General features: G+C 42.4%; 1 protein-coding gene across 2 annotated transcripts; it reads left to right on the top strand.

The window, feature by feature from the left end:
- The first annotated feature begins 28,065 nt into the window (after nucleotides 1–28,065).
- Nucleotides 28,066–41,647, top strand: Rwdd3 (RWD domain containing 3). 2 transcript variants are annotated; one of them, XM_059266169.1, is made up of 4 exons: nucleotides 28,076–28,234; nucleotides 38,207–38,694; nucleotides 40,968–41,083; nucleotides 41,182–41,647. In XM_059266169.1, exons 1-4 carry the CDS (start codon nucleotides 28,150–28,152, stop codon nucleotides 41,303–41,305), a joined length of 813 nt encoding a protein of 270 aa, XP_059122152.1. In that variant the 5' UTR covers nucleotides 28,076–28,149; the 3' UTR covers nucleotides 41,306–41,647. The 2 variants fall into 2 exon arrangements, with proteins under 2 accessions (XP_059122153.1, XP_059122152.1); XM_059266170.1 differs by lacking the exon at nucleotides 41,182–41,647 and having other exon boundaries at nucleotides 28,066–28,234; nucleotides 38,207–38,647; nucleotides 40,968–41,044.
- The last annotated feature ends 30,442 nt before the right edge of the window (nucleotides 41,648–72,089 follow it).

The following is a 72,089-nucleotide window of genomic DNA, read 5'->3' as shown; positions in this document are numbered from 1 at the left end:
GATATTTTCTAGTTCCATCCATTTGCCTGCAAATTTCATGTCATTGTTTTTTACTGCCAAGTAGTACTCCATTGTGTAAATGTACCACATTTTCTTTCTCCATTCTTTGGTTGAGGGGCATCTAGATTGTTTCCAGGTTCTGACTATTATGAATAATGCTGATATGAACATAGTTAAGCATGTGTCCCTGTGGTATGATTGAGCATCCCTTGGCTATATGCCCAAGAGTGGTATCATTGCATCTTGAGGTAGATTGATTTCCAATTTTCTGAGAAACCTCCGTACTGATTTCCAAAGTGGCTGTACAAGTTTGCACTCTCACCAACAGTGGAGGAGTGTTCCCCTTGCTCTGCATCTTCTCCAGCGTGAACTGTCATTAGTGTTTTTGATCATAGCCATTCTGACAGGTGTAAGATGGTATTTCAGGGTCGTTTTGATTTGCATTTCCCTGATGACTAAGGATGTTGAGTGATTCCTTAAATGTCTTTAAGCCATTTGAGATTCTTCTGCTGAGAATTCTGTTTAGCTCTGTAGTAGTTTTTTGAATTGGTTTGTTTGGTATTTTAATGTCTAGTTTCTATAGTGGAGAGGGTGCCTGGGCTTGTCTACCCCAGTAATCAGATTGGTGACTACCCTGTCATCATAGAGCCTTCATCCAGTAACTGATGGAAACAGATGCTGAGATCCACAGCCAAGCACCAGGCTGAGCTCCAGGAGTTCAGCCAAAGAGAGGGAAGAGGGATTCTATGAGCAAGGGGCATCAAGATCATGATGGGGAAATCTACAGAGACAACCAAACAAAGCTAGTGGGAACTCATGAAATTTAGACCAACAGCTGTGAAACCTGCTTGGGACTGGACTAGGCCCTCTGCACGTGGGAGACAATTGTGTAGCTTGGTTTGTTTAAGGCCCCCCTGGCAGTGGGATCAGGATCCATCCCTGGTACATGAGCTGGTTTTTTGGAGCCCACTACCTATGATGGGACACCTTGCACAGCCTAGATGCAGGAGGGAGGGTCTTGGACTTGCCTCAACTGTATGTACAAGGCCTTACCTTGTTGGAGGAGGGAATGGGGGCTGGAGTGGGGGGAAGGCTGGGGGGCAGGAGGAGGGAAGAGAGTGGGATCTGTGGTTGGTATGTAAAATGAATTTAAAAAACTTTCTTAATTGAAAAACAACAACAAAAAGATTACCCCACAAGACCTAGCAGTCTCCATCTCAGGTTTACTCCTTTGGTCCTGGCAAGGTGGGGGTCACAGGACAAAAGGATACTGAGTTTCTGCCTTACCTTGCAGAAAGTGTATTGGAAAATGGGAGACAAATCATTTCAGAGACTGGTTTGCCGAGTTAGCTAATGCCCCTGCAAAGATGTCTATCTGCTAATCTCTAAAACCTCTGAATCTGTCACCTCACATGGCAAAGGGATGTTGCCCATGTGGTTAAGGATCATGAACATAGGTACCATGGAGCCACGAGAATCCTTCATGGGAGAGAAAGAGTGATTCCAGCTCCCTGGGGTTCACTAGCCGGTCTAGCCTTCGTGGCAAACTTCAGGCCAATGAGAGATCCTGTCTCTATGTGGTTGGAGACCGAGGAATGGTACCAGAGTTTGTTCTCTGGCCCACACATGCACATGAGCACATATGTGTACACCTACACACATACACATACACACATGTACCCACACACAGGAACATGCATGCACACACACATACGCACATGTGCATCTGCATACACACACATGTACCCACACACAGAAGCATGCACGCATACACACATACATATACACATGTGCAGCTCCATACACACATATGTACCCCCACACAGGAGCATGTATGCACACATACATACACACATGTGCACCTACACACACAGGAACATGCACATAAACACACACACACACACACACACACACACACACACACACACACACACAATAAAACCTGGCAGAGGTGAGATAAAAAGTTTATGCTGAAGCTTCCAGAAGCCTTGTTGACACTGAATTTGGTCCTTACAGACCTGTTTGGGGCCTTTGATTTCTAGAACCCTCTGAGGACAAATTTGTCTTGTAGAGGACTAAATGTGTGGTGATTTGGTTCAGCAGTGACAGTCACTAGTGAGCTGGCTGTACATGGACTGTTTTGTTTGTTTGAGGCAGGGTCTCTCTATGTAGACCTGGCTCACCTGGAACTCACTATGTAGACCAGGATGGACTTGAAACCACAGAGATCTGCCTGCCTCTCAAATGCAGGCATTAAAGACATGCGCCACCATTCCAGATGCAGGCACAGAATTATAGAAAGTTATGCTCCAACGTCTATCTACAATAGCTTCATAGTTGTAATAGGAAAATAATGAAAAACAATTTATCTGCCAACTGTTTTCTTGTTAAAACCATTTTTTTTTAACTTCAAGTCATGTATATGTATGTGCATGATTCATAATAGACCCAAACTGGAAACAACTCAAATGTTATCAGTAATAGAACAGAAAACAGATGCCTGCATCTGGCATGGTGGCACATGTCTTTAATGCCTGCATTTGAGAGGCAGGCAGATGTCTGTGGTTTCAAGTCCATCCTGGTCTACATAGTGAGTTCCAGGTGAGCCAGGTCTACATAAATAAAACAGAAAAGTGTTGCATATTCTTAGAAATGAACACAATTTGAACTCATTCTTCTCTCTCTCTCTCTCTCTCTCTCTCTCTCTCTCTCTCTCTCTCGTTTGCTTTGCTTGCTTGCTTGCTTGCTTGCTTTTTGAGACAAGGTTTCTCTATGCAGCTCTGGCTGTCCTAGAACTTGCTCTATAAACCAGGCTGGCCTCGAACTCAGAGATCCAAGTGCCTATGCCTCCGAGTGCTGGGATTTAAGACATGTGCCATCACCGTCCAGCTAAATGCATCCCTTTGTTGAAAAGCAAGAAGCAAAAGCATGATTCCATTTACATAAAGCTACAACCTAGGCACAAGTCATCTATGATACTGAAAGTTGCCTAGGAGAAGGATGTATGGAGGGGTAGAATGGGATTCTAGCAAAGTTTGATCTTTTCATTTCTGTGTTGGTTGTAGGGATGAGGTCACTTTGTAAAAACCTGTATGATTTGTATTAACTTCTACATGTTAAACATTAAAAAGTTTGCTCACTACTACAGAAATGTGTATAAGCTCCGCGGTTATTTTAGCAGTCGTTCACCTGAAAAAATACACACTTAAAACAGAATCAGTGAACACAATATTCTCTTGGGCTCTTCCCTGATCCACGACCCAAGAAGGAGCTAATATTCCCTTCACCTGACTTTTGAAACTAGGTAGACAATTTCAAAAGACATTTGAACCACTTATGGACTAGTAATCTGTTCTCCCCCAGGACAGATCATTTTCAAGCTGGTGTTTTAAAATAATATTTATTTGTGGGTAAGTAATCTTGGCCAGAAAGAAAGTCCTAAGTAAATTAAGGTAAAGAACCATTACTTTTATGATTCTCTGGAAGAGTGAGCCTGGTGTGTTTGCAGCCCTGCCTATGAGACCCAACCCTTGAGCTAACCTCAGGGTGAAAGCCAAGGTTAATATCTGCCTAATGAAATCCTTCACACTAGGTGTTGTGACCAGATAATTAGCTGATGAATGTATTTTAAAAATGCCAAATAATTCCTGTATTAAACAGCTTCCGGCTTAAATAAGCATCTAAACAACAAACATCTTTAATAAACAAATATGTATTTCCTGGTGGAACTTCTTGTGCTTCAGCAAATGTTAACTCTTCAATTAGATTGAAGTAAGCTCTTCTCCACCCACGGAGGTACTAGCTGTTTGTTTATTGTGTTTTTGAGGTCATTGGCGTGTCCTTCCAGTATTTGCTTATCTCCAGAAAGAAGGCTCAGAGCCAACTCAGTACTCAGAATTCTCAACATACTTAGAGTAATAAGATTACTTCTGCACAAGGTTCTTGGCAAGTGTCATTGTGACCTCTAGTTTTCCCTTTCTTTTTTATTTTCCAGTCTACCTCAGGCTGAAAACACTCCAAAGGGTGAACATAATTTTATCTCACAATTTTAAGCAGGCTCAAGTTATAAAGTTAAATATTGCCAATACTGTTTGATTTTTTTCCCTTTTATTGGGAATAGTATTTTTCCCCTCACATAATACATCCTGATTACAGTTTTTCCTCCCTCCATTCTTGGTTCCTCCCCCCTCCTCATTCAGATCCACCCCCTCTGTCTCCCATTAGAAAACAAACAGACTTCTAAAAGATAATAATAAATTAAGATAAAACAAAAACTAATACATCAGAGTAGGACAAAACAAACAGAAGGAAAAGAACCCAAGAAAAGGTGCATGAAACTGATATAGTAGAGAGTACTTGTTCACATACTCGGGAATCCCATAAAAACAACTGAACTGGAAGCCGTAATATATATATACACACAAAGGATTTGTAGGGGGAAAGGGGAAAGGAAAATATATATATAAATATATATATATATATATTTATATATATATATAATAAAAAGAAAAATAAAACATAAGATTTTTTGTTTTGTTTTTTCAAGACAAAGTTTCTCTCATCTTGGCTGTCCTGGAACTCACTCTGTAGACCAGGCTGGCCTTGAACTCACAGAGATCTGCTTGCTTCTGCCTCCCAAGTCCTGGGATTAAAGGTGTGTGCCACCATGCCCGGCTAAGATAAATTTTTTTTTTTTTTTTTTTGAGACAGGGTTAAAGAGGCTTTGACACAATATTATGAGACAAGGAAACTCTAATAATGCTGTTGAGTTCGTTTTCTGTTGGCCATCTATTGTTGAGCAAGCAGCCTACCTTAAGAGTAGTTTGCCGGGCGGTGGTGGCGCATGCCTTTAATCCCAGCACTCGGGAGGCAGAGCCAGGCGGATCTCTGTGAGTTCAAGGCCAGCCTGGGCTACCAAGTGAGTCCCGGGAAAGGCGCAAAGCTACACAGAGAAACTCTGTCTCGAAAAAAAACAAAAAAAAAAAAAAAAAAAAAAAAGAGTAGTTTGTTTCCCCAGTGAGACTCCTTGGAAGAAACTAAATTTTCACTTGCAAGAGGTTATCAATTGGAGATTGCTTCTGGATTAGGGATGTGGGGATATGTCCACTTCTCCTTTCAGCTCTAAGATCCCATCTGGTACAGACCCACGAAGGCCCTGTGTAAGGATTCTGTCCTTAATTATGTCATCAGCCTGTGACAACGTTCCCCCCCCCCCCCAATAAAGCTCTAAAAACGGTAACCATGGCCTGTGATTCTTCTGATCAGCACTCTCCTCCACGGCCAGCCACGAGCAGCGCGCCGTTTAACCAACACCCTGCACATGCTGCCTCAGTCTCTGAGTCCCTATGTGCATCAATCCTGTTGATCACGAGCAGTGCACCGTTTAACCAACACCCTGCACATGCTGCCTCAGTCTCTGAGTCCCTATGTGCATCAATCCTGTTGATTTGGAGGATCTTGTTTTCTTGGTGTCCTCCATCCCCTCTGGCTCTATCTTCATCCTCTTGTGCAGGGCTCCCTGAGCCCTGAGGGGAGGGATTTGATGGAGACACCCCATGTAGGGGCTGTGTGTTCCAAGGTCTCTCATTCTCTGCATAATGTCTGGCTGTGGGTCTCTATTTGTTCCTACCTGCTGCAGGAAGAAGCTTCTCTGATGATGGCTGAGCAAGGCACTGACTATGAGCACAGCATAATGTCATTAGGAATCACTTTATTGCTATTTTTTTTTTAGAATAGTAGAATTTGGTTTTACCCTAGTACCTTGGACTATCTAGTTTCATGTTTTTGGTCACCCAAGCAGTGTTGAGTATGGGTTCCATCTCCTGGAATGGACCTTAAGTCAAATCAGATATTGGTTGGTGACTCCCACAAGCTTTGTGCTACCATTGCACTAATGTGTCTGGCAGGCCACCAAGTAGATCAAAAGGTTTATGGCAGGTTTGGTGTTTACATTTCTCCTTTGGTAGCACGCAGAGTACCTTCCTGTACTTCCTGTACAGATGGAAGCACATAGGGGTGATGAAGGTTTTCTGTAGTCACCTGCTGGACTTCTCCATGTTCAATGGGTTGTGTCTTCAGCAGTGGGGCCTTACCATCAGTCTGTCTTGGCAACAGCCTGGGTTGTTTGGGGGTTCCCATAAGACCACCTTTGGCTAACAGCTCAATATGTAACCCAATCCCAGTACTGGAAGCTTCATTTGGTAAGAAGAGATGTTCAGCTGGGGCTCTATCTCCCCATTTATGTTACGATTTCATTTAGAACACCTTCATATATGACATCTATTTTAGGAAGCTTCTACTGTACTAGGTTTCCATACTACCTCCCAAGTGTCCCTTAATTTTAGCTGTCTCTTCCCATATTCCTTCCCTCATCTTCCTCTTCACTCCCTCCCCTACTTGGTCCTCCCATTCTAGTCCCTTCCTCATCCATCTGTAACTATCTGTCCTATTTCTCTTTCCTAGAGAGGGCTATTTGCCCCCACTCTTAGTCCCTTACTCTATACCTAACCTCTGTGGTTCTATGGATTGTAGCTTGGTTATCATTGACTTAACAGCCAGTATCCACATGTAAGTGAATATATACCATATTTGTCTTTCTGGGTGGGTCTGGGTTACCTCACTTGTGGGAGCCTACAGAGGTTTCCTAGTGAGATCTGAGCTTGCTTTACCAGCAGGGCTGCATAAGAGGATAATTGGACCACGGGCCTGAGTACCAGGTGTTTGGAAGAGTCTACACTTGGCTGTGTCTAGCAAGGGGGAGGTCTTTTCTCTTACCCTTTGACATTGTTACAAAAAACCCTTCTGAATAAAGTTCTGGATCCATCCTATGTTTTGATCTGTCTCTCTGCCCTCTGTTCTTCTATCCAAATATTTCTCCCTTCTCAAGAGTACCCTGGGGTAAAAGTGGGAGTGGGTCTCCCACACTCATTCAGGATGAATTTTTCTGTTGGGGGCACAGAGGTCCTTGTACTCACAGAGAAGCACAAAGAGAACCAGGAATGTTAATCATTCAGGGGTGTCTCCTTAATGGAGGAGATACAAATCAAATACCTACATTCCATCCAGAAAGCTGAGAGCAGATTTTGTTAACGACCTGGTGACTTTTTTGCTATCTGTGGAGGCAGACTTCACCTACCTTTTACTATTGAAGCCAACATCATCCAAATTCCACAGATTGATTATTCCAGACTCTTCCCACCCTAGACCATTACCTATCCTTAGCGGAGGTGTTACATGTGCTTTATGGCCTGCTGACCTCTATGCTATTGGTCAGAGACCATACTAGATACTAGATACTAGGCCTTTTAGCTGTAGAATCCACCCTCATGGTCACATGTACCATGTAAAAAAGTTTCTAGGTAGTCACACTTGAAGCTTTATTGTGCACCTGGAATTGATTAGACTGATAGTTGCCTGGAAACCTTTTCCCAAACTATACTGTTTTAAATATGCTGACAATGAACTGCCTAGCATTAGACTCCCTGAAGTCTGATCCAAGTTGATGATGTCAATCTACACCGGGTTTTCATTCTTATCTCTTCTTGGGGTTTGCCTCCCCGTATGACACTTGCAGGGACCTCCTCATTTTCCTAGTTCTATTCATTTACCTGTAAATTTCATGATTTCACTTTCTTTAAACAGCTAAGTAAAGTACATTATGTAAATGTATAATGTTTTCTTTATCCATTCATTTGTTGAGGGACATCTAAGTTATTTCCAGTTTCTGGCTATTATGAATAAAGCTGCTATGAACATAGTTGAGCAAGTGTCTCTGTGGTAGGACAAAGCATCCTTTGAGTATACGCCCAAGAATGGTATAGTAGATATATTCCATCTTCCCAAGGGACCTCCACACTGATTTCCATAGTGGCTCTACAAGTTTACAGTCCCACCAGCAATGGATGAGTGTTCCCCTTACTCCACATCCTCACCAGCACAAGCTGTCATTTGTTTTATTGATCTTAGCCATTCTGATGAGTGTAAGACGAAATCTCAAAGTAGTTTGGATTTGCATTTCCCTGTTGACTAAGGGTGTCGAATATTTCTTTAAGTGTTTCTCAGTGGTTAGAGTTTACTCTTTTGAGAATTCTCTGTTTAGAACTGTATGCCATTTTTAATTGAGTTATTTGTCTTCTTGAGATCTAGTTTTTAAAGTTCTTTTTATATTTTGGATATTAGCCCTCTATCAGATGTGTAGTTGGTAAAAATATTTTCCCACTTCATAGGCTGCCACTTTGTTCAAATGATGGTGTCCCTTGCCTTACAGAAGCTTCTCAGTTTCTTGAGGTCTTGTTTATTAATTGTTGATTTTCACACCCAGGCCAATGCTGTTCTGTTCAGGAAGTTTTTTCCTGTGCCAATGAATTCACAGCTATCCCTCACTTTGTCTTCTATCAGGTTCATTGTATCTGGTTTTCTGTTGAGGTCTTTGATCCATTTGGAATTGAATTTTGTGCAGGGTGATAGATATGGATCTATTTGCATTCTTCTATTTGCAGACACACATTTGACCAGGATCAATTGTTGAGGCACACTTTTTTCCCAGTGAGTATTTCTGGCTTCTTTATAAAAAAAAAAATCAGGTGTTCATAGGTGTGTGGATCTATGTCTGTGTCTTCAATGTAATTCCATTGATCAACGTGTCTGCTTTTGTGCCAATACTATTCTGTTTTTATTACTATATAGTTCTGTATACACGATTTGAAGTTGGGTATGGTAATACCTCCAGCAGTTCTTTTATTATGCAGGATTATTTTAGCTGTCGTGGGTTTTTTATGTTTCCACATGAAGCTGAAAATTGTCCTTTCAAGATCTCTAAGGAATTATGTTAGAATTTTGATGGAGATTGCATTGAATCTGTAGGATTTTATAATAATCTTATTGATCCATGAGCATGGAGTATCTTTCCATCTTCTGATATCTTCTTCAGGGTCTTAAAGTTTTCATCATACAAGTCTTTCACTTGCTTGGTTAGAGTTACCCCAAGATATTTTATATTATTTGAGGCTATTGTAAAAGGTGTTGTTTCCCTGATTTCTTTCTCAGTCTGTTTGTTGTTTTTCTATCTGAAGTCTATAGATTTTTTTTTTAGTTAATCTTGTAAACAGCCACTTTTCTGAAAGTGTTTATCAGCTCTAGGAGTTCCCTGGTGGAATTTTTAGGGACACTTTTGTATATGCTCATATCATCTGCAAATAAAGATACTTTGACTTCTTCCTTTCTAATTTGTATCCTTTTGATCTCTATTGTTCTCTTACTGCTCTAGCTAAAACTTCAAGTACTATACTGAAGAGATATGAGGAGAGTGGACAGTCTTGTCTTGTTCCTGATTTTAGTGGAATTGTTTTGAGTTTCTCTCCATTTAATTTGATGTTGGTAATTGGCTTGCTGTTAATTGCCTTTACTATGTTTAGGTATGTCCCTCGTATCCCTAATCTCTTCAGAACATTTACCACAAAGGGGTGTTGGATTTTTTCAAAGGCCTTTTCTGCATCTAATGAGAGATGATTTGTCTTTTAATTTGTTTATATGGTGGATTATATTTATTGATTTTTGTATATTGAACCATCCCGGTATCTCTGGGATAAAGCCTACTTGATCATGGTGGATGATGTTTTTGATGTGTTCTTGGATTCAATTTGCAAGTATTTTATTGAGAGATTTTACGTCTATGTTCATAAGGGAAATTGGTCTGTAATTCTTTGTTGGGTCTTTATGTGGTTTAGGTATCAGGGTAACTGTGGCCTCATAAAACAAATTGGGCAATGTTCCTTCTGTTTCTATTCTGTGGAATAATTTGAGGAGTACTGGCATTATGTCTTCTTTGATATTCTGGTAGAATTCTGGGCTAAAACCATCTGGTTTTGGGCTTTTTTTTGGGGGGGGGGTTGGTAGCCTTTTGATTACTGTTTTTATTTCACTAGATTGTAGACCTGTTTCAGTTGTTTAAATCTGATCTTGATTTAGCTTTGGCAGGTGGTATGCATCAAGAAAATTATCCATTTCTTTTAGATTTTTCTTGTGGTGGAGTACAGATTTTTAAAGTATGTCCTTATGATTCTCAGGATTTCCTTGGTGTGTGTTGTTATGTCCCCCTTTCCGTTTTGTTAATTTGGATTTTCTCTCTCCACCTTTTAGTGAATTTTGATAAGGGTTTGTCAGTCTTTCAGATTTTCTTGAAGAATCAACTCTTTGTTTCATTGATTCTTTTTACTATTTTTGTTGTTTCTATTTTATTGATTTTAGCACTGAGTTTGATTATTTCCTGCCGTCTATTCCTCTTGGGTGGAGTTTCTTCTTTTTGTCTTAAAGCTTTCAAGGGTGCTGTTAAATTGCTAGCATGAGATCGCTCCAGTTTTTTTTTCCCCCTGTAGGCACTTAGTACTATAAACTCTTTTATTAGAATCACTTTTATTTTGTCTCATAAGTTGGGATATGTTGTGTATTCATTTTTATTCAATTCTAGAAAGTTTTTAATTTCTTTATTTCTTTCTGGACCCATTTTCGGCCAGTAGAGAGTTGTTCAGTTTCTATGAGTTTGCAAGCATTCTGATGTTTCTGTTGTTGTTGATATCCAGCTTAATCCATGGTGATCTGCTGAGATGCAGGGGATATTTCAATTTTCTTGTATCTGTTGAGATTTGCTTTGTGTCCGAGTATATGGTCAATTTTGGAGAAAGTTCTGTGAGGTGCAGAGAAGAAGGTGTATTCTTTTGTGTTTGGGTGAAATGTTCTGTAGATATCTGTTCGGTCCATTTGCTTTATAATGTCTGTTAGCTCCAGCATTTCTGTCAGTTTTTGTCTGGATGACCTGTCCATTGGTGAGAGTGAGGTATTGAAGTCTCCCACTATCAGCGTGCGAGGGTTGATATGTGATTTAAGCTGTAGTAGTTCATAAAAATGAACTTGGGTGCCCTTGTGTTTGGGGCATAGATTTTAAGAATTGAAATGCCGTCTTGGTGAGCCATCTTTGATGAGTATGTAGTGTCCTTCTCTATCTCTTCTGATTAGTTTTGGTTTGAAGTCTATTTTGTCAGATATTAAAATGACTATCTCAGCTTGCTTCTTAGGTCCAAAGCAGTCTTTTTGCATCCTTTTACCTTGAAGTATCCATGTGACTTCCTCTCATAATTCCTGAAGTCCCCCAGTTCCATAAGCAATTGCAGAAATGTGTTTTGCAGTTTACCTGTATAGAGGGCAAAATGTTACCAAATCTCTGTAGCCAACAGAAAGACACTTGGATTGAGTAAACCCAGGTTATTACTCTGGCAGTGAGGAAAAAGTAGACCATGGGCAACTGTCTGGGCAGTTCAGTATGACAGCTATTGTAGGATTCTGGCTCATGTGACGTGCTTGGGGGAGGGTTTGTGTGTAGGATTGGCTGTTGTTAGAAACTGAGGTTAGTCTTGTGAATGAAAATAGCAATAAACCTGCTCTCAAAGAGACAGAGGCTGTGGAGTACTTGATAAAGGAGGAGCAGTCATCACGGCAGCCGTGATAGGAGGAGGAGGCCTTTTTTTTTTTTTTTTCCTTGAACCATGTTCATGTTGGCTCCATGTCCAGACATAATTATGGAGTTGTTTTGTTTCTCTACTGACCCATCTCTGTTATGGGTTGGCCTTATTTGAAGGTAATGTATTACAAAATTATGTTTGACAGAAGAGTTCCAAGGCCTATTTGACAGCATCAGATGGAGTTTGGCTATTTCTCAATGTATTTTTAGAGGAAAACTATCATTAGCCTAATTTAACATTTTTCATGACATCACATTATTAATTAATTAATTCATTTATTCAGTGCGCATGAGTGGGTGGGTGGGTGGGTGTGTACCTGCCACACCACATGGGTAGACATCGAAGGATAACTTACAGGAATCTGTTCTCTTTTTCCAGCACACTGGACCCTCAGGGAATGAACTCAGGTAGTCATGTCTGGAGACAAGTGACTTAACGCAGGGAGATATCTCGCTGGCTCTAGCCTGACTTTTTTTTCCTTCTCAGAGTAGTATAAAATGGAAACTTACTTGAGAAATGATTCTGTGAAAAATAGGAAGACAAGTGTTGAGATTTGTCTTCAGATCACATAAGGGAAACGGACTGTGACAGACAGGCTGAGAAAGAGAGACAGAAAGGAAGGAATGGGTGATCATCACTGAATACACACTCACGTGTCGTCTGTGGGACTAGACTGCAGAGCCACGATTAGGAACGAGGCACCATTGCCTCCCAGAGCACTTGGTCTAACCTGGAAGATACACCACTGTATCCAGGCATCGCCATCTATTACTGTGACTGCTCACTGGAGACTCACTAAGGCAGACTTCAGGAGCAAAGGATGCCAGATGGGGCAGTTGGGAGCATTTTCAACCAGTGTCAAGGCTCTGAATCATTAGAAAGATGGTCACTGGAGGCTGGAGAGATGGCTCAGGGGTTAAGAGCATTGTCTGATCTTCGGGAGTTCAATTCCCAGCAACCACATGGTGGCTCACAACCATCTATAATGAGATCTGGTGCCCTCTTCTGGCATGCAGGCACACCCGCATGCAGAACACTGTATATGTGATAAATAAATCTTTCCAAAAAATGTTTTAAAGAAAGACAGTCAGCAATGAGAATAGATTTGATGTGTTAGTTGATGGAAATGGGCAACCCAAGGGAGCCCCAAAGTTCTGCCTAGATGAGTTCCACTACAAGGTTAGAGAAAACAGATTTTCTTTGTATATATAGTGTACTTTGGGGAAGTACAACCATTTTCAGACAGGCTAATGGTGAGGTCCTCTGGAAAAGTCAAATGAAGTTAAGAAGGCAAATAGAGAGAATGGAAGGGAGTTCAGAATTTTTTTTGGCATTTGTGTGGAAGACACTGGATTATAGATGATTGGGGGAGTACAAAATCTTCAAATATAACAGCATTAGGTGAAGTCAGAAGGACTTATGGGCTGATGTGGTTGCCACAAACTTAGGATACATTAATTCCTGTTGTTTTGTTGTCTTTATGCCATTTCCTTGAACTCTTTTGATCTCTGGTTCTGGAGTTGTTTATTTAGTCCAGGTGTGTTTGTCCTCTTCCGAGGCAGGTGTTCCTCCCAGTAGCCTCTGTAAAGGTGGTTTAGTGACCGTAACTTAATCTCTTTTAGTCATGGAAAGTTTTTAGTCTTCCTCAAATATATATAAAACAATATTTTATGTGTGTAGGTATTTTGTCTGCATGTCTGTGTACCATGAGCATGTCTAGTACCCAAACAGGATGGCAGAGGGTCTGCCTCTCTTTCCTGCAGTTTTAATGCCCTCTATTTCCATATATATATATATATATATATATATATATATATATATATATATTTAATTTATTTTTAATTTTTTTGGTTTTTTGAGACAGGGTTTCCCTGTGTAGTTTTGGTGCCTGTCCTGGATCTCACTCTGTAGACCAGGCTGGTCTCGAACTCACAGAGATCTGCCTGGCTCTGCCACCCGAGTACTGGGATTAAAGACATGTGCCACCACTGCCCGGCCTATTTCCCTATATTTTTAATGGTTTAACTATGCTATGTCACTGGAAGTTTAATTTCTGGTCCTACCTATTTGTAGACCTTTTGTACTTGGATAATTGTGGCAAGGCAAGACAGTGCAGAGGTTCCTCCATTTTGGAATCTTGCTGAGGCCATTTCAGGTTTAGCTAGAATTTGATCTCCTTGATGAAGAATCCCATGGAAAATTACCATACTCTATTCTAGGAACCTGAGGTCAAGATCTGCTGGCTAGCTTACCCTAGCTTCTGTTTAAACTGCTTGCCTATGTGGAATCCCCTCCAACCAACCATTTATCTCAGCTTCTGATAAACTGCTTGCTTCTGCAAAGTCCCATTGCAGCTGTGGAGTGAGAGGCCAAGATGTGGTTTTTGCCTTAAAAAACCTTGTGCTTTGGACACTTGGGACTACACTTAGGTCCTAAGTACCCGAGTGTAGTCCCAGCTAGCTGGAATAAAGACCTTCAGTTGGCTATAAACTGTGTCTGAGCGGTTGTTGCTGGTAGACTCCCTGTAACATCATCTCTTTTTTCAGGTTTGGAAATTTTTCTTCTATGCTTTTGCTATGGCATTCTCCCTCTACGCCCACAATCCAAAGATTAGGTCCTTTTATGGTGTCCAGAGCTCTTGTGCTCTGCATGTATACACACACACACACACACACACACACACACACACACACACACACGCACACACACATCTAAGTTTATCACTGACCTTTACTGCGTGACCCAGTTCCTTTACCTTCTCTTCCAGCCTCTGTTTCCCATGTGTTCTGCTCTACTAGTGAGGCTTGCCAGTGAGACTTTTATTTGACCTAGAGAGTTTTTCATTTTCAGCATCATTTCAGTTTGCGTTTTCTTCAGCAGTTCTCTTTGCTGAGTTCTATTTTCATATTTTCAATCGACTCTTCTTATTTCACTCTTCTCTGTTTTTGTTTGCCTATGCTCATGTCTTCTCTGAGTGGCTTAAGCATACTGATAAGTGTTCTTTTGAATTCTTTGTCTGGAAGTTCTTTCAGGTCATTTTCATTAGGTGCCATTATTATGGGATTGTGATTTGGAAAGGAGACATGTTGTGTTGGATTTTCACATTGTTTGTTTTTGCCCTGGGAGAGTTGACATCAGGGGAAGTTTATGGGTTAACTTTTCCTCCCTCCCTTCCTTCCTTCCTTTCTTCCTTTTTTCGTGCTAGAGATTAAACCTAGGCCTTCATACATGCTGCACAAATGCTCTACCACTGAGTTTTACCTCCAGCAATAAGGACATTTTCATGTAAGAATATATCGTGCTCTGAGCAGATCTCCTCCCTACTAACTTCTTCCACTAGTTCCTCCTAGATCGTTTTGCTTCTACTTTTGTGTACACATATAGACATATTTTTTTTTCTAGGAACCATAAATGAGTGAAAACACGATATTTGCCTTTCTGAGTCTAAGATAGTGAATTTTTAATACTTACAGAAAAAGACTCTACAACTTCCTGCTTTGCTTACTAAGACTAAACTCAGATAAATTTCATTCAGGAAGTCAGTGATTTGGCTCATACTTTTCAATTCACATTACTTGCTGACGGTTGCAGAAGCTGCCCCAGAAGGGTTTCTTTAAGATAATATTGAATGAGTCGGATGCACATATTTCTTTCCTCTAGCAGTTAACATTTCAATAGGCCAAGGCAGTCACTCAGTGGAAACTGCTTGGAGTAGCGATTCCAATGACACGAAGCTTAAGTCCTGGCCCCAACATTTCATTTGCTGCTTTTCCTTTTCTGATGTCTGCCTAGATAGCACAGATGATTTCCTGTTCGTGTAATTTGTATTTGGAACAGAGTAAGAAAGAATAGGCCAAGCTGGTTGTGTGAGGCAGCCCTAGCCTTAGGTTCTCTTATTATTTGCAGTGTGAGCTGATGGTTTAACATCTGTAAAGATCTGTTTTCTCACCCATGCACTGAGAAATTCGAGGATTAAGTAAGATAAATGCTTTGAATTGCACTTGCAAACTCTGGATGCTCTCTTTGTGCTCCTGAGCAGGGACTGAGGTAGCCAGACTGGAGACTGTGGCTGGTGGTGTTTTGTAAGCTGTTCAGGGCCCACACTCCATCAGCAGGTACATATTTTAAAATCACTGCTAGCTACCAGTGAGTCACAGGGTCTACTTCCTCCTTGCTCTCCCAGCCATTTAAGTACAGTTGGGACAATCTGGGTGTCTGTCCCTCACTTCATGAGAATGACTGAGATTCTCTGATATTTGTGGGTATGAGCTAGAGATTTCCTTTGATGGGCTTTGAAAGATAAAGTTTCCTCAAGGGATGTCCTGACTATCCCTCCCCTCTCTCCACCACCCCCCAAGTCAATATGGAGTGTTGTATAGACCTGTAGAGTATACCACGGACAAACAGACATCCTCCTAGGTTTACTTTGGTTTTGTGGATGCCCATCTGCCAATATGAACATTTAAGGTGGTGGATGTAGTTGTAGATAGCGCCCCCCTCCCCTGCCCACCCTTCTTGCTTTCCCTTCATGAAAACGTGATCTAAAGTAATAAAGCCACAAGGGAAATCCTGCCCTCTGAATAATTTATTGAAGGAGTAAGTTAGACAACAGTACAGAGTTCTCCAAAATCCAGGCTGGAGAAAGGACTCAGTGGTTGGGAACCCTTGTTGCTCTTGCAGAGGACCCAGGTTCACTTCCCACATTGACCAAGTGGCTCATAACCATCTGTAACCAGTTCTAGGTGATCTGATGCCCTCTTCTGACTTCCATGGGCACCAGGCACACACGTCATACTGAGACACATGCAGAGAAAACATTCATGCACATAACAAAATGAATAAATTAAAAAAACTTTTTAAAAGCTAACAAAAAGTTTAAACTGTATTTACTTCTAAATTTATCACAGTAAACAACTACTAGAAAATTACATGGTATTATCATATTTAAAAAAGTTAAGTAGTAGTTCTTCAAATACATGTATAAACTGAGGGTTTTGGCAGCAGTTGTATAAACTGAGGACATGACCACTCAATTCTCCAGTGATTGAGAAGAACGTTTTTATTGTAGATATGAGGGAGAGAACGGCCAGAGGCATCTATCTGGGAAAGTCCAGAGCAAGGAGAGAAAGTAGTAGATGCAATGTGGCCAGCAGATTGGAGAGCAAGAGAGGAAGAAAGAGAAGCTGAGCGAGGGAAGGCCATGAAGTGAAGAAGTTTAGGGTATATCAGGGGGCTGGGAGAGTGGAGCTGAGAAGAATCACAGGTACTGAGTGAGCCTGGAGGTCAGCATGCGCTTTGGAAGGCTAATGAGGCACCACAGATAGATTGTCCCCCCTGACAGTGGAGGAATTGCTCCTTTGGTAGAGGGGAAGGGGCCCCAGAATTTGGGGGAGCAGAGTTTTCTTTGGACCTGACAATACGTCATAACTTGAAGGCAGTTTGTTGAATTAACTTCTCTTTCATTAGGGGAAAATGTTAATACTTTTTGGAAGAAAAAAAATTTGTAATTTTTCAGTGACATTTCATGTTTGTTTTCTACAGGTCTAGATTTTTGGATGAAGAGTTTAATTTTTTATTTATAAAATTATATTGATTAGTTGAGATTGAGTACCTGATTTTTTTTTTATCTAATTGCAAATCTTTTATTAATGTGAGGCTTTTAGATTTTTATTTTTTGGGGAAAAAGAAATCTATACTTTATTTTGGTATTAAAAATAGAAATCAATAGTCCATAAAACAGAACAAAGCAAAATATTGTAGCTTCTTTATCCATGCTTTGTGTTAAAGATCTGATTTCAGCCACAAGGTCAAACACTCTTATTCTAGGGCAAAGATGTCAATTCACTGTACTATTCCAGAAGTTCTGTGTGTGTGTGTGTGTGTGTGTGTGTGTGTGTGTGTGTGTGTATGCATGTACATGCATGTGCCTATGTGTGATGTATGCATGTATGTACAGCTCACCAGCACCTTATTCCAGAACTTGGTAGCAATTTTCTGTCCTCAGTAATAATTCCTGTACTATGCTTTTGTCCTGGAGGTGATTTATAATATCAACTTTTAAAAACAATTCAATCCAGAGGTTTTACATAAAGAGAAAAGGAGCTTCTTAAGTGATCACGAGTTACACAGTGAAAGGTCTAGGAGTATTTTAATTTCTTTCCTTCTTTCTTTCCTTCCTTCCTTCCTTCCTTTCTTTTTAAAAATGATTTATTTATTTATTGTGTATATAGTGTTCCACCTGCATGCCAGAAGAGGACACCAGATCTCATTACAGATGGTTGTGAGCCGCCATGCGGTTGCTGGGAATTGAACTCAGGACCTCGGGAAGAGCAGCCAGTGCTCTTAACTTTCAAGCCATCTCTCCAGCCCCGAGTGTCTTATTTTAAACAGCTATGTTTGCATTGTTTTACATCAAGAGGCATTTTCAAGTGACTTAACCACTTTATTGTTTGTTTTTTTGAGACAGTTTTACTATGTAGTTCTGGCTGTCTTGGAGCTCTCTCTGTAGACCAGGCTGGTCTTGAACTCACAGAGATCTGCTTGCCTCTGCCTTGGGAGGAGGAATCAAAGGTGTGTGCCAGTACACCTGGCGACTTAACTATTTTAATAATGATTGACATTAACTAGTATAGTAATAAAACATGACACCTTAGCCGCTCATTTAGGTGAAAATATTTTGTAGTTCTAGCCTGGATCAGATGCAATCCAGTTTCTCATGTCGATATGGGACATAACAACACACAGATTCACCCAGCAAGGGACTTCTAGATTAGGTCCAAGAATGCCCAAATTCTATATTATGTGAGGTCTCTAAGGATCTTAAAGTCATGTTTGCATATACACTTGGAAAGTTTCATGGCCACCGTGAACAGCTATTCGAGTGAAGTATGAGAAGTCCGCCCTTCTCATGAGTTCTGCATTTTGCGGCGAGACTTTATGTGGAGAAAAACCACTGGACCCGTTGCCCATTCCTACTTCCTTCATTACTCTGAATGTGAAGTGAAGACTTGGGCAGCGATCTGCTCAGTTAACACTGCTGTGTGTCAGTATGTCGACATGTTCAAGGGATAAGGAAATGGAGTAGAAATCAGAGAGGAGGTAGTAAGAGCATGGATCCTAACCTGTTTAATTACACACTGTATTCAAGCACTCATTCAGTTGTGTGTGTGCGTGTGTGTGTACACTTGTGCATGCGTGCAGGTGCACGCAGAGGCCAGAGGCTGACATCAGGTGTCTTCTTCAATCTCTTTCTCTCTCTTATTTTTTGAGACAGGGTCTCTCACTGAACCCAGAACTTGACTTATTTAGACTGGCTGGCCAGTGCACTCAGGAATCCTCTTGTTTATGCATCCCCAGAGCTGGGGTTTTAGGTGAGGGCTGCCACGCTGCCCAGCTCTTTACAGGAGAGCTGCAGCACTTTATATTGACTGAACCACCTCTCCAGTTCCCGCCGTCCATTCACTCTTGGTTCAGTTTACAATCGAAAGCCTTTTATATGCCGGGCACTGTGTTAGGAGTTAGAGGTACAGCTGAAATTGCCATACTCCTGTGACTTGTGAAATCGCTCTGTTGTGGTTGGACACAGGAGCAATTGCAGTGTGGTCTGGCAAGTTAGAAACACAGGGGATGGAGAAACAGAGGAGCAGTCCTAAACTCAGATTCAGAGGGAGTATGGGATTCAGACCTTAAGAAAGAATGGACGGGGACCGGATGGTTGACTCAATGGTTAAGAGTGTTTATTGCTCTTGCAGAGGATCAAGGTTCAATACCCAGCACCCACATGACAGCTCATAACTATCTGTAAATCCATTCCCAGGGGATCTGACCCCATCTTCTGGCCTCCTTGGATACCAGGCATGGAAGCAGTACGCATATGCACATGTAGGCAAAACACACATACACATAAAATGAAACAAATAAGTCTTTAAATATTAAAAAAAGTTATAGAAACAATTTAGATTTTAATATTTAATTAAAAAGTGAAATAGGGGAAGCCAGGCATGGTGGTGATCACCTCTAAATCCCAGCACTCAGGTAGTAGAGGCAGGAAGATCTCTGTTAGTTCTAGTCCAACCTGATCTACATAGTGAGTTCCAGGCCAGTCAAGACTACATAGTGAGACCCTCTATCAAAAAACTGAAAAACAGAAACAAAACAAAAAGAGTGAACGAATAAAGTGTGGATACATGGCTCAGTGGTTAAGGAGTGCACCGGCTGCTTTTCCAGAGGATTCGAGTTTGATTTCTAGCATCCACATGGTGACTCAAATTCATCCATAACTCCAGTTCCAGATGACCCAGATACACTCTTCTGGCCTCTGTGCACACCAGGCATGTAATGCTCAGTCACACATGCAGGCAAACCACCCAAGAAAGAATGAACTTGGATTCTTTAGGCAGAAAGGTGGGGAAATGTCTTAGAAGACAGAATGAGGGAAGGATAAAATGAATGTTAATAGAACTCTAAAAGTCGGGTGCTTCATGTGGAATTATGGAACTGTGACAGAATCCATGAAGAAATTCATGACTCATCAGTAACTCAAAGGGGCAAGGAGGATCACAACAATAAAGCAGGGTTTTATCTGCACAGGAGAACAAGTCTCCGTCCCACCTCCTTCTCTCTCTGTGTGTGTCCATGAGTGTGGAGGCCAGAGATCAAAATCAGGTCTCTTCTTCAACTGCTCCCCACTGTATTTATTTATTTATTTTTCAGTGACCCTGGCACTCACCAGTTTAGGTAGACTGTCCAGTCAGTGAGCCTCAGAGAACCCTGCTGTCTCTACCGACCCAGCACCAGGGTTACAGGTGCACGCCACGGTCCTGGCGTTTGACATGGGCACTGGGGATTGAATTCAGGTCCTCATGCGTGTTGTCCACTAACTACTTTATGGTCTGAGCCACCTCTACCCTGAGCCAACCGCCAGCCCAGCATTTTATTCTTAAAGGTTAAAATATTGTATTTAATTTATTATTCTATGCACACGTGGAGGTCAGGACACAACTTTTGGTTGTCAGATCTCCATGGGATCTAGGAATTAAACTCAGCTCACTAAGTTTGTGCAGAAAATGTGTTCGCCAGCTGAGCCATCTTCCTGCAAATGTATCATCAAGAGAGAAGGATGGGGGAGGGGGAGGGGAAGGGAGAGGGGAAGGGAGAGGGAGAGAGAGCTGAAGTGGTGTTACTCGGTGATAAGAGCATACGAAGGGAGATTTTCATTTTTTTCTTTCTTGACTTCCTCCCACTAAAACCAGAACAACATAAGAAAGTGAAAACCAACAGGGAAATACAGACATACTCTCACAAAAGAACTATTATTTTGATCTAGATAGTGGTTAAAAAAAAAAAGACCAAGAAAACAATGCATTTTTGTTCCATTGCTGGGAACTACACGGTCCCTGGGACATGGTTGAGAGGCACGCAGGGAAGCTCATCTGCTCTCGTGGTTTCCTGCTGGTGATCAAATGTGTTATCCTCCAAGTTTCTCATGCTGCACTACGATCCCCGATCTCCGAGAAGCTCGTGTTGTAGACTATAGCTTCCTCAGAACCCAGTGCAATATTTAGTGTATCAGAAGCTGCTTATTGAAGAATGATGGCGGAGGTCTAACACACCTCCCAACATCAATGAACTGGCAATTTGAATTTTGGCGGACACAAACAGAACTTCTCACCCAGTCTCTTCTCTGCCCTCCCCTTTCTCCGCCATGGAAAACCCTCTCTCACAGTGGCCCAAACAGGTTTCCTAGGCCCTCTCCTGTGGGCCTCCACACATCTTGCAGTTTCTTTTGTTGCTCCATCAGAGATAGATGAGATGCCCCACTCCTGGGGGGCAGGAAGGACTGTGTTCCATTTGCTCATGGACTGTCTGAAACCTCATTAAATGGCATGGACTAGATACTCAGTAACTCTGACAAGGAAGGGATTCTATAAACAACTAATTATAAATGTTTGTTTGAATCAACAAGTATTTATTGAATTCTAAATTTAAGAAATTTGAACTCTGTGGCTAGAGAGATGGCTCAGGGATTGAGAGCACTGGTTGCTCTTCTAGAGGACCAGGATTCAATTCCTAGCACCCATGTGGAGTTCTAAAATTGTCTGAATTCTAGTACCAGGGGATTCAATGCCTTCTTCTGGTTTCCTTGGGTACTGTTCACAGGTGGTGCACAGACATATATGTAGGCAAAAAACACATAAAAATAAAATATAAAAAGTAAATGAATCTCTCAAAAATTTCAACTCTGTTTGTGGAATTATTTATTATCTATCTATCTATCTATCTATCTATCTATCTATCTATCTATCAATATCTATTATTTACTTACTTATCTATCATTTGTTTTATTGAGACAGGGTCCTATATACCCCAGACTTGCCTTAAATACCTGATCCTTCTACCTCCCAAGTGCTAGGATTAGAGCATGCAGTATGTGTCTATTTGGGGAATTAAAGTTTTACTGGAGATAGATGTGGTGGTATTGTGTTCCCCAAAATATTGTACACCCTAATAAACTTATCTGGAGTCAGAGACAGAACAGCCACTAGATACGAAGGCTAGAAAATGGTGGCACTCACACCTTTAATGCTAGCACTCCAGAAGTAGAAATCCCTCTGGTCTCTGTGAGTTCAAGGCCACATTAGAAATGGCCAGGCATGGTGACACACACCTTTAATCCCAGAAAGCGAGCCTTTAATCCCAGGGAGTGGTGGTAAAAAGCAAAAAGGTATATAAGGCATGAGGACTAGAAACTAGAAGCATTTGGCCTGGTTAAGCATTTGGCTGGTTAAGCATTCAGGCTTTCGAGCAGCAATTCAGCTGAGACCCACTCTGGATGAGGACTCAGAGGCCTCCAGTCTAAGGAAACAAGACCAGCTGAGAAGTTGGCCATGTGAAGTTAGCTGTGGCTTGTTCTGTCTCTTTGATCTTCCAGTGTTCACCCCAATAACTGGCCACAGGTTTGATTTTATTAATAAGAACTTTTAAGATTCCTGCTACAGATAGATAATAAGCATGTCAGACTACGTTTGATAATTGACTTCTGTCAAGCCATGCACTCCCATCTTTTCAAACTTCTGCAAAGGAGTTTGAGCATTTCTTTTGGTGCTAGTGATTAGTAGTATTCAGATCACGAGAACCCCAGTGGTGTGCAGAACTCTAGGCTTCAATCAACCCCTAACTACAAAGAATACCAAAGCTGTTTGCCCCTCCCTTCAAGACATCATGCATTGTCCTATTCTACCCAGAAAGCTTCAGCCTCTGAGAAATAAACCTCTCCAGTTCCTCTTGGAACATGAGTCATGACTGAGAACAAACTGATTTAGTGATGGTGATGGCTTATTTATTTTATGATCTGTGTGATGTCAAAGGATGCTCTATTGAAATAGCTAGGACCATGTCCCTGATAGACAACACAAATTCAGTTCTCATGATTTTCAAAGATGGGAAGTCCAAGATTAAGGCACTGACAATGGCTTGTGAGGGTCCTTGTGGTGGTTTGAATGAAAATGGCCCCATAGGTTCATAGGGAGTGGCACTATTAGGAGGTGCAGCCTTGATGGAGGACGTGTGTCACTGGGGTGGGCTTTGAGGTTTCAGATGCTCAAGCCAGGCCCAGTCTCTCTCTCTCTCTTTCTGCTGCCTTCTGATCCAGATGTAGAACTTTCAGCCACCTCTCCAGCACCATGTCTGCCTGCATACCACCATGCTTCCTGCCATGATGATAATGGACTAAACCTCTGAAACTATAAGCCAGCCCCAATGAAATATTTTCCTTTGTAAGAGTTGCTGTGGTCATGGTGTCTCTTCACAGCAATAGAAACCCTAACTAAGACAGTCAGCTTGCTCACAGGTGGGCTTTCTCTCTCTCCTTATTTGGTTGAAAGGGCAAGAAGCTCCCCCAATCTCTCTGGTAAGGATGCTAATCCCATCTGTGAGGACTCCACCCTTTTTTCAGAGTCACCTCCCGAAGGCCACACCTACCAATACCATCACTTTCAGACCGTGAACTTTGAGAGGACACAAACATTGAGACCAGAGCATGGGGAAGCCATAAGACACAAATAAACAAAGTGACTTCAGATAGTGGTAAATTCGTGAGAAAACTAAGGCGGGCCAGTAAGATAGGACCCAGGGTGATAGGGGCCAAGGGGTGGGGGAGTGCTGGGTCTACAGAACTATGTGACAACTTAATCTCAGGACCAACACTGAACTTGATGTGGCAAGGACAGCCAGTTGTCTCCCCATGGCACTGGCCTTTCTCCATAATAAAGGAATGATAAGAATAATGACTCTTAGTTTCTTCTCCACTATTTAGCTGAGTACATGGTCTCCCTAATTAAAAAATGGTATCATTCAGATTCCCTTTAAACTGGGACATTCATGGACTGGTCCAGGTTCTTCTGGCTGGATGTGGATAGGGTGGTTGGAACATCTCAGGCCATCTTGGTCCACACAAAACTGGGAATCAAGCTAGAACAGATCCACAAAACCGAAGTCTGGTTCTAGACACCGACATCTCCGGGCCAGAACAAGTGAGGGAAAACCACGTGCGTGCTGTTAAGGCCACAGGAGTTTTAAGTTCTGCGAGTTTCCCATTGGAACCATTCCTAAGCCACAAATCCATTAAGCATCCCAGGTCGGAGCCTCTTAACTCCTGACTTGCCGTCTTTCCCAAATCTACCCAGTCCTCTCGGGTTAGCTCTGGTATGCTTCCTTGCCCTTCCCTCTGCTTCTCCTCTTAAATTGGGCATTTTTTTTTTTCAAAACTTAAATAGCCAGAAGAAATGATCTACTGAGTAAATTTAAAAACCAACTTTCATTATAGAGACCATAAAATCCACAAAAGGGAGAATAAGTTATGGCCCCGCCCACAGTCCCCACGCTGTGATTGAGTAAAATGTCAGACTGTCGTTGTCTAAGGTGAATCCACTTTCTTATTTCTTCTCTTTTTTCTTCACTGTTTCCCCTTCTTCCCTCCCTTCCCTCTTTCCTCTTCTATTGTGTTTCTATTTGTTTACCTTTAAGACGCCCAGGCCCTAGTTTCTCCCCTCTGCTCTGGTGCCCCACTCTCCCTCCCTCCCTCCCTCCCTCCCTCCCTCCCTCCTTCCCTCCCTCCCTCCCTCCATTTTCAATCACCATCTTGCCCAACAGCAGCATTCATAGTTCCTTTCTGAAAAGGTTTTTTTTTTTTTTTTTTTTTTTTAAAATGTCACACAACCCTCAATCTCCACCTCAGGTAATAAAACTGGCTATCCTAGTCCTAGGCTGTGAGAAAATATAATTAATAAAAAGAATACATTGGCAGTAGCAACCAAAATTAAGTATTGGGTATTATTTTAATTAGACAACCCTTAGAAACCCTGATGATCACAATGAGTTATTTGGATAACACTGATAAGCACTGAAGTGTCAGTAGACCTTTCCCCTGGGGACAGCTTCCCACAAAGCAAGCTCGAACTGTTTGGATACCGTTTGTATTTAGGAGACAAGCCCAGGCGGGCAGCAGTGGACGTGCTGGAGTGAATACAGATTATCTGGACGTGGTGCCGGCATATCTCGCCCTGAAACAGAAATCTGGGTCAAATTCTCATAGAATTTAGTTGTTTGACATCATGGTGAGAGATAATTTTGAAACTTTGGCCCTTTGGCAGAACAGAAAGATCTATGGCCAATTAATAACACCCATTTGTGAACTTTTGGAAGCTTTTAACATTCCTGAATGTTACAAAATTATTTATCCCCCCAGGGCAAGTTGTGGGCGGTAACATGGTACACTCCATCCCTACTGCTTTCAACTGCGTCAGGACATTGAACTTCACTCTGGTTAACCAAATGTGGCAATTCTTGTGCCTTTAACATGGGGAAAGAGTCTGTGACTGCTTGCAGATTGCATCTACTTATCTAGATGGAAGGTTGGAGGCTGTGAAAGCAAGGGCATCTTGCTTCATCCTTGTATCCTAACAACCAGCTCATAGCCACGTCAACAGTCACGGAGACTCCAGGAACATTTAGAGAAACGAGTAAGTAAGCACAACAACTCTTCAGACAGACTCAGCTGCTCGGCTTCTTCCAGTTAGATTGACTTAGGAAGCTGGTCTGATGCTCCTCCTCTTTGAGTTTAGGGGCTGGAGCTTGAACTCAGGACCTTGTAGTGCCCAGGAAAGTGCTCCATTTTCAGCCTGGGGGTTTTTTGAAAGTATTTTTAATGTTCTCAGATCATAATTTTTCTTATGAAATCCACTCAGCTTTTTCCAGGAGACTAACATTTCACCTACCCTAATAGTCTTCAAATTGTATATTGTTATTTGTTTGTTCAACTGGGTTTTGACTTATGATTTTAGACTCAAGTATTTAAGTTTCCATATCACCCTTGAGACAGTCAGTAGAGCTGTTCTGGGAAAATTAAAAGAACTACTTGTTTACACCGACTTCCTGGATTAGAGGTTTTAACTGGAGGTGAGAGGGTTCAAGCCCTTTCCCATTCTAGTCTTGGGGAACCCACTCCTTAGGAAAAGTGCCTGGAAAGATAATATTGTTTTTAGCAAATCACACACTGGTGTGTGTATTTGTGAGAGGTAGGGACGGAGGTAGATAACACTCTCACTGTAGACACCCATTTCACATTTAAATATTTAGAATTTCAGTAGCCTGTGACTAGAAGAGAATTTATTACAAGAAAAATGATTACCGTGAGGTGGATTCAGGAAACTGACATGTACCTGATATTTTCCTAGTGTGAGAAATATCAAGCTGACATTACACTGTCTGCGTGATGATTACTTGGAAATGTCAGAGTGCAGGAAACGTATTCATGGGACTTCAGTGGCTCGGGATAGTGTCAATTTAAAAGACATTCATATCGACTTTTTACTTAAACATGCTAAATGAAGTATGAAAAGCAGGTTAAGGAACCAACGGAGGCAGAAAAGCAGAGCAGAAACCCACTGACCAGAAAATTTTAAGTACGATAATAGATGGCTGTATTTTCCCATCAATTCTCATGGACCCCTTGCTGACAGTTCCGGCCATCGCCTCCTAATGCCAATGACAACTGGAACCACGCTGTTCATGTTATTTCAATCATATCACACACTGAATTTGAAAAATTAAAAACAGGATGGGGGCTATTCAATTATTGTGTGAACCATCTTAACAAATATGACAAATAACCAAATTAATATTTTCCCACCACTTTTCATAGTAATGTTGGACTTCAAACTAAAATTGAATAACTGAGTGATATTGTGAATTAAAAATGTGTTCTGTTCCCTAAATCTCTCTAGCTGTTAATTATGAACCCACTGAACTTGCTTGCACTGCTATTTTGGAAGTAACTCAAAGGAATTATTTTTTTTCTTCCTTCTAATAGAAATTGGCCACATTGTAGATAATTATGTGTTTAAATAAACTTTTATCTTTCTAATTATGTGCACAGCACGGTTCCTAATTGCCTGGGGTCACTGAAATCTCGGGCATCCCCAGGGAAAGCCTTCTTGTCTATCTTGTCAGATTTCCTTTCTCTTCTTGGAAGCCAATCTCGCTTCCGTTTTCAAATTCCCCTTTTTAGCAACAGAAATGTTGGTGAGGAAAAGTAATGTGGGTCAGGTGAAATCATTCAGACTTTTTGTAGAAGTCAGTGGCAGGAGCCCACTGTGGACCCACTTACATTCTGCGATGCATTCACACAATGTTACTTCTGATACAAACCAAAGGTGTGGGACCTCCCCAAGCGAGCAAGAGGCTTCTGGGAGCTGCAGAATTTGAAACTGTTCTTTGAAAATAAAGAGACAAGTCAAACACACACAGACAGAACTCCTCACTGCAGGTAATTAAATTTGGTCACTCAAATCAGAGTTGAATCAGGATGGATTATGGATTCGGTTATCTTATCGTTATTGCGCATATTTTGGCATCTAGGTCAAGATTCAAAGATGGTGGTTCATCATGAAACTTCAGGAGTCACCGTGGTAATAGACACATTATGTTGTATGCATCGAATATCTCCCCAACCCAACCCAACCCAACCCAACCCAAAACACTGAAAAGCTAGAGTTTATGGCCTTGGACCACACCCCGCAATAGCTAACGCATCTCAGTCTTCACTATCCCTTTCAGTCCCCACTTTCTGCACCTTTGATAGGAAAGAGGTCCTGAATCCAGACCTTGTCTGCAATCCAAGGGCCCGTGACCAGGTCAGCACCCTGGAGGTTATTACCAATGTTTTTTTTCCGGAATCCCCTGACCATGAGGGTCACTAACAGCAATATGAGGGTGGAGAATTTGTGTTTTCTTTTACTCTCTAGTATAGGTGAAGCATGGTGGGTTCGCAGCCTGGGTGTTCTTGTAGAGAACTTGGGACTTTACGATCTCCCTCTGTTCTGGAAAGCAGCAAGTGGGCTGGGTGGTCCTCAGGGGCAAAAACAGGAGTGTAGGAGCGTCCCATTGGCGTTAATGAGCAGAAGGGCCTGGGCGGAGCTTCGGGCACTCGCCCCGCCCCTAAACCCGCCCATTTCCCCGCCCTCCGCCCCACCCACTCCGCCGCCAGCCCTGCTGTGAGGCCGCGGCGCCCCCCAGTGGCCGTGGGCTCGCTCTGCTCCCGGTGGCGGCGGAAGCGGCTTCGGGTGCTGGGCACGCGGATATGGCGGAGGCAGTGCAGCAGGAGCTGTCGGCGCTGGCCGCGATTTTCTGCGGGCCTCACGAGTGGGAGATGTTGAGCTGTTCAGGTGAATACCCTGTCTCCCACCCCGCGGCCTCGGCGGGCAGCCGGGCGGGCAGCCGGGGGCGGGGGGGGGGGACCCGGAGTCACGTGGCCGAGGGCCGGCGTGGGAGCCGAGTGGAGGGGCGCGGCCTGTGCTCGCAGTGCCCTCCCCTGGACTCGCCCTCCGCCTCCTCTGGGCTCTCCCCTATACTAAACTGCCCTCTTCATGGGAATCCAGCGCCCCCAAATCCTCAGTGCCTCCTACAAGCACTTGTGCATTGCGTCCTTGACACCACTAAGCTGTGTTTTCTGGGCCCCGGGAACAGTGCCAGCCACCCCGAAGGCCGTCAGCAAACACTTGTTGGGGTGGGTGAATGTTTGGATTCTCCAGAGTTGATGGCCTTAAAAAAATTTTTTTTTGTTTTGTTTTTAATTTTAGAAAATATTTTTACTTTTATGTTTTCCAGGCTGCTCAAAAGGGGCAGCCAATTCTAGACTCTGCTGGACTTGTTAACCATGCCGCCCGCATTCCTGGATGCCTTCTTCCCTTCTAATGTAGGCGGGGCGTCTGACCTCTCCTCTGGGTGCTTATGGTCTGTAAAGCTTTTTACTTATTAAAAAAAAAAATAGCGAAAACTTACTTCATTCTTGATTTCCGTTAAGGAACTCCCCTCCTCCCACACACTTGTAAATTAAAAATTTGTGTGTGTGTGTGTGTATGTGTGTTTTGCCTGCCTTATATATGTGTACCATGTGTATAAGGAGGCCAGAAGAGGACATTTAGGAGATGGGAGTTAAGAGAGGGTTGTGAGCTGTGCTATATGGGTGCTGGGAACTGAACCCCGGCCTCTGGAAGAACAGCCAGTGCTCTCCAGCGCCCCCAGATTTCCCCTTTTGGGAAAGTGTGTTGATGCAGATGATGCTCACTCTCCCATTAGCTGTCAAATATGTCATCTACGTGTTGGGGACAGTAGGCGCTATCCTTCTACGGTTACAATGTAACTACTATTGAAATTGCCTTTCTGACCATAAATTGGTTTACCTCTAAGAAGATGGTGTGAAATGTGCTAGACCTAAGGAAGCTCTATCTATGATTAAGAGGGCTTCGGGTTTCCATATGGTTAAGTTATTGCCACCCTAGGAGTTGGCCCCCTTTCTTTTGTGCCTTCTTGCACGCACCCATCTACAAATGTTCATGGTGCTCTGTGATGGCCCAGGTACTATGAACCTCCTGGAAAAATGGAGCTGCTTTCTTTTTTAGTGTCTAGACCAGTCTTACATCTTTTTGAAACTTCCTTAAAATCCCTATAAAAGGATTTATCACAGGGATTTGCCACCCTGTTCTGATTGGGTAGCAGTCCTAACTGGTTACCGTCTCCTCTGTCCCCACAGTTCTCTTTATTGAGAGTTGCTTCTATCTGAGGTAGATATTTAAAGACACTGTGTCTTTGAGTTCTTGTATCATGGCTTGCTTGTAAATATCTGGGAGAAGTGAACCTGTCATGTCCCATGACATCTTAATAAAATGGTGGTGGTTCGCATTATGAGTTCATGGGTAACCATGAAATACTGCTGCTAGGTCAGAGAAAACCCCAAAAAGTAAGTGCTGAGAGAGAGAGAGAGTGGGTTTTTAATATTGAGAACACTGTGGCCCTTTATCTGCTGTTAAATTGAGCATGACTTTCAAGCCATGCCTCCTAATTAATTTAATTCAGTGTTCTGGCATCAATAAGTAATTGAATTATAAAAGAATTCGGTGTAACAACTTAGGACATTTTGTTACAAGAAGGTTCACTGGAGAGTAGAACAATTCGGCAATTGAAATCGGGATGTTTGATGCTCACAGCTGGGAACTGTGAACAAGGTAAGGGCTTTATCAGAGCAGAACAAGTGTAGCAGGTTGTGTGGCTACCACTCACACTGTCAGTGGCGGTCTGGGTTTGAGGGTGTAACTTTGTACCCCATTATTTCTTTCTTGGCCTCCACCAAATAAGTTTCTCCTGTCTCCAGTGGAATTCGGAGAATAATGCAGGGGGGCCTGCATTTCTCTGTAAGACCGTCCAGGAAGGCTCAGGCTGACCTAAGGGACAGCTCTTAAGGTCTTGAATTGAAAAGGCTTGAACAAGTGGGTTCAGTTTAGTAGGGATTAATTTATGTTAAGAACTTGAGGGACTCTATTCACATTCTGGCCACTCAGATGATAGGGGAAGTTCCCAGGAAGAGGCACTGTGTTTTACAATCTCTTAGGGGTACAAATCGTGTAAACACCATATTCCTAGCTGTGGGAGAAGAGTGAGGAGTGACCAAATCAGCGATATTCTGTCCCTCTCCATCCCGTGTGTTAGCCCAGGTGCCAAGTTTGATGTGGTCACCCGACACCTTCCTGATTTGATGAGAGGTTTTCTTAGCTCCAGTTTTCATTGAAGATCACTGATGATCAGAATAAGCTCCTCAGGGGTGGGCTTTACACTGTGTCACGTTTCTCTGTAACGATGGGGCTGGTGCGGGAAAAGTTATTAGTGTTGAGAAAGAACAGTGTGAGCATCCAGAACAAAGGTATGGGTGGGATCCCGCTCATACTCAAAACAATTGAGTGGTGGTGGTGATGGAGGGGTTCACATTCCCTTCATGTGTGCATGTGTGTGGTGGTTGAAAGAAAATGACCCCCAAGGGAGTGGCACTATTTGGAGGTGTGGCCTTTTTTGAGTAGGTATAGTTTTGTTGGAGGAAGTGTGCTATTGTGGAGGTGGGCTTTGAGGTCTCCTGTGTGTGTGTGTGTGTGTGTGTGTGTGTGTGTGTGTGTGTGTATGTGTGTGTATGTATGCTCAAGCCACGCCCAGTGAGAGTCTATTTCCTGTTGCCTGCATATCAACATGTAGCAGCTACCTCTCCAGCACCATGTCTGCCTGCATGCTGCCATGTCCTGCCATGATGATAATGGACTGAACCTCTGAACTGTAAGCGAGCCACCCCAATGGGATGTTTCTTTTGTAATGCTGTGGTCATGGTGTCTCTTCACAGCAATAGAAACCCTAAGACAATGTGCCAGGGCCCTTCTGATGCAGGTGGAGCTGGTGTTGTCCCTTTTCCTGGTGAAGTCATGGAGAGCACATTGCTGTGATCAGTGTTCATTATTCATGGAGTTGCAGTTGGGAAACAGTCTCACAGACTTAAAGGTTGCCGAATAAGAGGACTAGGAACCCAGCATCACATAATGGGCTTGCAGTAGCTTCCAAGTGGGTTTTTGTGTTTCCTTAACAAGATGGTCAGATTGGATTGCACCCTCTTGCAAAATCGTTACAGTAACACATTGACCTGGTTGTCATCTGCTGATTGTCAGGGCTGAGCTCACCTCTGAAGCCCACACAGCCTTGACCTTCACTGCCAAAGGATGGGAGTGCCACCTTCACCTTCCATTCTTTTAGTTGTTCTTTTCCTTCTATAAGGACATTTAAACCATGTGAAAATCTAGCTGAAGCATAAAACAAGCATTTATTCATGCATGTTTGTGGTGAGTGCCTGGGAGCAGAGGCAAAGAAAATGCCGGTCTCTTGAAGTATGAAGAGTGTGTAGGAGGCTTTGGAGTGTTTTTGTGTGCAAGGTCTTTGAGGCTATGTGAAAATAGGAAAAAAGAAAGCAAGTACAGAGAACGTGAGCTGGATATGGTTTGTAAATGGTTTCTCGGTGAGTGCTAAGTAAACCCCGAAGAACTCCTTCTCATGTATTTCGTTTACTTTTCCCGGCGTCACTGTGATGGGACTGTGTGTCTCTCATGTGTCGTAGGCGATGAAGCAGAGAGAAACTTCTGGAATAGAATTGGGGTGGAATCTGGGGTCTAACTCAGTTGCTGTAGTTCAGACTTGTGTCATCTTTGGTGTGTTGGAAACATGATTTCTTTTGTGTGTCTGTAGGAAGGGTTAAGGTTTGATTGTCTTAATACAGAGCCTGCCTATGTAGCCCACTCTGGCCACAAATTCTAGATCCTCCTGCCTCAGCCTCCTCAGTTCTGGTAGTATAAATGTGCCTGGGCTAGGAAGGGTAAGATTTGAGTGTCTTTCAGTTTGGGTTGTAGTTATAACATCGACATTGTTCAAGGCAGAGTAACTTGTGGAAGTAGTGAATGTGGATATGAACTTGAAGAAGGCTTAGACCAGGTAAAAACAGCCTTGGTCTTAGGAAAATTTTACTTTGGTAGGGTGAGCATGAGTTCTTTAGGATGTAGGCTTATTGAGAATATGTTTGTGAGTTAATAGCTGTCCTGGAGTCGGGGACAGGGGCAAAGATTAGCATCAGATGTACAGTTATTTCTCTGTTATCTGTTCTCTTGCTAAACTGTTAATAAGTTTAACCCCAAAGCAGATAATGACTATAAAGTAGAACAATTTTCTTTTTTTGTTAGGAAAAGAAATAAAAAGAAAACAAAAACAGTTGAGAAAATGAATTTTAAAGAGATTCTGTGAACTTTTTTTCTCCCATCACACTTGACATCAGAATGGGGTCTGTTCAGGTCTTCTCAGGTTCTCAGGCAAATGGCGCCATGTGTGCAGCCTCAGTTAGTCTGCAGTTCCAGTGTGTGGGGGGCAGACGCTGGCCAGGGAGGAACTAGGAAGATGACGACTCCTTAGTGTTGAGAGTCAAAGCCATTTTTCTTCTGAGTGTGTAAGTAGAGGTCTCCTTCCCCAGTTTTCTGAAGGGAGGACTAGTGTGCTCTGCTCTCATTGCTACGGTTTGCTGACTGGGACCAGAGACTAACAGAAAGACAAGGGAAACTTGGTAAAGATTTGCCTGGCCTCTCACGTTTTCCCTGGGCTGCCCCTCACTTCCTGCCATGCACTGGGCTGGGACATGCTGGCGCCCCTGGAGCAGAGCAACCGTACCACAGTAGCTCCCGTGGCTGCTGCAGCCAGTCCTCACACGTGGCACCGACATTCAGGTCAGAAGTCCAGAATCAAGTTGTTGGAAGCGATGCTCGTGGCTGTGTCCAAGCCCCTGGGGAGTTGGCTTGCCGGCCTTTCTCAGCCTCCTTGCTGTATACCTGTGCTGCATCACTGAGGGTTCTCTTCCTTACTACCAAACCCTAAGCAGAGCTTCATGTCCCAATGGATCTGTTTCTTTCTTCCCCGATAAAATCTCCATCTCTATCTGCCCCTCCCCCATTTTAAGGACACTGAGGATGATGTTTTTCAGTAATTCAGGACAATTTCCCCATGCCAGCATCCTTACTCATGTCTGCAAAGGCCCTTTGGCATGCAGGGGAGTTATACTCACAGGTTCAGGGGAACTGGGTGCATTCACTCTTAGGTCTGTTACTTAGCATGCCACAGGTCCAAGGACTTCTGCACTCATGGGATACATGGTTATAAGCCAATGGCATAGATTTAAGGCCATATAACCATAAAATTTGTTTCTTATTAAACCCATTTTGGGATGGCAATATTACTCTTCAGAAACAAAGTTGGAGAAAAAGTTAATTTGGTTTAAGTATAATAATTTTGGATCTGAAAATACCATAATAAGTTCAGAGTATGATGGACATCATAAGATCACTATTAGAGGGGTACAGTGGTGGGAAAAACTCAATGATTTGCTACAAGGACTTATAGGACTCAGGAAATCTGTTAAACTCAGTTCCATTTTGTTATATATTAGCGGGCAGGTGGGGGCGGGCCGGGATCAGTGAAGAGAATACAGGAGAATCCATGAGCAAGCTTCTGGGGATGTGATCCTTGGGTAGACTTGTACAAGCATGCCAATTCTTACAGCAGCACGGAATGATGGTCTGTGAGAAGTGTTGTCAACTGGGAAAGGGCACCTTTTCCTGCACAATAGCAGTTACGAGCTGATTAGTAATGTTTGAGAACGAAGCTTCAAAGAACAGCGATGTTAGTGGCCTGGGACACTAAGATGTCATCTTTATCAGGGCGCTCATAGGCACACACACTTGTATAGCTGACTTCAACCTTAGAACAAGAAGATTCATGACAGTCCCATGGTTAAGCATAAATCATTCAGCAGGTCTGGGACCAAAGCCCCCAAGCATACAAAACACACTTACCAGGTGGAATATTTTAAGGATTCAGGCTCATCTTTCCATAGGTAGCCATGGACCAGTCCTGAAGATAGGCCTTGTCTGGGAGTGTGCAGAGTTTAAGCAATCCAGACCTACTAAGTTCTCCCCATTCTTCATAGCGTTTTAGAGGTCATAGGTCATATTTGAGAATAACACTTCAGAAAGAAATGGCGTCAGAAGTGATAGTTTAAGCAGTCACGGGGAGGCTGGTTTATGAGAAAATGGAATTGGTGGTTAGAATTATATTTTATGGAGATTGATGATGAAGGGGTGGAGAGAGAGATGGATCTGAAGCTTTTTGTGGAATTAGCAGCACTAGGTTTTTGCTGTGTTTGGGTTTGTTTTTTAGAACATTTTCTAAGTGAGGGAAAGAGGCAGGGAGGGTTAGGAAATGCACAAGAAGTTATAGTGATTAGAACAAAACAGGGAGGGTGGTAGGATTGGCTGTGGAAGAAAGACACTTCTTTCTCAGAGAGAAGAAGGAGCGAGCAATAAGGTAAAAGGTCGATTGAGCCAAGTGATTGAGCAGCTCAGCGGCGCAGCTTCTGGGCCAGGGCAGCATCCCTGGCTGCAGCAGTGAGGAGACAGCACCCTCAAGTGGCTGTAGACAGTACTGCTCACTGCACACCCAGCATGTGTGCAGACAGCACCCTCAAGTGGCTGTAGACAGTACTGCTCACTGCACACCCAGCATGTGTGCGTAGATTCTCCTGGTTCTGCATCTCATGGTGTACTGTGAGCAGATACCGCAGAAGAAAATGGCAGAGAACAAGGGGTTATTCTGGCTCATGGTGGGGGAAGCGTGGCAGCGGGAAGGGCTCCCAGCTGTGGCAGCGGGAGCAGAGATCACACAGGACGTGGGGCCAGACTAGAAGCTTCAAGGCCCTTGCCACAGAGACCCACTTCTTCCAGCAGGGCCCCACCTTCCTAAAGTTCCACAACTTTCCAAAACAGCACCACCCACTGGAGACCAAGTGTGCAAACAGATGAGCGTGTGGTGTGCATTTTACATCCCAACTGTAATGCACGAGATAGTGAGCAGGTTGGGTGTACGTGCATAGCTGCACACCATGGGTCTTTGTCACAGCTGAGGGACACTGAACTTAAGAACCCCACAGTCAGTACATTTACCTTGATTTAAGCCTTAAAGGGTACCAAAATACCTTGATAAACACCACAAAAATTTGTAGAAATTTAATGTTTCTGTGCATCTGGTAAAAACATTTAATAAAAAATAACCCTTCCAGTTTTATGAAAATTCTAGAATTTTTCTCATTGTCTTAAAAGAATATGCTATCTTTGTGTGCTTTCTGACCCAGAGGAAAGCCTTTCTAACTTCCAAGGCTGTTTGAGCAAAGGTAGCAATATCCCACAGACACTGAGAGAGACGATGGGGGAACTATCTTGTAACACACACACACACACACACACTTAAAACTGGGTGTGGTGGCTCATGCCTTTAATCCCAGCACTTGGGAGGCAGCCTGTTCACATAGTGAGCTCCAGGCTAGCCAGGACAATTTAGAGAGACTCTGTCTTAAAAACAAAACAAAACAAACAAACAAACAAAACCACAAAGCAAACCAAAAACAAAACAAAAATCCTGAAAAAATAAAAAGAAAGAAAAAAGAAACTTTATACTCATGTATCTCTAAGTGAAGGCTTTGCAGGTATAGAAGTCCAGGAAGATCTGTCTACTCTTTATGTCATGTTTTGAAACACTGGACTGAGCCACTGTGACAGATCTGTGTCTTACCCATTGTTTTCCCAACAGCACAGTGTGTGGGGGTAGACCTGTGCCCGATGGGTGCTTGTTGAGTGACGAATGAATGAAGATCTTTAAAGATTCTGTCCCCTCTTTGAGAGAGGATGCAGGCTTACGGGGTGATTACTGATGAGTTTGTTCAGTCTGGTGATCCTGTGTCATTTGCAGGTCCACAACAGCCCTACACAGCAAAAGATATTAACTGACTTGATATTTTGGGAGCCTATTTTGACAGTAAAATATGTCTTTAAAAGATGAACCCAATGAAAGGAAAGAGAGCCTTGGAGCTGGTGAGATGGGTCACTGGGCAGAGGTGCTTGCATATGGGTCTGACAAACCCAAGTTCAATCCCAGAATCCTCCCAGACAAAACTGAAGACCTGAGTTGTTCTCTGACCTACACACATGCCAATGATAATAGTATAATTAATAGTAGGAGAAGAAAGGAAAGAGGAACGAAGTGTAGGACGAATTGCTAAACGGTCTTATTAATAAAAACCTGGAGCCAGATAATAGGGGTGAGAAACTGAGAGATCAGGGAATAGGACAAGCCACAGCCAACCTCACTTCACCAACTCCTCAGCCTCCAGAGAGACCTACTTCCTGTATACCCACACCTATATGCCTTTCTGTTCTACATCTCACTTCCTCTCTCTACCCAGCTACATCATTTCCTCTTCTTATACAGCTCTGTCACTTCCTATCTGTCTGTACAGACCTCCAGACCTTTATGGTTAACTAGTGTTGGAATTTAAGGCATGTGCCACCACACCTGGCTCTGTTCCCAGTGTGGTCTTGAACTCACAGAGATCCGGATGGATCTCTGCCTCTTGAATGCTAGGATTAAAGGCACGCGCTAACATTGCCTGACTTCTATGTTTGATATAATGGCTGGCTTTTTCCTCTGATCCTCAGATAAGCTTTATTAGGGTGCACAATATATTGGGGGACACAATATATCACCACAACAAAGATATTTGAAGAGTGTGATAGGTTTCAGAAGCATATATACTGTTAGGTTTAGAAGTTTTTTTTTTAAATAGTATATACATTAAATATGTAAAAGAAAAGATTATATGATCTTTGGAATGGTTACTGGCTGTGATTCTGGATGATGTCTCAACACAGTAGTTTCTTGTAGTTGGTATTTGCATCCATTAACGAAAAGCTGTAACAGATGTGCATGGTCCTGTATGAATCTGTGTAACAATGGCTTTTATATGCTATTGGCATCAGATGGCTAAGACGCGATTTTAATGTTCTGTTAGGGTCTTTAAAATGGGGGATGGATTCAGGTCTCAATAGCCGAGGCTGTGAAGCAGCCATCCAGATAAAGGGTCTGGCTGCTTCTGTGCTGAGAAATAGAACAGGGGCACATGGGAAAAAGGCAGAGCCTCACAGCCAGCATCTGGACCCAGCTCCCTTCCCCACTCTCTGATCTGGGCGCTTCTGCCCCCTGCAGAATGAATTAGCCTGACACTTTATCAACTTTTTGGAAAGTGGGGTGAAGTGATGTGGAACACATTAGAGTGGTGAAGCCGAGCAAATCTGAAAGAGAGCAGAATATTTCATCTCATCTCCTAGGTGTGCTTCCGCACTTCTCAGGGAGCCCCAGAGGCTAAATGGGTGTCTCCGCTGTTTCAGTTCATCTTGCTGCCTTCACGTTACACTGATAGGAAAGTGAGTGTGTCCACTCACTTTCAGTATTACGTCCATCCACCAGTTTCTCATAACCATGCCACACCCAGGGCTCCATGTGACTTACCATAAGTAACTTCGAGTGGACTTCTCTGTATATATATTTTCTGTACACATTACTGCTCCATTGAACACCTGTAAGAATTGTTTCATGATTTTCATAATTATCAGTGAAATATGGCTAGAAGGAAATGAATCAGAACTACTTTTTTTGATAACTTAATAAAAAACAGTTGATAAAGAGTGTAAATTGCAAGTAGGTTTGCGTGGTGCTGTTCATATGTGTTTATGGCTGGGGAAATGACCTGTAAGTCATGGCTTTCTTTGCATTATATGTCTCTTCATAAAATAACTCAATTTTCCCGTGAGAAATAAATTGAGATTTAAAAGGGAAATTTTAACTGATCAGTATTCCATTGAGATTGAATTATGTACAGCTAATAATTATTTTTGGATGTCTTCCAGAGACAGATGGGGCTGTATTTAGAATTCACACAACAGCTGAAGGACTTGTGGGTGAGGATGTGCCCTTAGAGCTGGTGTTCCATTTACCAGCTGGTTACCCTTTGTGTCTACCCGGCGTCTCGGTTAGCTCTGAACATCTGACCAGGGCTCAGTGTGCTACCGTGAAGGAGAAGGTACTTGAAGAAGCCAGAAAGCTTCTGTCAGAGCCTATGATTCACGAGCTGGTTCTCTGGATTCAAGAGAATCTCCGACATGTCCTCAGCCAACCAGAGACTTGGAGCAGCAGTGAGCAGTGTCCTGGGCCAGAAAGCCCGGCTGTGGATGACGGGTTGTGGATAACTCTTTTGCATTTAGATCACATGAGAGCAAGGACTAGATACGTCAAGACCGTGGAGAAGTGGGCTTCGGAGTTAAGGCTGACAGGAAGACTGATGTTCGTGGGCAGAACAATACTGCTTCTACTGCAAGGAGACAGGAGCAGCATCAAGGTGCCAGAAAACTGAATGTACACTATGTGTCCGCTCCCTTCCGCCAAGCCTGGGGTATCTCTAAGTGTGTTTTATAGCAGTGTGGGAGAGGAAGCATGGTGTTTCTGCTTTACCCATTACCGTGTTAAGTGGTACTTTGGTGTTATTTTCTTTTAAGTTCTTTACTTTTTATTTATTTGTTTTATGTGCATGGGTGTTCTGTCTGCATGTTTGTCTGAGTATCACTTGTGTGCCTGGTGCTCACAGAGGCCAGAAGAAGGTGTTGGATTCCCTGGGACTGAAGTTGCAGATGGCTGTGAGCTGCCATGTGGGAGCTGGGAATTGAACTCTGCAAGAGTAGCCATGCTCTTAACCACTGAGTCATTTCTCTAGCCAACCCCCTAGTTCTTCGTAAAAATGAATATCTAGTTCCTACAACAGCCATAAACTTGCAAAGTAAGTATAAGATTATAAATATTTATTATGTTGTAAATATTATGCCACTTAAAGCAGTAGTTTTAAAAAAATATTCATTTGTATTTTTTTAATGTGTGTGGGTGTTTTGCCTGTGGACCATGTATGTGCAGTACCTGAGGAAGCCAGAAGGGGGTGTAGGCTCCCTTGGAACCAGAGTCACAGGCCGCTATTAGCTGCCATTTGGGTACTGAGAATCAATCAAACCCAGGTCCTCTGAAAGAGCACTGAGTGCTCTTAACCTCTGAGCTCTCTCCAGCACCAGCACCAGTTTTTAAAAAAGTCCCGTGACGTGTATTTGTTTTGTATTAATGATAACCTGCAACTGTATAAATGAGCACTAAAAGCTCGTACATATTAATTTTTCCATAGCTCAGCACAGCAGGAAGTCTGTTTGTGAGTAGTCTGCAGAATTCCTAACTTGCAGGCACTTAAAAGTGCACCCTGACCCTTTAGCATTGTGCCGTGGTGTAGGAAGGCTTGTCCCTTACAGCGGAGAGCCGGCCTCTGTGGAAGCAGGGTGCTTAGGACTGTCAGCCTGTCACCTCTTCCCCGACTTCTTTCCACCTGGCTTGTCTCAGCAGCTGCTTTCAAAGCCGTCATCTTCAGACTTCCAAGCTCTCAACCCAAAGCCCCCTAGCCTGTTCTGTGAGGAGCTAGACAAGGAAACCTGCTTATTATGTTTTAAACCTTAAAAGAGCTACAGATCACTTAGTAAGTCTTTCGCTGTCAGAATGGGTCAGGCACAGTTACAGAAGATTTTATTTAAAACAGATTTAACAGGAACAGCCTGTGATCTTAAAGCTTTGCAGAATAACAGCCCCAAGTTTTTCCAAGGTGGCTTCATACCCTAAACCTCCTTTGACATTTGCTTAACCAGATCCATGCTGGGTTCTTGCATAGATAAAGAAAGAAGGCAGATTTAGCCTCTAGCCTGCAGTGGGGCCTGGCCAAGGAACCACAGATTTTGAGGGAATCTGTATGTATCTAAGAACGTTGTTCCTTTAGGATAACACACTAGCTGACAAAAATGGCTACAAGGTTCCTTGCTCACATTTGCCTAAGACTCTGGTTGTCTGTGACCGGCTCGGGCACATTAGGATAAATGCAGTGTTTTACAGTCATTATTCAGACAGAGTCATGAGTTACTGACATGTGTTTGTTCTTATGACTACAACTGCACTAGTTCAGAGAAATAATTTTTTTATAGCTTTCTCTAAAATGTCATTTTACATGGATTTCTCTGTTAAATTTGTTTATCGGATTGTGTACTAGGGTCAGGAGTGTCCAGGTGCATTTCTAGGTGGGCAGGAGGTGGTGTGTGCCGGATGGCCCCGTTCTGGCCGGCTTGGTGATACCAGTGGTGCCGTTACTGTGCGGCGGTGTTCCATGCTCCGCAAGGCAGCCAGTCCTGGAAGTGCTGTGTCTGCTCCTTCATTCCCAAGTCCCAGCTTCACCAGGAAGTGGATCCTGTTATATCCGGTTGTGTGGAGTCCTTATCTAAGGCAGAGTTTGAGCTTAAATAACTGGTTTAAATAACTGCATTAAACAGCTTTTTATTTACTTATTGAGAGTTTAAATAACCCACTCTGGTAGCTGTCCAGTCCAGATTTAAAGGGGAACACTTTGTTGTTACTGCTCTTTACACCTGTGTTCAGCAGAACAGTGTTCATCCACCTTGTAAAGACACCATGTAACTCTCTTACTGCTCCAGTCTGAGAACGTTTGAGCAGGAAAATGCTTGTGGGTTATGGCTCCTTTAGAACAGGACTGTGCCGTTCAGAGTCAGCTCTGCATTTACCATACTGATTATCGTTTAGGAGTACTTGATTCTTCAGAAAACCTCCAAAGTAGATGTGGACTCAAGTGGAAAGAAGTGCAAAGAGAAAATGATTAGTGTACTGTCTGAAACAAAAGTACAAACGGAACACAAAAGGTATAATTTAGTACTATTGCAGATGCAAAAGCAACTGAATGGGTAATTATCCTCTGACAAATCTCCGCATATTCATGAGCTTCTCTTGTATAATGCAGGTTTCTGGCGTTTGAAGTCAAGGAGTATTCAACACTGGAGGAGTTACAAAAGGAATTTGAAACTGCAGGGCTTGGGGAGCTCTTCTCAGAGTGTGTACTTGGGCTGGTAAAACGAAGTGAATGACGGGAACTGTTGGTAAACCAGCCGCTTTGTGGTTGATTTTCACTGCCTTCGGGGCGGGGCTCATAGGAGTAGTCACAAGAGAGCAATTTCAAGTTTCTCTGTAGCAAAATCATTCTCATTTCAGGAAGAAAGCGAGTTCTGTTTTATGGAATATTAAACATGAAAAGACCCCGTGTAGTCTAATGTTGGCTAGGAAAGACCGGCTTCAATAGGTGGGATTATCTGAAGGAGAAATAAAACATCACGGCGGTAAATGAGCTGTTGTTTTCCTATAGACAGTTTGTTTAGAAGGCTGCAATTTTCAGGCTAATTTTCTTGTAATTAAATGATTTCTTAAAGTGATTTGTTTTCATGTTTACTTTCTCATGTTTACATTTTGGGCATTTAATCATGATTCCTCCCCATTCCGCTTATTATGTCTAATGTTTTAAGTTGAATGCTGGGAAACATCAAACACCAGTTCCTTGGTGCAGTTGTATAAATCGCTGGATTAAATACAGAACAAAGAAGTTTTCCAGAACCCAGGTCCTTTCTAGGGTTCCAGGATGCCATGGTACGGCTAGCTGTAAGACTGTATAGTAAGTTTAAATTAAAATTCTTATTTGAAAAGATAATTTCTGGTTTTGCAAGGCAAACGTGTTCTGTTGAACCTGGTTTGCTGGATAGGAACAAAAACAAAAACACAAAAACTACAGCTATTAATTTTCATTGTGAAATCTTTCAAATAATGATAAAATACATTATTATTCTGACTGAGGGAGATAAACTTGCAAAATAATCATTTGTATTAAAATTTATAATGAAAAGTAAGAGGGCCCTTGGGTCTGAGAAGGCTGTTTACATACATAAAGCCACCTGAGCTTCTGAAGTGAGAGGCTGAGATGTGGAGGAAAGGCCAGGGGCACCACTGTCCCTGCACCCTGTGGAGACAGGTGCCACCATAACGTTGTAGTTGGTGATGCGGTACTCTGAGCACAGGCACATGCGTGCATGAGCATGTATGTAGGTGCGTGTGGAGGCCAGAGGTCAATGTCGGATGCCTTCCTCAATTGCTCTCTAGTCTTTCTTTTTTATTTTATTTTTATTTTATTCTCTGTGTAGTCCTGGCTGTCCTGGAACTCACACTGGAGACCAGGCTGGCCTCGAACTCAGAGATCTGCCTGCTTCTACCTCCCAAATGCTGGGATTAAAGGCGTGTGCCACCACTTCATGGCTGCTATTTTATTCTTTTTAATTAGAAAAAAAACATGTAATTTTGCTTTTTGTATATGGGTGTTTTGCCTGCCCATGTACCACATGTATGCACTGCCTAAGGAGGCCAAAAGTGGGTTGGATTATCTGGAACTGGAGTCACAGATGATTGTGGGCCTAGGAAAAGAACCCAGGTCCTCTGGAAGAACAGCCAACACTCTTAACCACTGACCCATCTCTCCAGCTCTTCTTACTTTTTGAGACAGAGTCTGTCACTGAACTTGGAGCTCACTGTTTTGCCTAGTCTTGGGGTTACAGGTGTGTGCCTCTGTCTCCACCCCAGTCTTGGGGTTACAGGTGTGTGCCTCTGTCTCCACCCCAGTCTTGGGGTTACAGGTGTGTGCCTCTGTCCCCACCCCAGTCTTGGGGTGACAGGTGTGTGCCTCTGTCTCCACCCCAGTCTTGGGGTGACAGGTGTGTGCCTCTGTCTCCACTGCAGTCTTGGGGTTACAAGTGTGTGCCTCTGTCTCCACGGCAGTCTTGGGGTTACAGGTGAGTGCCACTGTGCCAGGCTTTTGCCTTAGTGTTAGGGATTTGAGTGGAGGCTCTCGTATTTGCACACCAGCACTTTACTTACCGAGTCCCCTTCCTAGCTCCATGAGGAATGGTTCTTGGCACTGCTTTTCTGTGATTGTGGTGGTTGTCTTAGTTAGAGTTTCTATTGCTGTGAAGAGACACCGTGACCATGGCAACTCTTACAAAGAAATCGTTTAATTGAGGCTGGCTTACAGTTTCAGAGGCTCAGTTCATCGTCATCATGACGGGGAGCATGGCTGGAGCTGAGAGTGCCACATCTTGCAGGCAACAGGAAATCGACTGACTGTTACTCTGAGGGAAGCTGGAGAAAAAGACTTCAGAGCCCGCCCCCACAGTGACACACTTCCTCCAACAAGGCCACACTCCTAATAGTGCCATTCCCTTTGGGGGCCATGTTCTTTCAAACCACCACAGTGGTTCAGTGTGACTGTCTTGCTTTCTTCTACTGTTATTACACTGTGTTCCCCCAGTGATCGTCTTATGGACTCCGTCAACCAGAGGTGAGTTTCGGTTTCTTAGTCATGCACCAGGGTGTTTACTTTCTTCTTGAAGCATTGTCAAATCAGTCAGACTGTCCCGGGAGAAGAACGTGTGACAAGTTGCAGGTACCCCACTTGGGTGCTGAAGTGAGAAGGGTTCTAAGATCCAGGCTGGCCACTATTAGCCTTTTACTTGGTTTACAGTGATTTTAGTGAACATTAAAACAGGGCAGAAACCAGAACTGAGAATCCTGTGCACATGGTGGAGCTGAACTGAAGGGACTGTAATACAGTCCCACTGAAGGTCATTGTCATCAGGACTGTAGCCGAAACAGAGGGAGGTTGGGTTTGAGCTTTATCACAGCAGAACGTCTGGTCCTCCGTCTCACATGACTCTTCTCTGCTGAAATGCCACCTGTCCCATGCTTTATGGCACATTGTTAAAGTTTTATCTTCAGCGTTCTCTCTGTACCCCTTAAACAGGGCTTGGGCAACAATGAGTCTTTCTACTTCATTATGTTTCTTATGCAAACAGTATTAGTTATTACTTTCTTATGTATTTATGTCTAAATCTTTCACAAATACATTCACATCCAGAATGGAATATGACATTTTGACAGTGCTTGAGAAATTAAACTTGACTTTGGGATAAAAGAAAGTTTTAAATTATGTACCAAGAAGCTGTAAGAGTCTCTTTGGATTTTCTATTTTGTTAAGTTGTGTGTGTGTGTGTGTGTGTGTGTGTGTGTATGTATGTATGTATGTATGTATATGTGTGGATGTACTTGTGCTGCAGTGTGCAGGTGGAGTCAGAGGACAACTTGCAGAGGTTGGCTGTCCACCTCCATTATAAGGGTCAAGTAGTTAGGGTGGACGACAAGAGCCTTCCCTGCTGTGTCATCTCAGTGGCTCTGCTCTTGCTCTAGAGCAGTGGTTCTCAGCCTGTGGGTCAGAACCCCAACAAACCTCTGTCTCCCAGGAATATTTATAATTTATAACAGCGGCAAAATTACAGTTTTGAAGAAGCAGCGAAAATGATTTCATGGTTGGGGGTCACCACAACATGAACTGTGTTAGAGGGTTGGTTGCAGCATTAGGAAGGTTGAGAACCAGGGCTTTAGAGGAAAAGAATCTTAATTGTTTGCACTGATATTTTTTCTCAAAGTCTGCAGCTGCCCTTTCAGTGTGCTAAGCTTAAGCTAACATCTGATTACTTTTTTCTTTTCTTTTTTGTTTTTCTTTTCTTCTTGATACAAGGTCTCTTTTATGTAGCCCGGGATGTTCTGGACCTTGCTGTGTAGACCAGGCTATTCTTGAATTTACAGAGCTCTACCTGCCTCTGCCTCCAGTATGCTAGGATTAAAGACATAGACCACTATACCTGGTGACTTAGGATTTCTTAAGAACAAACCAGCTTCTCATAGAAGAAAATTAAAAGCAACATCAAACATTTCCAAATTCTCACATTCAAAAGACAAACTGCTGGGAGGAAAGAGGAACTCCTGTATAGTGAACTTGGATACCTTAGCTAGTTTGGAAGAGTTGGTAGAGGTTGATTTTTTTTTTTTTTTTTTGCCAGTTTGAAGACTTAGGAATTAAGAATTTGAGCTATGGGGAAGAGAGGAGGTAGGAACTGAGACTAGGGCTCCTGAAGGACTGCTTAGGAGGAAGGGTAAACCCAGTGAAGCAGTTGGCCTAGCAACAGCTAAGCTTGGAGCATTCTGATTAGCTCTAGGAGATCTTAGACCTTGAACTTGGGCTAAGGAGGTCTGAAATTCTAAAGCTCTCAAGTCCGCTGAATCTTCTTTGGGGAAATATCTTTCTTATAATCCTCAAATTTTATCTATGAATTATTCCAAAATTCAGTGTCCAGCAAGTAATGCAAGGTAACTGGGTACACCTAGAAACAAGCAACAGGCTTAGAGGTAGAAGAGAAAAACACCAAGAGTTCATGGGATGGTATGAGTAGGGTTTCTATTGCTGTGAAGAGACACTGTGACCATGGCAACTCCTATAAAAAGAAACATTTACTTGGGGTGCTACACAGTTCAGAGGGTCAGTCCATTATCATGGTGGGATGTGGCTGTGTGAAGGTAGACATGGTGCTGGAGAAGTAGGTGAGAGTCCTACATTTTACAGGCAACAGGAAGTGGTCTGTCACACTGAGGGAAGCTTGAGCAAAAGAGGCCTCAAAGCCTGCCTCCACAGTGACATTTCCTCCAACAAGGCCACACCTACACCAACAAGGCCACACCTCCTAATTGTGCCACTCCTTTTGGGGGCTGTTTTCTTTCAAACCACCACAGATGGTTAGTTTTTGTCTACATGAAGTTAGACATACCTGGGAAGAGAGAATCTCAATTAAGGATTTTCTCTATCAGATTGGCCTGTTACCATGTCTGTGGGGGCATTTTATTGATTACTAATTGATGTAGTAAGGCCAAGCCTTTTGGGGGAGGCATCATTCTAGGTAGGTGAGCCTGGGCTGTAAAAAACAGGTAGCTGAGAAAGCCGTGGGAAGCAAGCCAATAAGCAGGTTCCTCCATGGTCTCTGATTCAGTTTCTTCCTTGAGTTCCTGCTTTGGTTTCCCTGATGACAGACTATAAACCATAAGGCAAATAAACCCTTCCCAAGTACCTTTGATCAGTGTTTTTTTTTTTTTTTTTCAAGACAGGGTTTCTCTGGAGCCTGTCCTGCCTCTGTCTCCCGAGTGCTGAGATTAAAGGCATACGCCACCACTGCCCGGCTTGATCAGTGTTTTATCACAGCAACAAAAGCAAGCTAATACAGCTGGGTCATCAGTGAAGTCCCTTTAGGAAATCAAATGAGTCTAGGTCCTTCAAGCAGAGTGTCTTTAAGGTAGATATTGGTCATGGATGAGAAACACTGGAAAAGCCAAGGGGAGGGGAAGTGAGGCTGGATGTGAGGAGCGTGGTACACTCAGTTTAGAAATCCCTAACCAGTGCACTGTCCAGTTTTAGCCACCAAGCATCCTACACATCCTTCTATGCAGCCTTAAATTTCTGCTCAGCCATACATTTTATTTGTTTATATATATTTGAATATATAAATGTATTTATGCTTCTAACTATTTTTTTGGACACAAAATTCTCACCTTCTTATCCCCCAAAGGGAGACACAAAGTCTTAACAGCTACTGTTATCTTTATTAGAGTTAATTCTTCTGGGCTTATTTGTAATCCCTCCTCAATATTCTGTAATGCTAACCATAAAGATCATTACCACCAACACTTTTAGCATAAAGTGACAGGGCATGTGGATTTGGAAAGTGTAGTTACTACCACACAGATACACAGTACAAGCAGTGGAGAGAACTTGGGTAATTTCCTTGTACTGTGGTTGATACTTGTAACTTATTTGAGTTTTTTCTTCAGTAGCCAGGATCTTCATTCTGGAAGAGTGAGTCCTTCATAGTTGAGTTGCTTACAAACTCTCACTGTTAAATTGGAGAGTTTGACAAGGCAACCTAGAGAACACCTCGGTTCCTCACAGCCCTTGTTGACCCCAATGTGTAGCAGCAAGCTGATCTCCCCATAACAATCTCACTAGTCACCCCAGCCAGTACAAGGACCTTTCTCTGTGGTTTAGTGACTTAGAGAGCCCAATATATAATTGTCAGTCTTAGCTTTCAGTTTACTTAAACCGTTTTATATGCTCTAGTAGAAACATTTTTGATAATAATAAGAAATTCTGTGAGAGAGTTACTAACTGTAATACTGGAAACATTTAGTCTTATTTTTATCCCTTGAGTCCTGGCTCTATGTCCTGAAGGAGGAGTGGGTGAGATATCAGTTTTTGATGACTGGCACTTTTAATGTATAGGCTATACATTTTGTATGACAGGATCTTGTCCTCGTCCTGCCCCAGTGACCAAGTCTGTGTAGGTTATTATATTGCTCTTTTAAGTTAAACACTTAAAGGTGGGTGGTTTGCTATCTGGAAAGACCTATGAATTTGACAGTCATGTCTCATTGCTACATCGTTTTTGTTGGGAAATGAGTCCCTCATTTGTCAAGTGCATTCTCATTTGTGAGGGAAACCAAGTCTATAAGATTGTATTTGATGATACTACAGGAAGGGACTTAAGGTTCAACCGTGATGCTTTTTCCTGACTGTCAGCTTGATTGGATCTCAAATCAAGGAAGGGACATGCCTCTGAGATTGATGATGGAATTTCCAGGAAGGATTAGCTGAGGGGAACCCCAGCCCCTCTAGTGGGCAGCACCTTCTAGTGATGGCCCAGAAAAAAAGTGGTGTGAGGAGAAAGCAGGGCTGTTGGCTTGCCTGCCTCCACTCCTTGCTGGTGAGTACAGCGGTCCACCAGCCTTTACTGACATCAGAACTCAGCTTCCTTGGCCTTCCCAGGAGCCATGATTCTCCAGGCCTTCAGAAGCAGTCTGGGAAATGCTGAGACATTTGCCTTCTTGGACTGATCCAGCCTTAGGATTTAAATCAAGGTCATGACCTCATCTTGAAATTATCCTTCTTCAAAGGGGGAGGGCCAGCAAGATGGCTGTTTGCAGACAACCATTGTTGAACTACCCAGTACCTATTGTGTAAGCCAGTTGAGTAAATCCCCTTTTATAATATATTCATTCTTTTGGTTCTGTTCCTCTAGAGAACCTAACACATAGAAGAATTATCTATGTGTAGTTGCTGAGCCTTGCATTATAGAAGGAAGCCGATGTAGGTCAGTAGTAACTAGGTAGCTGTGGTTCCCAGGAAGTGAGGCCTCCTTGGTACCTCAGCTTTTATTCCTCACAGGTTAGGCACTCAGGAGTGACAGGAGCAAGTTTAAGTTGGTGAAAGAAACATGATGTTGTTCCTTCATGTGCTGTGGGATGGTCTGTATGTCAAGTGTGTTGCTGATTGGTCAGTAAATAAATCACTGATTGGCCATTGGCTAGGCAGGAAGTATAGGTGGGACAAGGAGAAGAATGCTGGGAAGTGGAAGGCTGAGAGGGAGACACTGCCAGCCGCCACCATGACAAGCCGCATGTGAAGATCCCGGTAAGCCACGAGCCACGTGGCAAGGTATAGATTTATAGAAATGGATTAATTTAAGATATAAGAACAGTTAGCAAGAAGCCTACAACAGCCATACAGTTTGTAAGCAATATAAGTCTCTGTGTTTATTTGGTTGGGTCTGAGTGGCTGTGGGACTGGCGGGTGAGAGAGATTTGTTCTGACTGTGGGCCAGGCAGGAAAACTCAAGCTACAAATGGCGCCCAACATGGGGCAAGAGTTTCCACCTAAAACCTGAGTAAAAAGATTCTAAAATGGAGCTAAAACAGCTCCTAGTTGTCTCTTTCAAGCTAGCGGCAGCCTGCGTGTTTGAGCTACTATGGCGGGTTCCTGGCATGCACGTTCGACCTGCAGTATGGCGGGAATGAGGCCTCTGCAAGTGGCACATTAAGCTGTGTGGTGGATTTAGCCTTTGCTAGTACAAAACAAAAAAAGAGGTTTCTGGGCTACACGCTGCTTGGATAAAAACATATACCCACGATAGTTCCCAGAGCCGGTGTTAAAGTACCACAGCCATGTTGGGAAGCTGAGGTAGGCACAGCCAGCAGCCACAGCTGCTGCAGTTTAAGGCAATAGACTCACAATAAGACAGATTCAGATGTAATAGTTTACAATGTGTGTAAAAATGTACGTAGGCTTAAAAGAGAAAGAAAAAGGAATATATACAGTTATATAAAGAAATAAATAGTTTTTAAAAATAGAGTCTTTAAAGAGACTGTAGCTAGAGTTTTCCTGCCTGGCCCACAGTCAGGACAAACCTCTCTCACCTGCCAGCCCCACAGCCCCTCAGACCCAACCAAGTAAACACAGAGACTTATATTGGTTTCAAACTGTATGGCCGTGGCAGGCTTCTTGCTAACTTTTTCTTACAGCTTAAATTAATCCATTTCCTTTAATCTATACCTTGCCACATGGCTCGTGGCTTACCGGCATCTTCACAAGCTGTTTGTCATCGTGGCGGCTGGCAGTGTCTCTCTGACTCAGCCTTCCACTTCCCAGCTTTATTCTCCTCCTTGCCCCGCCTATACTTCCTGCCTAGCCAACGGCCAATCAGTGTTTTATTGATTAATCAGCAACACATTTGCCATACATCCCACAGCAAGAGACAGTAAAGGTAGTATAAAAATAAGCCACGTAAAAATGGATATTACACAGAGAATCTGGATTGTGTTGTCTTTGGGATTTTTAACTGCAGAAAAACATTTGATTGTAAAAGCTGTTGAGTTATGCCAAAATGTATATTTTAAAGCTACCTTGACTTCAAAATTTGGATATAAGGATATGTTGCTTTGGAAAGGAGACTCTGCTTTTGTTTCCACAGAAAGCCAGAGGCTATGGATTTGTTCCAGATTAAGATACATCAGGTTTGACCAGCCAAGACCACCTGAAAGGTCTCCGATGACACCATGGCCTAGATGATCCAACATCCAGAACTGTTTCAAGGCAACTGGCTCAGACAATACCCTCATGGACTATTCCATAATCCTAAAATATTCTTTGTGTCCCCATAAGATACAGCGCCCCCCTCCAGCAGGAAGTAGTAAGAGAAGCTACGCCCAAATTCCCAAATATACCAAGCTGACTTTGGAGATGTGTAAAGGTTAAAACCTTCCTTTTTAAGAAAAGAAAAGGGCAAGTGCTGTGGGATGGTCTGTATGTCAAGTGTGTTGCTGATTGGTCAGTAAATAAATCACTGATTGGCCATTGGCTAGGCAGGAAGTATAGGCGGGACAAGGAGAAGAATGCTGGGAAGTGGAAGGCTGAGAGGGAGACACTGCCAGCCGCCACCATGACAAGCCGCATGGGAAGATCCCGGTAAGCCACGAGCCACGTGGCAAGGTATAGATTTATAGAAATGATTAATTTAAGATATAAGAACAGTTAGCAAGAAGCCTGCCACGGCCATACAGTTTGTAAGCAATATAAGTCTCTGTGTTTATTTGGTTGGGTCTGAGTGGCTGTGGGACTGGCGGGTGAGAGAGATTTGTTCTGACTGTGGGCCAGGCAGGAAAACTCAAGCTACATTCATGTATGATTCCCTATTTCCACTCACCTGTTTACTTTGTACATGGGCCCACTGACCAAACTGCGTGCCAGGGAAACAGCCTGGCTGACATCACGGGATAAGTTATCCTATGGGTTAGTGAGGGTCTTCTCTGCAGTGGTTGTCCTTTGATAAATAGCTCATGAGACACAAATGTCCTCACACTTGGTGCTCAGTCTGAGAGGCATGTTTATGTACCTCTCCTCATATCTCCTGTCATGAGATTTCTGATTGTGTCCTTGTACTGGCTGGTTTTGTGTGTCAACTTGACACAAGTTAGAGTCATCAGAGGAAGGAGCCTCAGATGAAGAAGTGCCTCAGTTGTAAGACATTTTCTCAATTAGTGATCAATGGGAGAGGGCCCAGCCCATGGTGGGTGGTGCCATCCCTGGGCTGCTGGTCCTGGGTTCTATAAGAAGGTGGGCTGAGCAAGTCATGGAAGCAAGCCATTAAGCAGCACTCCTTCATGGCCTCTGCATCAGCTCCTGCCTCCAGGATCCTGCCCTGTTTGAGTTCCTGTCCTGACTTCCTTCAGTGATGGACAGCAATGCTGAAGTGTAAACCAAATAAACCCTTTCCTCCCCAACTTGCTTTTTGGTCCTGGTGTTTCATGGCATCAATGGAAACCCAATCTAAGACAGTCTTTTTGTTGCCTCTGGCTGTCAGGCTAACTTGTTAGCCATTGTCCATGGGACACTTTGGAGTCATACCCCTGGCTGCCTTTCTGCCGATATAAAGTGTATATTCAGAAGTACTGATCCAAGGAGTTTTACCCTCTGAGATTTCTTTTCACTTCTGTCTTTCAAAGCTGTTTGGCGTTGGAGTGATCATTGCTGAAGCATATTGTGGAGAACCGTATACAACAGGCCTGAGTTGGCCTTGCTCAGCTGACAAGGGACTGCATTCCCCTTCCTGAGTGTGGACTGAGGGAGAAGAAGCTGTTTAAGAGGAAGCGCTAAAGATGATGGAGCCACACCTGCTTACACTTGTGGCTTCCAGGCCCCTCTAAGACCTGCTGTTACTGACCCTGTACATACTACTTCTGTGCAAACCCAGCTTTAGGATGCAATAATAGTCACTTCAAGCTATGTAGTAAGGTTTCATGGATTCAGTTCCAAAATAGTTAACCAATTTCATGCAGTTCCCAGCAGCACATTCATATTTCCTTTTAAAATTTAATAGTTATTATTTTGTAAAAATTTACATTTACTTGTTTATTTATTTTGTATGTGTGGGTCCCAGTTTACTTGCACTATAGTCTGGATCTGAAGTCCATTCTTACTCTGGGCTCCACTCAAAATAGACAACTCCAAGAGCTAACCAGGAAATGGGTCAAATGGGGTTATTGCTTCCAAACTCCAAGGATTCCTAGGAGCATACATTAATGGTAAGAGACTGGGTGAAACAACTTATCCATCACACAGACATGTCCTGAAAATACTGGGGCTCTAAACATCAACCAAACTGGCAGGCTTCTAAATTTTTTTGGTTTTAGCTTCTTCCCTCTTATAAATATGAATCTTTTTAACATGTTCAAAATGCTTGCTACTTCCTCTTCACCAGTTTCTCCAGGATTCGCAGTGGGATGTTAAAATGAATGAGGCCCTGGAATACTGAGTTATGACACAGAGCCAGAACACTGATAAAATTGTAAAGTAAGACAGATTCCTGGAGAGAGAGAGAGTATAGCTGTGCTTGTTTCTAGTACTCTTTGCAAATTGATATAATGAAAAAAAAACATTTTTTACATCAAGAGCTGGATTCCAAGTATTCAGAGTTATGTTGACATGCTCCAATATAAGATTGCATTTGAGGCTTCATGGTGAGATGTCCCCAAAACTAAACAAAACCAAACTAACCAACCAGTCAACCAACCAAAAAACTCCAAAGGCTAATGTTTGAAAACTGTCAGCACTCCACAAAAGTTACAAAGAGGTAAAGAAATCTTCATTTTAATTAATGCTGTTAACTTAGCACAGTGCTGATGATTGCATCCAGGGCACGGTGCATGCTGGGTAAGACAAGTGCTTTACGCCTGAGCTGTATCCCAGTCATCATTTCAGCTGATTTGATGCCCCAGTCAATCTGCTCTCCACCATTAACATTTTAAAACATACAATTATTTATTTACATGTCTGTGTGTGTGTGTGTGTGTGTGTGTGTGTGTGTGTGTGTGTGTGAATGTGTGCGCACCAGAGCACATGTATAGAGGTCAGAAGACAATTTTCAGGAGTCAGTTCTTCCCTTCTACCATGTGGTCCTGGGGCTTGAACTCAGATGAACAGTCTTGGCAGCAGGCGTCTTTCCCCTCTGAGCCATCTTGGCAGCCCAACCCCACCACTTAAGTTTTGATTAGATTGCTTTTCTCCAAATCACCTGGATTATAGGTATTAATTCTGCACACTATGTGAAATTATTTTGTCTTATTTTGTCTATCTTTTGATTTAGAATTCTGGAGAGATGGAACCAATAGGTTTTAGAAATAAATATGTAATAACTCTGTATGTACATATATGCCTATCACTGCAGAGAAATATTCATGCTTCCTTGAAGGAACTGGCTTATGTAATTGCAGAGCCTGACAGGTCTAAAATCTACAGAATGGCTTGGTGGTCTGGAGACTAGAAAGAGCCGGTGTTGGAGTTTTAATTCCCAAGTCTGTCAGGCTGGAGACACCAGGATGGGTTGCTGTTGCCACTGAAGACTATAGTAGTCGGCTAGCAGGATTCACCCTGAGATCAATCTTTTGTTTTATGTGGTTCTTCCACTGATTGGGTGAGACCCAACCCTAATATGGAGAGCAATCTGCTTTGATCAAAATCCACTGATCTTCACAGAAGTGTCCAGAATATTGTGTGGCCAAATACCTGGCCTTTTCAAGTTAAAACCTGCAATCAATCAACTATTACACTTCCTAAGAAACCACCCACAAATGGTCCTGCTTTTAGAGGGGAAGGTGGTTTTCACCTCCTACCGATCTAACGTATTGCTATCACTTCCTCACCATGTTCTCACTGCTATAAAACATCAGATACTGGTGGGAACTTGTAATAGCTTTGCTAAGAAGACACTGTCGTGGTAAGCTAACAACTTGATGCACTCTGGCCAGAATTGGCTCCTCTTGAGTCAGAGCTGGCTGTAAGAATGGATTCCACAAAATTGCATTTCTGGTAGCATGAGAGTGTGAAAAGTATGGACATTCATGATGCTGTCTATGAAATTACGACTCCAGTTTACCCCTCAGGTCCTGGTGTCTCCTGCTGAACACCTGTTTCTAACTCTGTCTGCACAAGCCCGATGTTTCCCTGTACCCCAATCAACATTATTAAAACAAACTTGTTAGCGGTCTATTTCTCTTGTCGATGCTGTTGATGAAAGCACTACTGTTAGGTCCAAAGAATTAATCTTGAATTTTCCTTTGACTTTTTCCTCATCCCATTTTATCCAATTAGCTGCCACATCTGGTTCACAGAGAGTCTTACTTACATTCAGCCATCTTTTCTATTCCCATGGCTTCATTTTGTCTCAGGTTCTTTTTTTTTTTTTTTTTTTTTTTTTTTTTTTTTTTTTTTTTTTTTTTTCCTGGCCAGAACTATTTAGAATCTCCAAAGTGGTCACCTCAACTTCATTCTTTTCCTTCCATCCCATCCACTGTCACAGGGGATGGCCCCTCACTGAAAATGTTAGATGTGCTTTGTAAAGCAGATTTTGACTTCTACTTTTTAGATTCTTTAGAAACATAATATCTTGAGTATACAATATAGTTTGCAAAATCTCTCCTAATTAGAACTTGTCCAGTACCCCAGGATCAAATCCAGTTACTTCTTCAGTGAAACATGACTGTCATGCAAAGTAGAACCAAGAGTGCAGTGAACTCATATCGGCTTAGACTAAACTTGATGCCCAAAGAATTCAGAGCAGATTGGCTTTTATCTCCAAATAAACTATCTTTAAAAATACAGGTTTGAGAAGATGAGCACAGACACACTGTTTAATCCCAATAGTCTGGAGGCAGAGGTAGGTGTATCTCTGAGTTCCAGGCCCGACAGTGCTGTGTAAGACCCTGACTCAAAAACAACAAAACGAAACAAAAGCTTGGCGAAAATAGCCTTATATTTTTGATTTTTAGAGCTCTTTGGGTTTTAGAATTATGGACAAGAGATGGCAGAGCTTACCTAGACTTCTGAAATCTTTCTCAAGTAATAACATGCTGCTTGTTCCTATGATACTATAAACTCTCAGTTTATTATTTCAGATGTCTCCTTAGTTTGGCCCCCAAACATTATTTTATTGTTTCACTCTTCAGCTGCATATCTCCCCTCCCCTAGTGAAATGGGCCATGGTTGCTGTTTTCCCTTCTTCTGTCTATGGCCAGGTCTGTGCTTGTCTCAAAACAACCTCTTCTTGCCCAGCCTTTCCTCACTAGTCTTTGGACACCTGTCCTGTGTTTCTATATAAACTGCATGGTCCTCTTCTGGAATCTATAATTGTCCTCATGTCTGAATTCTTGTAGTAAGCTTCAGTTTTTCCATATGGACAACCAGAATAGCAACACTTTATCTCTTAGCCTTGTTGTAGGTTAAACAATGTAAAACCACTAAGCACCCAGCCACAGTTAGCTGGAACACATGCTTCCTGTTCCCTCTCTTCTTCCCTTTCTTAGTACACACTGTAGCTGTGTCTCCCCCCCTTCATCTTCTCTTTTGTGGGGCTGGGGTTGGAATACAAAGCCAAGGGTATACTCTATCACTGTGATACACCCCAGTCCTGTGCTTTATCTTGAGTTTCACTTTAATAAAAAGCTTATGTGCATGAGTGTTTCGCCTGCATATACATAAGTACACTTTGAAGGTATCCAATCTGTTGGAGTTACAGATGGTTGTGCGGCACCGAGTGGGTGCTGGGAATCAAACTCCAGTCTTCTGTAAGAATAGCAAGTGCTCATAACTGCTGAGCCATCTCTCCAGCTCCTGTTACAGTTCTAAAAGGTGTTTTCTCTCATTATAAATCCACAGGTAGACTCTGGCTTCCAAGAGGACTAGAATGAGCTGAGTTCCAGGGAGTGAATGTGAATGGCGTTATTACAGCAGCTGCAACTGACTCACCACTCACCTAGATTTGGGCTTGTGGAGGTTTATAAAAACTCAAAGGAAACAAGACCCATGATCACAGCCATGTCTTCAGAAGTTCCGTTGACAGCTGCCTGCCATCCAGGCTGACTCCCACGTAGTCCTTCTGGTGAGGTATTTTCTGTGCTGTTATTTCTTTTCCTTTCCTCATCTGGAAAGAGAATGATTAATTTTTCCAGGTAAGACCTTTTGTTCTGCCTTGCTTTATGACATTAATTTTCTTGTGTTGTCAATCTTGAGTTGTGTTAGCTCTCTAGAAGAGCAGCACAGATAGAATGTACACATACTGTAAAGACGATTTACTCTACTGGCTTACACAGTAGGGCCTGGGTTGTCCAACAATGACTGGGTGCATGCTGGTGAGGCTGAGCAGATGGTAGCCACTCACTGTCCAAAGCAGGGTGCTTCAGAGTCCCAGTGTGGTACTGCAGGCCTGACAATTCCTGGCAAGGTGCTGCTCTTCAGTCTTTGTCAGAAGGCTGGAGCAGCTGTGGTCTGATCTTAGTGAAGAATGACAGCCACAGCAATGCAAGCAGCATCGGGGATAGACACCAGCAAGGACGGAAGGTAGGCAGATGAGACTGCTTTTTTTCCCTCAACTTCTTTGTATCTGGGTCACCCATTGTAAGGGCTACCCACTCTGGGGTAGGTGTCTTCTCTCTTCAGCTAATCCTTCCTGGAAATGCTCTATGAACCCCTTCCCCCTAGAGGCATATCTCATAACTGATTCCAGATCCAATCCAGTTGACAATCAAGATTATCCATCACATGGGATGAAAATGCTCTAATCTTCCCTTATAGAAAGCATTGTCTCTTAGCTTTGAGTTCCACTTTGCTTTCTTCACTGAAACAAAATCTATGTTTTTATAGATTATATTATTTATCATATGTTAATATATTATTATATGATATATGATTATATATTATATATAATACATAAATAACATATGCCTTTAAAAGGTTGTGCTGTGAAATGCAGTAGCCACATAAAATGAACAGAGTATAACTGTAGAGATACATGGTACTCCTTCATATTATACACAATAACGTATGCAAACAATGGTCCCATAAAGATCTTGCTTGTGGCATCATAGCCATCTTGGTTTATGTAAGTACACTCTGTACAGTGGTGACATTGCCTATTGATGCCTTTTCAGAATGTTTCTCCCTTGTTAAGGCATCCACCAACATTTATTTGATATTTGGATCAAAATATTTAAAAATGATGCTACAAGAAATATTGTGCATGTTTTCTGATATGGTCCAAATATACATATATATATATTTAAAATTAAGTGTATGGGTGTCTTAGTTAGGGTTTTATTGCCGTAAAGAGACACCATGCTCATGGCAACTCTTATAAAGGAAAACATTTAGTTGGGGGTGGCTTACAGTTCAGAGGTTTAGTGCATTATCATCATGGTGAGTAAGTAACATGGCAGTATGCAGGCAGACATGGTACTGGAAAGGGAGCTGAGAGTTCTACATCTTGATCCACAGGCAGCAGAAGGAGACTGTGTGCCACACGGGTCTTAGCTTGAGCATATATGAGACCTCAAAGCCCGCCTCTACAATGACACACTTCCTCCAACAAGGCCACATGTACTCCAACAAAGCCATATCTCCTAATAGTGCCCCTCCCTATGGACCAAACACTTAAACACATGAGTCTATGGCGGCCATACCTATTCAAATCACCACAATGTGTGTCTTGGCTACATGTATGTCTTTGCACTATATGCATGCCTGGTGCTTGTGGAAGCCAGAAGGGAGTGCTGGATCCCCTGGAACTCGAGTTATGGATGGTTATGAGCCACCATTTGGGTGCTAGGAATTGAACCTGGGTCTTCTGAAAGAGCAGCCAGTGCTCTTAACTGCTAAGCTATTTATTTCTCCAGGGCCCCTTATATGTTTTTATGGAATGTATGACTAGCAGTTGTTTGTGTATCTGTACTCCACAGCACTAAACTGCTTTCCCAAGTAGATGGTGCAATGCATACTTTAGCCAGCATTACACAGAACCCCATGCCTGAACTTGGTACTACTGTCTTTCTATTTTTAGTTATTCTGGGGTATGTCCAGTGGTACTGACTTAATAATGTTGAACATTTTCTAATCTGTTTTAGGTCATTTGGATGTTCTCTTTTGTAGATTGCATCTTGAAATTACTTGTTCTTTATGTGTGGGTGGTTTACCACTTTCTTTCTTTTTTTTTTCTTTTTTTCTTTTTTTTTTGGTTTTTCGAGACAGGGTTTCTCTGTGTAGCTTTGCGCCTTTCCTGGAACTCGCTTTGGAGACCAGGCTGGCCTTGAACTCACAGAGATACGCCTGGCTTTGCCTCCCGAGTGCTGGGATTAAAGGCGTGCACCACCACCGCCCAGCTGTTTACCACTTTCTTATTGGCTGTAGAATTCATCATACATTCTGGATGTGAGTCCTTTGTTGAAAGAAATATGTCTTCAACATTATCTCTCATTCTGAGGTTTGTCTTTTCATTGTCTTTTGATGAACAAAAGTTTTAAATTTTATTTTAGCATGACTTATATAAATAAAATCACCCAATCTAAGATTATATATTGTTGACTTTGGACAGACACGTACATCTGCAGTCACCACCCTCTTGTAGGGCCTTACTAGTATCCTCTGAGCTGCCCTGTTGTTTTTCCATGTCCTAAGTGGGAGATGGAGAGTGCTTTGCCCTCTCTGTGACTTGGCCAACTGCTGTTTTCCTCAGTAGGCTTGAAGGCAAGTCAGGACCATGAACATCCCAGGCTCTGGCAAAGCTTGTCAGGTCCCTGGTGGAAACATCAACCACGCTAAACACATAGCAGCTACCTCCACTCCTTAAACCCTCATAGAAACCCCAATACCTGGCCCCCAATGTTGGGACACTGATAAGTACTGGTCCTGAGGAGGTGCCGCCCCCTTCCTCCACCTGTCTGTCCCTGATGATGCTTTGTACCCACTGTCTTGACACTCAGTGCTCCTGTCTCTGGAACTACAAATGACCCATGTCTGGAGGTCACTCTTCTACTGTCACCTTGGAGAATGGATTTCAGCAGATGGAACCACAACCTAGATGCAGACCCTTCCCCTCTCTCCAGAAGGTTCCCTTTGGGTCTCTTAGCAGTCAGTCAATTTTCTGTTCTTCTCATCAGGAAACCATGTTTTGATTTCTGCCACTGGAGATTAGCCTTGCCTGCTACAGAACACAGCTCTTATCAAATAGCATGTGCTCTCTGTGTCCAGCTTCCTTCACTCTCTGTGGTTCGCCTACCTCATGGCGTGCAGCCGTGGCTTGTTCTTTTCAATGCTGTCAGTGGTTCACTCTGAGAATCCATTTATTCACAGATTGATAGATGTTATGTATAAAGTTGTCTAAAATGTTTAGGTACAAATTGTTTTTACAGATACCAATTTTCACCTCTATGGTATTTCTATGATAAGTATATATTTAACTCTGTAAGAAACAGACAAGATACTTGTGGAATGGCGGCCCCCCCTTTCTAGCCATCCCACACTTGTTTTGGTTTTCTATCCTTCAGAAACGACTGGGATTCCTTCTCTTTTACTTTGACCACTCTAGCAGGTGGGGTATTACACAAGGTTTATTTTTTAGTACTGGTAGGTGTTCTTGAGTAGCCGAAGACAAGCAATCACCGAAGAATAAAAGCATCTGAGAAGTTAATATGGGCAGCGCAAAAGCTACAAAGGGGTTTGCCTTAGTCCATGTCTCTTGTAATAACTAAGTACCAAAAGCTGGGTAATTGGCAAAGAAGAGAGTTCTGTTTAGTTTATGGTTCTGGATGTTGGGAGGGCCAAGGGCGTGAACCAGTATCTGGTGAGGAACTTCTTGCTGACAAGGACTCCTGAGGTAGTACAGGCTACCACATGCAAGAGACTCAGGAGAGGTGGCCAAACTGGCTTTAATAACAGACTTAGTTTTGTGCTAACCAACTCTCTCTTTTAGTGTGCTGGCTAGTTTTATGTCAGCTTGACACAAGCTAGAGTCATCTGAAAGGAGGGAACCTCGATTGAGAAAATGCCTTTGTAAGATATGACTGTAAGGCATTTTATTAATTAGTGATTGATGGGGAAGGGTCCAGACCATTATGGTTGGTACCATCCCTGGGCTGGTGGTCCTGAGTTCTATAAGAAAGCAGGCTGAACAAGCCATGGGGAACAAGCCAGTAAGCAGCACTTCTCCATGGCCTCTGCCTCAGTTTCTGCCCCCAGGTTCCTGCCCTGCTTGAGTTCATGCCCTGACTTCCCTCAGCAATAGACTCTTACCTGGAAGTGTAAGATGACATAAACCCTCTCCTCTCCAAGCTGCTTTGATCATGGTGTTTCATTGCAGCAATAGTAACCCTGATGAGGACACTCAGTAACTCATTAGTCCATTAATCCATGAATGGATCAACTCATTCATGAAGACAGAGTCCTTATGAGCCAGTCACCTCCCAAAGGTCTTACCTCTCAGCACGGTACCTTAGTCCACATTTCCTGAATGTGAAATCCGAGGAACACATTCAAACCATTGTAGGATTGCTCGTTATCGTTGTGGTTCTGTGAGAAGCCATAATCTAGTTTTGTGCTCCTGTGAAGTGTACCAGTGTTTCATTTACACTATTAGGACCATTTGATGACTGGTGTCATAACTTCTTTTTTTTTTTTTTAAAGATTTATTTATTTATTATGTATACAGTGTTCTGTCTGCAGGTATCCCTGCAGGCCAGAAGAGGGCACCAGATCTCATTATAGATGGTTGTGAACCACCATGTGGTTGCTGGGAATTGAACTCAGGACCTTTGGAAGAGCAAGCAGTTCTCTTAACCTCTGAGCCATCTCTCCAGCCCAACTTCTTTTTTTTATTAGGAAATTTTTTATTCATTTTACATACCAACCATAGGTCCCCCTCTCTTCCCTCCTCCCACCCCCTAGCATTCCCCCTACAACCCATCCCCCATTCCCTCCTCCGACAAGGTAAGGCCTCCCATGGGGAGTCAGCAGAGCTTGGTACATTAAGTTGAGGCAGGTTCAAGCCCCTCCCCCTGGATCAAGGCTGTGCACGGTGTCCTACCATAAGTAGTGGGCTCCAAAACGCCAGCTCATGCACCAGAGATGGATCCTGATCCTGCTGCCAGGGGCCCCTTAAGCAGATCAAGCTACACAACTGTCTTGTATACTTAGAGGGACTAGTCCAGTCCCATGGAGGCTCCACAGCTGTTGTTCTAAAGTTCATGAGTTCCCATTAGTTTGTTTTGGTTGTCTCTGTAGGTTTTCCCCATCATGATCTTGATGCCTCTTTCTCATAGAATCCCTCTTCTCTCTTGTCACCTGAACTCCTGGAGCTCAGCCTGGTGCTTGGCTGTGGATCTCTGCATCTGCTTCCATCAGTTACTGGTTGAAGGCTCTATAAACAAACTGAAGGGAAAAAAAAACCACATGACCATCTCATTAGATGCTAAAAAAGCTTTGGACAAAATCTAACACCTCTTCATGATAAAGGTCTTGGAGAGAGCAGGAATACAAGGAACATACCTAAACATAATAAAGGCAATTTACAGCAAGCCAACATCCAACATCAAATTAAATGGCTGAGAAACTCAAAGCAATCCCACTAAAATCAGGAACAAGAGAAGAGTGTCCACTCTCCCCATCTATTCAATATAGTACTTGAACTTCTAGCTAGAGCAATAAGACAACAAAAGGAGATCAAGGAGATACAAATTGGAAAGGAAGAAGTCAAACTTTGATTATTTGCAGACAATATGATATTATACATAAGCGACCCCAAAAATTCTACTAGAGAACTCCTACAGCTGATAAACACCTTCAGTAATGTGGCAGGATACAAGATTAACTCATAACTTCTGTTTTAGTGGCCTTTTGAAGGTCCAGAGCTGTTGTAAGACAGATTACCTACATAACCATGCCGCAGAACCCATGAGACCGTATGCACAGAGGAATGTAGTGAATGTTCAGTGAGCTATTGGGGGTCCAGAAAAACCAGAAGTGGGAATATGTGGTGCTTACTTGCATGGAACCTGCATGGTGGCTGTCACTGTCTTTGGAAACCTGGGACCTACTCTAGCAGTTGGAATACTGCCTCTGCTTTTGTCCAGCTGTTCCTTTTGGGTTGGTCTCTAACTCCAGACTCTATCTCTTCCTTTAAGAGCTTCTCCTTCAAAGCCCTTTGAATTACAGCCCAGAGAAAATGACATTCTCTGGAGAGACAAAAGCTGGTCATGGTAGCACTATTTACCAAGTTTCAATCTGAGCTTTCATTGGTAGTAATGATAGGGGCAGGAGGAACCCCAGCTGTGATTGTAGCTAGCAGAAACCACCAAAAACTACCAGGTATAAATGATTCCACCCCACCTTCCTCAATAGTAATATCAAGGGTGTGGGAGAGGAGACAGCCATAGACCTAATTTAGAACGCTTTCTAGGTTTGATGGGATCTTCTCTGATTGGTCCTTAACTTTCACCTGTTTTGCATACACAAACCAACCAAACCCTATTAAGCCTCTTAGATTCAGCCTCTTGTTCAGCAATCAAGTTTTGAGTCTCCTTGTGGTCACAAGAGGAGCCTTTTTCTCGATAAGGAAATGTTCTGCATATCCTATAGTCTGATGTTTATTTTTAAATAACAAAAAATGCTGTTAAAGGAATATGTATATCAAAAATCTTCTTTCAACAATGTCCGTGTTTTATTTTATCTACAAAACTATCACCCAAGACTTAGAAAGAGATTTCCTAGTCCAGTTTTCCACGAAGTGTAGTGATTTTTCAACATTATAACCCTGACAGACTTTAGTTGTTGCTCGAAAATCTCCAGAGCCTGGCAACCTCCTCCTGGGACAGTTGCTGCTGACACTGGACAGCACCGGCTCTAGCAAGTTCCTTCTGGCGTCAAATCAAAACTTGCTTTCTTTTACTTCCAGCCTTTTATCATAGCTCTGGCCTGTGCAGCAACTTAGAATTAGTGTACGCTTCTCTCCGTGACAGCTCTTCAAATATTTGAAAGCAGGTATTATGACTGTCTTTATTCTTCACCTCCCAAGTTGCTTGAATAATTTATCAAAAATTATAGCTTCTCCCATTCACCTGGACGCTTGCCTTTCATTACACTCTAATTGGTCAATGTCCTTCTTAAAATGTGGCATCTAGAATTGAATTCTATGTTATAGACACAGTTTAACCAGCCAGAAACACAATAGAACTGTCATAGGTAGTGATCTGTGGGTAGTAATTTCTCAGAGACAATTCAACCTTCAGTTAAACCCTTTGGGGGGAGGGTGCTGAGGATGTAGCTCAGTGAGAGGGCCCTTGCCTAGGATGCATGATGCCCTGGGTTCAATCCCAGCACTACACACAAAGGAAGCTCCTTCAACGAAACTGACTTGCATGAAAGTGTTAGGAAAATTATAAGGTGTCTTATAAATGAAGTATTTTGTTATGTGCCATTTTAAGACTTTAAAAACAACAAATGAAGAATGTATCCTCGCACATCTCACACATGTCTTTTACAGTGTTTTACAAAACGTTGATTTCAACATTTATATCTGCATGGTTTGCGAAAGGCTGCTACTGTTTTCCCTGACAAGAGTCTAGGGGCATTTTAAATCTTAGCCATTCTTCTAGAGTCCTGGGGCTTTTCAGAGTTAAGTGAATTTTTAATAATGTAGGAATTTTTGGAGCATGTCTTTTGATGCAAAATGTCATATAAAAATCCACTTATTTTCACTTTATGAGTGTTTTGCCTGCATGTTTGTATACCAATTGTGTACCCAGTGCCCACGGAGTTTAGAAAGGCGTCGGTCATCCTGACTGGAATGATGGATGGTTGTGAGCCATGTGGGTGCTAGAAACAGAATCAGAGTCCTCTGTGAGGGCAGTAAGTTTAGGCTCTTAACCACAGAGTCATTGCTCCAGTTACCAAACGTCATTGAAAAAAACCTCTCTGTATTCACTTGATAGTAGAATTGCCTATTGATAAAAGATTTTAATAAGGAGAACTATTTTCAAAGTAGAGCTTTAAATATATAATCTGTATATTTTCCCTTTTATTGTGTAGTTAAGAAAAACACTTTTGAGTAGTTTTGGGACCATAATCTTAGTAGGGTTTAATATTGTTAATTAACCATTCATCCTCAATTGCTTATTGAGTATTAATTGTATGTTAAGGACTTGAAGAAGATGGTAATTAATTAATTATTCTTCTCTCTTCTTTAACTCTAGGAGAGTTTTTGAAAAGAGTAACCTTTTTTTCCCCCTAATGTGTTTGACATATTTTTTTTTAACCCAGCATAGTCTGACTAGGGATTCTAACATTTTAACTATAGGTTATTGACTGGTGAATATAAATGTATATAAATATGATTGTGAGATACAAATGTAGGACTCAAGTGAAATCATGGTGACGACGAGAGGTCAGCACATTCCTTGGCACATAGTATATATTAATCTGTCTTTTGGTTCCATAACAAATTATCAGAGATCTGGTACTTTATAGAGAAAAGCAGTTAAGCTCACAGTTTTGGAGGCTGGAAGTCCAAGATGGGGTGGTTCTATTGGCTTGGCTCCTCCTGAGGACGTTATGATGAATGGTGTCATGGTAGGAGTACATAGGAGAGAGAGAACACATTTCAGACCAGAAGGAGAGGACCGGTCAGATTCGTGTGTGTGTGTGTGTGTGTGTGTGTGTGTGTGTGTGTGTGTGTGTATGTGTGTGCTTGAGTATGAATGTGGTAGATGTGTGTGTATATGTGTGTGTATGTGTATGAATATGGTAGATGTGTGTGTGCATGTGTGTGCATGTGTGTGAATATGGTGGATCTGTGTGTGTATGTGTGCGCATGTGTGTGTATGCGTATGAATGTGGTAGATGAGTGTGTGTGTAGATGTGTATGCATCTGGTAGATGTATGTGTGTGTGTATGAATGTGGAAGATGTGTGTGTACATGTGTGTGCATGCATGCATGTGTGTGTATGTGTGTGTTTCTATGTAAATGGCCTTGCACTTATGGTCTTCCTGTCTCAGCTCCTCAAAATGGCTCTAGGTTGGGTCAAGTTGAAGCCATCTGTGACACTGGCACTTCCCACTAGGCCAAGTTCCAGCAGCACCTGAGCAGTGGGGAACAAGCTCCTGACATGAATCTTAGGGGGAATGCTCAGATTATATCCAAACCTTGGTGTGATGGATCCCTCACTGAGATCTGCCGTATTAACACTGCGTACTGCAGGACATTTCCCTTGATCTTGCCTGTGAACCTGGTGTTGCAGCTGAAGCTAAATCCCACAGCATTGTTTTAGGCACTTTGGGACTGTAGTAGTTTTAGAATTGATTTCTCTTTCAGTGAAACATTATTTCTTGGTCAAAAGAAATTACTGTATTCTCTAAAACATGACCATCTTGTAGTAGGTATGGTTTGATTTGTAACATATGCCAAATACTCCAAAGAACATAAATTATTTAGAAATGTATACATATTTAGAATTAGTTGTCTGCTGTTCTCTACAACAGGAAAAATTTGCTAAAGAAAACCCAGTAAATCACTTCCAATAAAGATATGATTCTGACATACATTTAGGAAAATCAAAGAATATAGAACCAGCCATTTGTTGGCATACTTAGAAAATATTGGTTCAGTCTAAACTTTTTCTTCTAATTACAGACCTTGGTCTTGGAGCAGTGTAAGTTGGAGGGATCCTGCTTTTCAAAGTTGGATTTGGAGTTACATAATTCATACGAATACCATTAGGTTCCGAGTGCCTTATTCTTCTGGGGTTGCTTTTTTCTTAAGTTAAAAAATGTTAAACAAACAGGTAGACCTTTGTAGAGAGAGATTGTGCCTTCTTTTTGAATCCTACACAGTTCATCTGCTTAAGCTTGGTTATTTGGTTAACCATACAATATATAGGTATGCACAGACTGGAGAATTAGTGACATTGTGATAGCACTGAGCAGTTATTGTTTGGGCCATATGAGTGTGTAGGCTTTTATATCAATATCAGTGTTTTCTAAACTTCATAATATCTCCCACTAGCAAAGAACTGTCTCTTTTTCTAAGAGGAAAAAAAAAACCTTGCTTATAAAATGAGCCTATTTTGCATATTAATTAGGAGGCCTTTGAACCCTAGGAATAAAATCCGTTAACTCTTTGGATATGGAACAAGTATGCATTCAAGGACATTAGCTTTATGCTAATAACCAGACAAGCTTTACATTTTTCTCTGCTCTGTTTGCATTTCCTAAAGATAATTTAATGCAAATAATCCATCCATATGCTGTGTGGAGCGTGGCGGATGGTGTTCCTATAGTTAAGATTTTATCAGTGCTTCCGTTATAAATCTCTATTACCCATGCTTTATAATTTAATTGAAAAAACTCACTGCAGGCAGAAATTCAACACTTAGAGTTTCAGGCTGAAAGCAATATTTCTCTTTTAAAAATTGCCTCCTCTATTTAATTTCATAGTTAATGGAAATGTAAGAAGTATCCTCCCGGAGCTGATTCTGAACAAAGCCAAACAGATCATTGTCTACAACTGAAATCATTTCTAAGTAAAAGTACTCAGTGTCTTATTATTGGCCTAGTACTACAGGGTTTAGCCAAATTAAAAAAAAAATACAAGAACTGAATCTGTTTATCCCCCTTCTCTCTGCCCCCCCACCTCCATCCCCCACATACAAGGAGAACTAGAAAATTCTGTTAAGAGGAGATGTCTAAAAACGCATATTAAATAACCGGGCTGCATGGTACCTCTTTGTTCGGCTTAGGCATGCACACCTGACTAGTTCAGTGGGTCTGAGCTCCAGCTGGGGAGTCCTCCCTTGTCACACGGAGACAGGAAGGGGGCAATAGGGCGAGGGGATGCATGCTCCAGAATTCTTTATCTGCCATGTAAGTGTTCATCCTTACCTTATGCTTCAATTACCTTGACGGGATCCCAGGGTTAATTAACGGGCATACAGTTTCTGCTGGCTTACACGGTAGAATTGAGGAGATCAGGCTTTTGAAACATGGTGGTTTTGCCATCAGCTTTTGAACCCAAATCCTGTAGTGTAGAAAGGTTAACCTGCCAGCCAACTCACGCTCCCCAATCAAGCCTTCAGTGTAGCTTTAGCAAAGCCATGGAGAAAAGAAACTGAGAGTTAGAATGAGATGCACTATTTCCCCTCAAGCCACCAACCTTTCTGTTTAATTTTTACTTGTAATGCTGCACGAGAAGTGTATGCTGTGCATCCTTAACCTCAAGTAATCATGAGAACTTGCTTAAATACTGCCCATCTCTATCTATGGGTGATATTCTTTCTAAATCAGTTGTCTTGACACCCTAAGAAAAAATATTGAGGAAAATAATACAAGCACCTTTTATGACATTTTGCAATTTGAAAATGCATTAATATACATATACATATTTTATTTTTGAAAGAACTTGTCAATGTCATGATAATGATGTTTCTATTTTTAGAGAAAAGAAACCAACAGGACTAACTGAGGAAAACCCATCAGGTTTATGCATTATCAATGATTTAAATTTGAATTGCCTTTGTCTTTACCATTTACAGAATGCGTAGCACCAAGAGTTACTGCGTTGTATGTTTTACCTTTGCCATCAAACTGAAACCTCACAGAAGCTTCCTGATGGACATGCAGGTCCCATCTCATTGACAGTCCTGGACACAGCTGCTCCGATGGCAGAGACAGTAGAAAGTAGGAGAGGCTGCAGCTTTGCTAAGGATTCTGGGTAAACAATGGCCATCAGCATTCATGGTCCAGCTTCAATCTTGGGGTCTTTGTCCAGGAGCCAAGTGGCTTCTTACTGCTTTGGGGATGACTCATCTTTTAAAGTTTGAGCAGTAGAGCATAGTGAGATGCAGAATCTGTTCTTCTTATACCTGGTTTGAACAGTTTATAAGTGATAAAGTTTTATTTCTTTCAGCTTTGGATGCTGGGTAGCCTGAGTCCAAGGCACCAATAGATTTGGTTTCTGGTGAGGGCTCATTCTCGGCTTTTACGAGGGCCACTCATTGCTACATGCTTCTCTTGTCGCACGTGCTGTGGCCTTACATGGCAGAAGGATCAGTTTACTCAGAAGCCTCTTTTCTATGGGCTTTAATTCTATTCATGAGGTCAGTGACCTCATGACTTAAAGTCTTCCCAAAAGACTACACTTTTAATACTATCACAATGGGGACTGAGTTTACACGTGATTCTAGAGACACATCCAAACCATAGCAGACACTGTGACCAGAATGCCTTTTACTCATGTATAGCTGTTACTAGCAGCCACACAGGAATTTATAAAACTTCTATGTCTAGTTCTTCAAGTATTCTACAAAGCTTATTAACAAATAAATAATAATGAACACAAAATCCTAGAAAAGATTCCTGTACCACTGCTTTGCTTCCACACTGTGATATGAAGGCAGTTTTGTCAATAAAATGGGAACTACATCTTCTTCGTGAAGTATCTGTAAGGAATAAATTTGATAGCATATGGCAAACACATAGTGCTGGAAAACACATAGTATAGTAACTATCAGCATATCAGGTATTTTGTAAATGGTAACTCTAAAGGCAATTCAAATTTTAAATTGTTAATAATAAATATAAGTGATGACTCTTCTGCAATTAATGTTGTTGGCTACTATGGAGATATCTTTCTTTTGTTTAAAAGCAATGTATGTTCTTTTAGAAAATAAAATAATATGAACTGCAAGGACAATAATGTAACTGGCCTGGCAGAAAAGAAGACACTTGTGGCTCTCAATCTGAATACCAGACTATTGAAACAATGGACCCTAAAAGAACGGCATTTCCCCAGGAATTGCATGTCAGCTGAAGGTAAAGCCCAGCCAGTGAGGAACTTGCCTCCTGGAAGAAGATTTCACACAGTTCTAGCAACCTGTCAGAGCACCTTCCGATGAGATGGAAGGCTGACAGTGATGGGTCAGTGGTGACAAGGACTCCACCTTGACTGGGACTGCTCAGGTGTGCACGTCCTTGGTCCACTGTTTAAATTTTGATCTCATGTCAGGACCCAGAAGATGATGTGGGGAAATCACTGAAGCTCTCTGTCCTTCTTGTCAATGCGATTAGGCCGAGCAAGTCTCTTTTTTTCTGTTTTCTACTATTAATTTGACTCTTTTAACTGGCTTATTGAGGACAGGTTGCCGAAGCTGGCTTGGGGCACAGGCCTGTGACCTTTACGTTTGATAACAATAAGAACAATAAGGTAGAATTAGATTAGCTCTACAGTACCCTATCATATAAGATGCCTCAACCACCTTAATTATATAGAGGTTCAGGGAATTGGATAACTTGACCAAGATTACTATTTACTATTTATATAGCATTATTACTCTGTGTGTGTGTGTGTTATTCTTTATTTAAAACATGTGATTGTGGGTATGTGTCCATTAAAATTTTGCATATTTTGTTCACAAGGTGGACATATGTGCCAGAAAGGACCAACTGCCACACCTTGTCCCATGCTTTGCTAGGGGATTGGTTCATGGCTGAACCATGTCAACCATGTCTGCCCAGACCCATGTGACCCATGTCTGCCCTGTCAGTGGCATTTTCTGGATCATTTTAGTTGAAACATCAGGGGAACTTTTCCTCTTTGACCATAAAGCTTGGAAAATACAAGCCAGTGTTTCCTATGGCTAGAGATGGAACCCATCGGACTGGCGGGAGAATGTAAAGCCACCAAGAAGAGGAAATGATGGTCAACTCTGGGAAAGGACAGGGGGCCACTGAGTGGAGGGAAGAGAGGGAATATGATGACCCAAGTCCCTGGATTTGGACATCTTTTATTCTTTAAATTTTGTTTACTGTGTATTTATTTATTTATTTTTTTGTGTGTGTGTGCCTGTGTGTTTGTATTTAATGTGTGTATTTTATGGTCTGTGTGTGAGCTCAGAGGACAATTCTGGGGAGGCAGTTCTTTTCTTCTACCATGCGGGTCCTCGGGATCAAACTCAGGTCCTTCGGTTTGGTGGCCAATACCTTCACATGCTGAGTCCTCTAGCTGGCCTGTTATCATTGTTCTAAATTGCGTTTCTGTTTAATTTCAGAAGGCAATGGATTTTCCATGGTTCGGTGGTGAAAATCTGTGACTAAATGTTTTCCTCCTAGGTCAGTTTTGTTTTTTCCCTGATTTATTTTATTTTATTTTGTCAAAATTGACTATCTAGAAATAGATGAAAATCTAGATCTGGCTGATGCCAGGGCCCTGAACTTCTCTCCTTAGGCCTCTTTAGAGATAACTACCGTGGATTGATGTTTTTCTTTTTCATTAAAAACACCTAAACAAACATTTGCTCTATGTGAATGTTTAAACCTTTTACTTACAGAGCATTTCTGTCAAAGTTGGCTTTACTAGTTTATGCTGGCCCATGTACGTGCTGCATATTTTTTGCTGCCCTTTTCTGGGCATCTTAGCTTCTCTCCATGCATCCCTTGTCCTCTCCTCTGTTAGTGTCTGGGAGGCTAGCCTGGAAGCACCGCTTCCTGCCTCCTAGATGATGGTCTAGCTGGAGGGTATTGCTTCTCCTGGCTCTCCCTGTGAAGTTGTCGGGGGCTTCCCTTGACTGGAGGTCACGGGTGGCTTGTAGCCGTGGGCACAACACTACCCTTGGTTGTCTCTCTCTCAGCATTCACATCCTCATGAATCAGTCTGTGTAAATGCTCGTGTATTTACCAGACTTGAGTGTGCTCTTTGTTCCTGTCTTGACTTTGAGTAATACTGTTTGTATCACAGTGTCTTTTTCCTCCACATTTCATGTCAAGATATGGCATTACCCATGTTTTTAATCATTTCAATTCTCATGAGGGGAAAATAACATCTTGTTTTAATTTATATTTCTTTGATTATTATTGAGTTTGAACATCTGTTCATATGTTAATTGGCCATTTGCATATTTCTGTTAATTGCTTGTTAATATTCTTTGCCCATTTTTCTTTTGGGTGATCTCTCTCTTTTTCAACTCACATTATGAGTGGAATATTTTCTCCTATTATATTTCCCAACGGATTGCTGTTACTTTAAGTGAAAACCATTGATTTTTATATTTTGCTGTTTATTTCTGTTCTAATAGATCTCATTTGATTCCCTTGGATTTTCTTATATTATTTGCAAAAGAGTGGAAGGGCTGTCCCTTTGTTTCCAGTTGATACCACATGTATTTATCTTGTTTTAGTGCTTTGGCTTGATCCTTCCAGGCACTGCCAGACCACAGTGGCATTATGGGAATCACTAGGCAATGGTGGTGTTTTGGGGGCCCTTGTCTATTCCTAGCTAGTTCTTCCCAGAGTGTGACTCATAGAATGCTGCCATGGGGAGTGGTGATATTTTGTCTGTGTCCCCCAGTAAAGCTTATCTGAGGATGAGAGGAAAAAGCCAGCCACTGTAGTAAACATAGAAGCCAGGCAATGGTGGCACACGCCTTTAATCCTAGCTTGTGGGAGGCAGGGATCCATCCGGATCTCTGAGTTCAAGGCCACACTGGAAACAGAGCCAGGTGTGGTGGTACATGCCTTTCCAACACTATTTAATCATAAAGGTCTGGAGGTCTGTACAGACAGACAGGAAGTGATAGAACTGGGTAGAAAGAGGAAGTGATGTAGCTGGGTGGAGAGAGGAAGTGAGATGGCAGAACAGAAAGGCATATAGGCATGGGTATACAGAGAGTAAGTCTCTTTGGAGGCTGAGGAGTCGGTGAGGTGAGGTTGGCTGTGGCTTGTCCTATTCCTCTGATCTTTGGGTTTTCACTCCAATATCTGGCTCCAGGTTTTTTTTATTATTATTATATTTGTCTTACAATGGGGAGTTAACACCCACTGTCTCACAAAAGCTCAGACTCAGTGTGAAAGCACTAAAGAACCTTAGAAAGAGCCAGTGCACAGGAATGTGTTAACGACTCTGAGGGCTTCCTTGCTGTTTCTGCCCTTGCCTAATCTAGCCCTGGTACTGAATTTTATGCAGTGCATTATCAGCTCAATATTTGCATAGGTCCTGCAAGGCCAAAGTATAAACAAAAAATGTTTTGCAGCGACATAGCTGAACCACTGTGGTTTTATGCAAAAAAATCTGGCTGATGGTCTACCTGTCCTCAGCGCTGATTACTGCAGAAGGGTAAGCCGCAATAGCTTACATTTCAAGAATCACATGCATCATCCTACATTTGGGTTTGTTTTCCCTTCAAAAGAAACGTTGAGATGAAAAGAGCCGATTTACATGAAAGAGTAATAAGAATACACACTGTTCTGCTCCTTTATCTTTT

This window comes from Peromyscus eremicus, chromosome 6 (genome assembly GCF_949786415.1).
Source record: "Peromyscus eremicus chromosome 6, PerEre_H2_v1, whole genome shotgun sequence".
NCBI lineage: Eukaryota > Metazoa > Chordata > Mammalia > Rodentia > Cricetidae > Peromyscus > Peromyscus eremicus.
The sequence above is the reverse complement of the archived record's forward strand: the minus strand, read 5'-3'. Positions and strand labels throughout refer to the sequence as shown.

What these genes read in the sequence shown, in the direction of transcription:
- Rwdd3 (XM_059266169.1), top strand. Translation starts at nt 28,150, where the DNA reads ATGGCGGAGGCAGTGCAGCAGGAGCTGTCGGCGCTGGCCGCGATTTTC. An exon ending in GGAGATGTTGAGCTGTTCAG is followed by an intron (nt 28,235 to 38,206) that starts GTGAATACCCTG and finishes GATGTCTTCCAG; the next exon opens with AGACAGATGGGGCTGTATTT. An exon ending in GTACAAACGGAACACAAAAG is followed by an intron (nt 41,084 to 41,181) that starts GTATAATTTAGT and finishes TGTATAATGCAG; the next exon opens with GTTTCTGGCGTTTGAAGTCA.